Genomic DNA, 72,089 nt, shown 5'->3' with positions numbered 1-72,089 from the left:
GTATGTTACAGTCTACTGGTAGTATCCATGTCTCTGTAAGCAGTCAGGACTTCACTGTGTACCATGTCTCTATCAGCAATCAGGGGCTCGAAATTGGTGAAGTACAGCCACCGCCCGTTTCTCGGTGGTACGAGGTTTTTTACCGTTAAGATCGAGGGCCTCTAATTTGGTGATGTTTTTTCGGGCAGTAGCAGGAGCGGTGTGTAGCAGGCATTGGCGGGCATTGTAGCCGATCGACATTGACTTTTTTTCTCGATTGCGAAAAAAAACGGACTTCTGTGCATGTGCGATTTTTTTTCTGAGGTCATTTTCCCCGCGATTTTTTTATAGCCAACAGACTCTATTCTGAGGACTTCCATAGATTAGATTCAGCCCATTTGTGAAATTCATGCCGGTTTTCCATGTTCAACATTGGGGTGAAGAACAAAGGTCCAACAGTCAGCAAAATTACTGCGGCAACAGAGTAAAAATAACTGGAAGGGAAAATGATCAGTGTGGAATCATTTTGTGAATTCAACATAGTGACAGGGGGAGTGGGGGGTGTGGAGGGAGTTGTTTAATCATCGATTTGAATGAAAGAGCCTTGAATGATAAACTTTAAACTGGATAAAGAAAGCAAAACAGAAAAAGAAATTCCAATTTCTGAGGACGCTAGATACTAATCTTAAGCAGCCTTTCATCAAATGCTCTCATTTCCAAAATGGCGTCCACACAGTTCGCTAAAGATCGGTTAAGATTGGATAAGACCTGCTTTTTCCGGGTGGTAATTAGGTCCGGTGGTAAATGGATCTTAATGATGAAATTACCATTTTGGACGGTATTTAGGCCTTAAACGATGGGCTGGCAGTATCGAAAACCGCCGACTGATGTATTTTCCACTGCAGTATTGTGGGCGGTATCTGGGTGGTAAATGATTTTTTTAAATGAAATTCACATTTCTGGGCGGCAAATGGATGGTAATATGATGAATTTCAGGACACAGGACCTACGTATGTAGTATCATTAGCAGACTAATCTTCAGCCAGCTAAGTCTCCCACTCTAACCTGTTCTTTCCCACCACCTCAAAACTATGGCTCCTTATCATCCTCAGTTTTCTGATATGGTACGGGAGCATCGTGGTTATGTTACTAGACTAGTAATCCAGGGGCCTGGACTAATGAGCTGGAGACATGAGTAGCAGCTGGGGCAATTAAATTCAGTTAATTAAATAAATTAAGAAGCTAGTATCAGTAATGGTGATTGTTGTAAAAACCCATCTGATTCACTAATATCCTTTAGGGAAGGAAATCTGCCATCCTTACCCAGTCTGGCCTATATTTCAGACCCACAGCAATGGGGTTGACTCTTAACTGCCCTCTGTGGTTCAAGAAGGCAGCTCACCACCATCTTCTGACAGGCAATTCGGAGATGGACAATAAATGTTAGTCTTGCCAGTGACGCCTACATCCTATGAACAATTTCAAAAAAAATTCTCCTAAAATCTGCAGGCTATTAATCCCCAAGCTTAGTATCACATAACCATGACCTTTTGATTTACTGTGTCTTTTCTACTTTTTTAAACGTTGGTGGTGTCCTGCTTCATGAGCTCTGGCCCTCCATCTAGGTTTCCTAGTTTTAAATGGTGCCTTCTGTTGCTGCGGTTCCTGGAATTGGGAGGCTGATGTCATTGGGCTCTTGAGCATCTCATTCCGTGTATGAATCACTGATTGTCTGGAGAGGGAGACAGGGGGAAAGAGTGGGATTGCCACGCCAAACTGCTCAGGTGGGGCATGAATCCAAAGCTCCCAGTCAAAGGGCACAGATGTCGTTTGTTCAGCAAATGAATGTTTAGAGTAGTTGGCGTAACAATGAGTAAGCTGGGTGTTCTTCAGTGTAATTGCTCTAACTTTCACCAGCATGTTACATGCAGCCACTGCACTATAGACATTTGGTATGTTTGACAGGGCAACTGGATAAAGTTTTGCACAGACTGGAACACAGATCGACTGGCGGGTTGCACCTGAGTTCAGATGTCTTATTTTGAAATTTCAAATCAGTATTTTGGCATTGTAAGAAGCAAAGCCCATTACAAATCTCACTGTCCCTCCGCAAGCAGAAGTACCATTTAGCTACAGACAGGAAAAGAGACCAGTGTGGTGATGTCAGGCAGAACCAGGCAGCTTTTAATCAGGATAATTACAAAAGCAGCGGAGCTGGATGTTAAAAGCTCATGGGCGGTGCTCCCAGTCTCCCAGGGCTTTTTCTGTTTCAATCTGCTGAAAAATCTTTTGCATCCCCCTCCCCCTCCCAGTGGTGGGTGACCACATTTCCTTTAATGTGGTGAACAGACGTGTACACAGGACTCAGGCACAAACTCAAGTTTCAGTCTGGGCCTGAGCTGTCCTGCGCACATATGTTGACTGTCTTTGGGTGGTAGCTGAACCCGAGCTGTTCACAGCCACTGCCGAACCATTAGAATTTCCTGCAGTGTTTTTTGCGTGGTGCCTTGCTGTCTGTAAATGTGACCGCCTCACGACTGTGGCCACTTCAAGGTATAAAGGTGCAACCCTCATCGTGGGCCGAGGTACAGGGGTGGTCACTTCCTTGTAGTTGTGGGGATAATCATGCTGCTTTATCAGACCCTTCCTCCCCCAGTCATTTAACACTTTCCGTGCTGTGGCACATTCCCCCGGACCCTCCGGTTATTGTTTAACGTCTTGGTGATTCTGCACATTTCACATCTGATCTGAGTGCTGGGATTTTGCTGACACTGTTTTACTGGCCTCATGCTTCAGTTTGCATCATAAAGGAAAAGGACCTGCCTGCTTCCTCAGTGCTTGAGGTGTGGCCGGAGCCCTGGATGTGACCTAGGCTTGGGCCCCACTGGGACAGGAAAGCCTGTATCCATGGCAACAGCTGGAGAATTTTATTTTTACCGCTGCTGTGTCCTCCAGCTGCACAGTCAGCGCTTTCACTGCAGCTGAATCTCAGTAGTTATACAGAGCAGACAGGTCAAGGAGCTGACTACTGAACCACACAAGTGATGGTTATACCGAGCAGACAGGCCTGTGGAGAGCCTATCTGGGCCTCGCTGCTGATGCACAATACACAATCCTTAAAACTGGCAAGAGATTATTGATCTTGCAAATTGTTCAATATTTTAAGACACACTTGTCTGATGTTTAAAGCGGGAGTTGCCAAGTGAGAAAACCTATAAATAAAACGTACACTGCAGGATTATCTGTGGTGATCTTGCATTCATATGGGGTTGGCTTTGGGCCTTGAGAATCAGAGTATTCGGAAACAAACATTCTCGCACTGGGAAATGTACAGGTGCTGTCTGTCTTCCTTTGTGTCTTTGGGTGAAACATGTATCTTGGTTCCTTGGAAGGGGCAGGGAATAAAATTCTAATGTTTAATATAAATGACTTAATTGTTGTGGAACTCTGTTCATGCTGTTATTTTCCACAGCTCCGCTTTCCTTTCACACTCAGCTCAGATTTGTACCTCTTGGAGATTTGTGAGGGTGGAACGGACAGCACAGAATTCCTGTAAGTCATTTGTTCTGGTGGTTTTCATTTCATGGGATTTAATTTCCCCGAGAGGCTGTTTTTGATCTGGTAATGCACAGCACATGCGTAGGACACTGCTGCAGCTGTCCGCCTGTTGTGTCCTCTGAAAGTACAGTTCTGCTTCCCCCTACTGACTGCATCTGGTACATCGCCACATTCAGAAAATCCCAGCAACGACCCTTGACCACTGAACTCAGTGCTGTGAGAAACACAAAATCTGTCCACAATTTGGTAATGCTGCTCACACTGCATTCCCTGCCGAGTCAAGTGAAGACCTATTGTGAATATAGCCAACATTGTAGTATAAGATAAACCAATACTTTGACACTATATGTTGTGCCACTCACTGATATTCTGGTACCATGGGGTGAAATTGGTCTTTGGCGAAAGCACGAATCAGGCACCCAATTTTCTTTCCTATTCCGGCTGCCATCTTGGAATACTGAGGTACAGTCCCAGGAGAGTGGCCCTGGCTCCATGGGAGAGGCACCTGCTGTCCTCCCTCAGTAGGATCTCATGTTGCTCCCTTGCCACCCATTGCCCTAGTGCCCTTGTTAGCGCCACACAGCCAGCTGGCCCAGACAGCCCCGGCCCACGCTGAGGTGTTGCAGTCTACAGCCAGGCCCTCAAGGCCCACAGCTGCTCAAGGTCACCCACCAAGGCCACCTGAAGTGTCCTGAGTAGACGCTCAGTAGCCTTCCAGCTCCCAAGCTGTAGCTACTGGAAATACACATGTGAGGCACATGAGAAGACAGGACAAGAGTGATTCTTCATTATTCCTGATAAATAGTATACAGATGGAATTGAGTTGTTGGCTAATTTTTGTTTTCTGGATTTAGTGTTGCTGTTAATATTTGTGGTTGCCTGACGGCAAAACCCATAAGGCTGGACTGAGGAAATCAATCGGATGGATGATGGTAATAAGGATTGTGAAACTGTTGATATATTGGGATGGGAGGGGTGGTTCATGTCAAGCACTCTTGGATGAACTGCTTTCTGAGAGCTCTCGTCACCGAGGGGCACTGGTGGTTGATGCAGCCCATGCTCTTACATCTCTTCATTTCTGCTCTTCCTTCTCCTCCTCCTCCACCTGCACTTCTTCCAAGTGGTGGTAAGGGTCGGTCCCTCATGATGGCAAAATTATGCAGCATGCAGCAAACGATCACACATCTGGACATCCGTTCAGGTGGGAACTGCACCAGCCCCTCCTGAACGTTCCAAGCAGTGGAGACCTTGCCCAAGCACATTGACTGCTCCATGACGTTTCTGGCCACAGCGTGGCTGGCATTGTGCACCAGCTGTGCCCGGGCCCCTGACAGGATCCGTGAGCCGTGTCTGAGGGGGATAGACTTTGTCGCACAGTAGTTCAGCCTTGGCATAAAGGTGGCTCTGGGGCACGATGAATGAATTATGACTGTTGCCGTGAGACTGGGCACAGACCTGACCTCCCTGATGCAATGGTGCACCGCAATCTGGGAGATGTTGCTGAAGCCACTTGCTGCAGCCCGGACAGACTCTGTTGCAAAATATTAAAGGCCACAGTGATCGTGACAGCCACAGGCAGTGCTGCCCATGCCCTGGTGCGAGGCTGAAGTTATGGCTGCAGCAGGTGGCAAAGCTCAGTGGCAGCCTCCTTTGTGAAGCCAGGGCCCTGAGGCATTGCTCCTCAGTGCAGTTCAGGTCGGAGAAGTGCTCCCTGAAGACCCGCTGTGGGTCCGGCCTCCTGCACAGTGTTTTCTCCCAGCTGCTCCTGCTCTCTCCTATATTCCTGCCGCTCCCCCTCATCCTCCAGCCCCAAAGGCAGACAAAAGCAGTCCAGCACCAGTAAAAACTCATCGACAGAAGTGAGAAATCAGCTGTAGAATGTACTATAAGGACAAAAGTGCCCAGAAGCAGCTTAACATCTGGACAGCACCAACTAACCGGTATGTAGTGGACGAGCCCTTTAAATAGCGCTGCTGCAGTATGCTTGCTGCCTGTTAGTGCCACAAGTTGCTGAGCGAGTTTATCACATGGTGACTCAGGCACTGGGGCAGGCCAATTTCACAAAAGGGTCCCACAACAAATGTAGGTTGCTTATTTACATATGTTCTTCTGAGTGCTGTAAATACTTGTGGCGTGTGCCCTGGGAGCCCAATCCTATATGGCGGATGGCGCAGTTCTGGTGTGGAATGAGTATGTGTGGGCCTGTCTATTGTACGCTTAGGTGCCTGTTTTACACCTGTCACACGGGTGTGGCATGAACAAATTTGCAATAACCGCATGATCCTGAAGAATATGAAAAGGCCAAGAGATAGAGTATATCCATTTGTTGTTATTCTTTGTGGCACTAAGCTAAGAATCGTTCCCATTTGTTATTGGAAGAGAGCTTGATAGAAGCCCAGTACATCAAAGTAATGCCAACGTGTTGACAGCTTGTTTGAGAAGCCCGGATTCACAAATCTGCATTGATCAAGAGCTGAACATTCATTTACATTACAGATGGGTCCAGGTGAAGGGCAAATGGTCCCTTTAGGGGAGATTGGATGGTCAGCTGAAGGAGATCCAGAACCCACTGCTGTCCGGGTCAACACGATACAGTGAGTATTGTTAAAGCTGCTACCTTTCTGATGTTGGGGATCCTTGGGATCAGTGGACAGGGAGAACGCAAAGGAGATAATTCCTTCCCATTGGTATGGAGTGCCTCCCCTCGTGTACCACTGGAGTTGCACTGCTGTTGTACTGCTTCTCAGCACTTGCTGCAAATAAATAGTGTTGCTGTTACACATTGTCAAACTGAGAAATGAAACTTTCACCAGAACTGTGGAGGAATAACTGGCCGGCACCTCCATGAGCACACCATTAACTTTAGGCCTTCTCCTTACTGTTCCACTCGCTGCAGCACTTATTGCCATCTACTTAATAAGGTATGCACTAAATAAAAGATTTACCGGCTTATCAGTCTTGTCGATTTTTATTGCCATGTAACTTTCTGCATAGAACATCTACGACTTGTCCTCTGGTACTCAGTATAATTTCTTCTGTTCTTTAGGAACCACCTCTCAAATTGTCAAACATTCAATCTCAAAATTGTGATCTCTAGCTGTAAGTTTTTGGCAGCACCTGGGAGAAGCACAATTTGTGGCAAAATTGTACATACATTTTTTATAACCAAAGTTTCCCTAGAAATAATGAAGCATTGCTTTGCAAAATCTCAATAATAAGTAAAAATCCTGGCCCAGTTATTCAAGGTTACCAACAACTGTTAACAGGATAGGACTGGATCGAGATCGGTAATCTCTGATAATGAGATGCACTGAGGTTGGATATTATCAGCTATCCTGGTGGAAAAGAGCAGCCTCTCATCCACAAGCAATGAATGATAAACAGGACAAACTTCCATTCAGTCCCAGGATAAGTGGGAAAGATCGACCTTTCATGTCATTGGGATAAAGACGGTTGATAAGTATCCATTTTCAATCGCATAAATCAGAAGGATTCGAGTATTGGGAGAATTAGAGATGAAAGTAAAGACAATGTCAATGTCATTACCATTATGCACCGACGCCTGCAGTATCCTCTCTCTGATGATAATGTGAGGAATCAGAGTGTGTTTCTCTGCCACAGCATGAATGAAACTGAATTCATTCACACAAGTGAGAAATAATTGGTAATTGGACACTGATATACTGTTGGTGGGTAACGGATTAAAATCAATTAATTGACTCTGCTCGTAGAATCAATGTCATGTGAATACTTTAGTTTGTTGCTATGCTTAAACAAAGATTTCCATTTTCTTTGTCAGATTGCCATAGTTAATCTGTGTCTGAATTATCATCAGCTCGTTAATCTATTGGCCTGTCAGCAAAACCGGGATCATTCTCACGACATCTCTTCTATTGGCAGGAGATTGGGGGTTTTGGATGTCTGGTTCTAGCCCAGTACTGATGACCTGGTGCAAAACTCACTGTTGTGAATTAAGCAAAGGTGTGTGTCTTTTTACCAGTCAATAGCTATACGTGGATTACTAGTATCACATCACTGGCCCTATGTCTAATAGAATAAATATATCAGGAATACATTGAGAAAGCCTGTTTCTGATCAAACACATTGACACAGATACCAGCGTTTGACCAGATGAATGGAATATCATGCATCACGTGCCTTGTGCAGCACACTACTCAATTTATGTAACTCTCTCTCTTTTTTGCTCTCTCTCCATTCTCTCTCTCTCTCTCTCTCTCCCCCCTTCACCCCACCTCTATTCTCTCTCTCTCTCCCCTTCACCCCACCTCTATGTACCTGCCTCATTACCTGTCACCATTCTGCAGTTTCAATTCTGACACCAAGGCCAGGATTTTTTGCCCTCCTCCACCGATTTTGCAGCAGAACTAAGGAGGGCTGGTTGGGGGCGCGGGAGTGAGGTATGAACTGGGGTACTACGCTCTGTTATACCCTCTCCTTTTTGTGTTTAGATTTTCCTTCGGAAACAATGAGTATTCAAACAATGGAATTTTAGACCTTATGGCTGCAAACCACACCATGTGCATTTGCCCAATGAGCTGAGGGGTCAGAGGGTATCCATACATCACTCTTTCTGAACTTCTATTTTCATTCCTTTGAGCTGCTGTCTTGCAGGCTAAGTTTAACCAATTTCTGTCTCTCTCACTTGTCATTCTTCGCTAAGAATGAATTCAGTCCCAATACGATGAACAGCTGGAATACAGCCAGCTATTCCCCAACTATGTTAGGAAGAATAGACAGACTCGTACAATTAATGTAAGATTTTGAACACCAGGAATTGACTGAAAGGCTGTCTGAAAGGGTGGTGGAAGCAGATTTTCAGAGAATTGTATATATACTTGAAAAGGAAATATTTGCGGGGCTATGGGGAAAGAGCAGGGGAATGGGGCTAATTGGACAGTTCTTCCATAGAGCCAACATCGACACGATGGGCCGAATGGCCTCCTGTGCTGAAAGATGTGATGATGCAACCCTCTATGTAACCAGGCAGGGAGAGGCCGTGTCTTCTACAGTAGTGCGTTGAGGAGTATTCCTTTCCCAGCAAATCTCGTTCCTCAGTTTCTAACTTTCTCTCTTTGTCTTTCTCTCACTCATTCTTTCTATCAGGGTCTGTTTCTCTTCATGTTCTGTTCCTTTTCTCCTTCCCTCACACTGTCGTCATTTTTCTTTCCACCACTTTTGTTTCCTCCCTCTCCCTGTCTCGCGTCTCTCTCAGTGACTTTACTGTGGAGAAACGTCCTTCATGGTCTTAATCTTTTCCTTGCAGGGTGGTTGCTTAATCTCCCCCTGGCTCCCAGAGTGCTTGGAGACAGCAATTCACACGCACAGGCTGAGACACATCGAGCTGGGACTTTCAGCAATGGACCCCACTCTCTAACCTCTCCTGCACCACAGGTAAATCTTGGCTTGTTTAGATCTTGATGCTGGTCGGCACACACTCAGTCTTGTAATTTTCTGGGGGGAAGAAACAACTAGCTCACAGTAAAACAACCAACGATATCTGCAGATTTGAAATCTGGCCTTTACGTACGTCTTGTATTTTTTAATTGGATAAGGATTTGTCTGTGCTTTAATGAGCAGTCGGTGAGAAGTAAATGAGCTGTAAGTATTCTGCAGATTACACCCAACATAAAGGCAATATACATTGTTAATGACATTTCAATAACTCAGTCATACTCCCTTGCTTATACACTGAGTGGCTCATGGAGAGACTGCAACACATCCCAAAGCCATTAATGGCTGCGTGTTATAGTCTTAAAGCAGATAATTAGTGCAACATTAGTGACCCACGAAACACTGTTTTTAATTAGGTTTTCTGAAAGATTATTATATTCAGTTGCATCACGTGAAAACAATGACACACATCTCAGTCAAGAATCTGCTCAAACCAATAAGGTTTGAATCTTGTTGCAGTTGCTACCTGTGTTAATTATGTGTTCATTGCTATACAGTTTGTGTAGATTATTTTACAGTGTTAGTCACTGTATAATGCTGCTGTATTATACTTCAGCATTATACAGCAAATGTTTACTATTTCAGTATGCTCAATATCCCATTTGTATTCTATAGTGTTAGACAATCAGCACTGGTATCTTTCTACAGTGCTCTCACTTATACAGTCAGCCTGAAAATCCCTGTGAATTCCAGTGCACCCGTGCCATAAATCAGATAGAAGGCCCGCAAATCAGGCTGGAACCTGGACTCGACCTGAGCTGCTAATCTCTGCAGGGGCTTGTTTGGGGTAGAACTTCCATCGGCCTCAAAGTTGGCCCTCTGCATCAGAGGGGGCATGAGGAGGCGGGGTGGGATCCTCAGCTCACAGATTTGCTTGATCCCATCTGGGTGAAAGAAAGCATTATGGCCATTCATCCAGTGGAAGTGGGACCCGCCTGTGGGGCCAGGCCTGGATCTCGATCGAAGACAAAGGTTGGAATCACTCAGCAACCGGGGACCGATGTGCCCAACCAAAACTCTGCTGGGCCTTTTGGATGAGATGTTAAACAGAGGCCCCGTCTGCTCTCTCTCAGGTGGACATAATAGATCCCAGGGCATTATTTCAAAGAAAAGCTGGGGAGTTATCCCCGGTGCCCTGGCCCAATATTTATCCCTCAATCAACCTCATTAAAACTGATTATCTGGTTATTATTACATTGCTATTTGTGGGGGCTTGCTATACACAAATTGGCTGCCGCGTTTCCCGCATTACAACAGTGCCTACATTCCAAAAGTACTTCATTGGCTGTAAAGAACTTTGAAACATCTGGTGGCTGTGAAAGACGCAATATAAATGCAAGTCTTTCTGTCTGTCTTAGGATGCCGTGCCAATTCCAGCGGCAGACCCGCACACAATTCCCGCTCCCCTCTCCCCCTGCCCCCCTCCCCCTCCACTGAGGTGGGTGCCTCAGATGCACCCATAATGATATCCATTTGGAATATCACAAAGAAAGGAAAATAGCGAGACCTGTTACACAGGGCTCTGTCTCCATTCTCTTCCAAAGAGATTCCAAAGAGATTCACCGAGATGGGGTGCAGTGGGGACACTCTAAGCAGGGATGGCCATGTACGTGAGGTGGGAGGGTGCTAATTGGGGCTCCCAGCTCATTTTCCTGCAAGTATGCCGGATTGGCACCCATTATGAATTCTACCTGCTATTGCCAAGTGCAAGGCTCTGTCAAAGAGAGGACCACATAATAAGAACATAAGAACATAAGAAATAGGAGAAAGAGTAGGCCTTAGTGATGCTTTCCCTGGAATATTGTGTTCAGTTTTGGTCTCCTAATCTGAGGAAGGACGTTCTTGCTATTGAGGGAGTGCAGCGAAGGTTCACCAGACTGATTCCAGGGATGGCTGGACTGTCATATGAGGAGAGACTGGATCAACTGGGCCTTTATTCACTGGAGTTTAGAAGGATGAGAGGGGATCTCATAGAAACGCATAAGATTCTGATGGGACTGGACAGGTTAGATACAGGAAGAATGTTCCCGATGTTGGGGAAGTCCAGAACCAGGGGACATAGTCTTAGGATAAGGGGCAGGCCATTTAGGACTGAGATGAAGAGAAACTTCTTCACTCAGAGAGTTGTTAACCTGTGGAATTCCCTGCCGCAGAGAGTTGTTGATACCAGTTCATTGGATACATTCAAGAAGGAGTTAGATATGGCCCTTCTGGCTAAGGGAATCAAGGGGTATGGAGAGAAAGCAGGAACGGGGTACTGAGGGAATGATCAGCCATGATCTTATTGAATGGCGGTGCAGGCTCGAAGGGCCGAATGGCCAACTCCTGTACCTATTTTCTATGTTTCTATATGGCCCCTCGAGCCTGCTCCGCCATTTAATATGATCATGGCTGACCTGATCATGGGCTCAGGTCCATTTCCCTGCCCGCTCCGCATAACCCCTTATTCCCTTATCGGTTAAGAAAATGTCGAAAAGAATCTAGATACATTGCACTTATGCAGATAAGCTGAATCCACAAATACAGGGATGATTCAGACAGAATGCACTTCAGGTTCACTTTGCCTGATTTCCACCCAGGCGGGGAAGAGAGATAAACCTGCTCTCTGCAGTGTCTATTATTGTACAGTGTGCGCTCAGTGGTGACTGTACAGTCATTGTCCATGCACATAATATTCTACGGTGTACTCAGTGATATACGGTCTGTCTGTATTGTTTTACACTGTTACACTGCCAGTATCTGCATTATTGTACAGTGTGTTCAGTGCCGTGAAGTCAGTGGGGATGAAATTGTCCCTTTCTATAAGGCCCATGGGTGCCTGAAAGCCAAGTCTCCGTGGAGGGGCCGCCATTTTTTAAATTGTCCTTCCTCAGGTTTGGAGTGGTGTGGGGACCGCTCCACCCGTTTTATCGCCACGGTGTGCTGGAATTGCCCTACGGGAGCGGCGCTGCTTTTGCTGTCGGTGCCCTTTAAGAACATAAGAACATAAGAAATAGGAGCAGGAGTAGGCCACCTGGCCCCTCGAGCCTGCTCCGCATTCAATAAGATCATGGCTGATCTGATCATGGACTCAGCTCCACTTCCCTACCCACTCCCCATAATCCTTTACTCCCTTATCGCTTAAAAATCTGTCTATCTCCGCCTTAAATATATTCAATGACCCAGCATCCACAGCTCTCTGGGGCAGAGAATTCCACAGATTTACAACTCTCTGAGAGAAGAAATTTCTCCTCATCTCAGTTTTAAATGGGCGGCCCCTTATTCTGAGACTATGTCCCCTAGTTTTAGTTTTCCCTATGAGTGGAAATATCCTCTCTGCATCCACCTTGTCGAGATCACCTCTCATTCTTCTGAACTCCAATGTGTATAGGCCCAACGTACTCAACCTATCTTCATAAGTCAACCACTTCATCTGCGGAATCAACTTAGTGAACCTTCTCTGAACAGCCTCCAATGCAAGTATATCCTTCCTTAAATACGGAGACCAAAACTGTAAGCAGTATTCCAGGTGGAGTTTGTGGTGAGGGGAGGGTGGGAAAGCAAGAGGTGCATGCGAGTAGGAGGATAATGTATGAAGATAACAGCATCTTGTATCCTTTCAGTCCCGCTACTGGCCAAGGGCTCAACCATGCGCCTGCCGACTGGCCCGCACCTTCACCTCTATGGGGGTGGGGTGAGGTGTGGCTAGCAATGGGAGATGTGCCTTGTGATTGGTGCATATTGTTGGTAGGTGAGAGATTGGGACCGAATCATGCATTGAGAAGTGTGTGAGGTTAGTGATGCAGTTGGTAGGAGACAGCTTTTGAAGATGCATTCACTGACCTTGACCAGTGGTCTGAGGCCATGAAGCTTCTTTGCGCACTGGAGCCAGGCTATTGGGACTACACTGCTGGAAGTGGCAGCCTCGGTGTTTGGTCCCACATCATTCTTTTTGGAGGGCCTCCTGACCCCGTGAGTAGAGGACTCCTCTTGCAGGGTTGACAACTGCACAAAGCTGGAGTGCTGCGTGTGAGGCTCTGCGTGCCCCTTCCCGACTTCCTGAGCCATTTGTGCTAGTGCTGAAGCACATTTCCTGTTTTTTTAAGAGAATTCAGCTTTAAGTGCTGAAGAATCCGATTTGTGACTTCTTTTTAATATAAATGTCTTATTGAAAGCAGTAAGGGCTGAGAGCTGCATTTTTTCACTGCACTGTAATATTTATTACTTCTGAATGCATTGCCCCTTTAATTCATAGCCCCTTTAATTGCCCACAATGCCTTGCAAGCTCCACAGCCTCACTCCCATTGGTTGTAAGAAGCTGCAACGCCGACTGTGGATGGGAAATTCAGGTCGGAGGCCTCTATTAATGGCATCAGGAGGGCGTTGCACGGTAAGTTAACTCTGCGTTCCACATTGCCAACACCCAACGTGAAGTTTTCACCAGCGGCCATTAACTCGAGTTGCCGGTAACACTGGAAATTCTGTTGGCGCACACGAATTTATACTCCTTGGTGTCTATTATACATAGCGCTCAGGGTTAAACAGTCAGGCCCTGAAAAGCCAGTGGGAAAAGAAATTGGGGTATATAGCGCCTGTTTTTAGGCACTAATTGGTCTCCTAATGCTCAAAAATGGCTTCCAAGATGCGCGTGCACATACATCCGACAAGAAGTGTGATGGACACCATCACACCGGACGGACATCACCCCAAACTGATCCATCACCCTAAACTGACCCATCACCCCAATCTGAATGATCACCCCAAACTGACCCATCACCTCAAATTGTCCCATCACCCCAAACTGACCCATTGCCCACAAGCTGCCCCATCACCCGCAAACTGAAAGGATGTTTGTGCATGTGCACATAACGGCTGCCCACCTAACCTCTGAGAGGCGCTAACGGAGCAGTAAGGCCTATCCGCCTGGGGGCAGGTGGCAAGTGTGACCTGTCCACAATTGCCCAATGGCGGGGGTAGGCTGAAACGGGTTTCCGCGCGCCGCAGCCTTCCTGCCCCGCCCCGCCCATCGCGCTGAACCCTCACCGACCCTTTTTGTGGCCTGTGGGGGGAATTGCCCCATGGGAGCACAGTCAGCGACGGTCAGTAACCCCGACATCTTTGCAGTGCGTGAAGCTGCCGGTGGCTGGTCGCTGCGGCCACTCTTAAAGCGGAGGGAGCACCACCGCGGCCGCCATTTTGTTCTAATTGTCGGCTGACTCCTGAGTTGGCCTGACAATGGCAGCCGCTGGTTCGGCCAGGCGCCCGCCCACGCCCCAATACTGCCCCACCCCCGCCTCGACACTGCCCCGCCTCCGCCCCGATACTGCCCCACCCCTGCCCCGATACTGCCCCGCCCCCGCACCGATACTGCCCCGCCCCCGCACCGATACTGCCCCACCCCTGCCCCGATACTGCCCCGTCCCCGCACTGATACTGCCCCACCCCTGCCCCGATACTGCCCCGTCCCCGCACTGATACTGCCCCGCCCCTGCACCGATACTGTCCCGCCCCCACACCGATACTGCCCCGCCCCCGCACCGATACTGCCCCACCCCTGCCCCGATACTGCCCCGTCCCCGCACTGATACTGCCCCACCCCTGCCCCGATACTGCCCCGTCCCCGCACTGATACTGCCCCACCCCTGCCCCGATACTGCCCCGCCCCCGCACCGATACTGCCCCACCCCTGCCCCGATACTGCCCCGTCCCCGCACTGATACTGCCCCACCCCTGCCCCGATACTGCCCCGTCCCCGCACTGATACTGCCCCGCCCCTGCACCGATACTGTCCCGCCCCCGCACCGATACTGCCCCGCCCCTGCACCGATACTGTCCCGCCCCCGCACCGATACTGCCCCGCCCCTGCACCGATACTGCCCCACTCCCGCCCCGATATTGCCCTGCTCCCGCCCCGATACTGCCCCATCCCCGCCCCGCTCCCGCCCTGCCCCGCCCTGATACTGCCCCGCCTGTGCCCCCGCCTTGATACTGCCCCGCCTGTGCCCCCGCCTTGATACTGCCCCGCCTGTGCCCCCGCCTTGATACTGCCCCGCCTGTGCCCCCGCCTTGATACTGCCCCGCCTGTGCCCCCGCCTTGATACTGCCCCGCCTGTGCCCCCGCCTTGATACTGCCCCGCCTGTGCCCCCGCCCTGATACTGCCCCGCCTGTGCCCCCGCCTTGATACTGCCCCGCCTGTGCCCCCGCCTTGATACTGCCCCACCTGTGCCCCGCCCCGATACTGCCCCACCCCCGCCTTGACACTGCCCCACCCCCGCCCCGATACTGCCCCGCCCCGTCCCGATACTGCCCCACCCCCGCCTCGACATTGCCCCGCCCCACCCCGATACTGCCCCGCCCCGCCCCAATACTGCCCGCCCCGATACTGCCCCACCTCCGTCCCGATACTGCCCCACCCCGCCTCGACACTGCCCCACCCCCGCCTCGACACTGCCCCGTCCCGATACTGCCCCGCCCCCGCCCCTATACTGCTCCGCCCCCGCCCCGATACTGCCCCGTCCCCGCACCGATACTGCCCCGCCCCTGCACCAATACTGCCACACTCCCGCCCCGATATTGCCCCGCTCCCGCCCCGATACTGCCCCACCCTGCCGTGCTCCCGCGCCGATACTGCCCCATCCCCGCCCCGTTCCCGCCCTGCCCCGCCCCGATACTGCCCCGCCTGTGCCCTGCCCCGATACTGCCCCGCCTGTGCCCCGCCTTGATACTGCCCCGCCTGTGCCCCGCCTTGATACTGCCCCGCCTGTGCCCCGCCTTGATACTGCCCCGCCTGTGCCCCCGCCTCGATACTGCCCCGCCTTAATACTACCCTGCCTGTGCCCACGCCTCGATACTGCCCCGCCTGTGCCCCGCCCCGATACTGCCCCGCCTGTGCCCCCGCCCCGATACTGCCCCGCCTGTGCCCCGCCTCGATACTGCCCTGCCTGTGCCCCCGCCTCGATACTGTCCCACCTGTGCCCCGCCTCGATACTGCCCTGCCTGTGCCCCGCCTTGATACTGCCCCGCCTGTGCCCCGCCTCGATACTGCCCCGCCTGTGCCCCGCCCCGATACTGCCCCGCCTGTGCCCCGCCCCGATACTGCCCCACCTGTGCCCCGCCCCGATACTGCCCCGCCTGTGCCCCCGCCCCGATACTGCCCCGCCTGTGCCCCTGCCTCGATACTGCCCCGCCTGTGCCCCGCCCCGATACTGCCCCGCCTGTGCCCCGCCTCGATACTGCCCCGCCTGTGCCCCCGCCCCGATACTGTCCCACCTGTGCCCCGCCTCGATACTGCCCCGCCTGTGCCCCCGCCTCGATACTGTCCCGCCTGTGCCCCCGCCCCGATACTGCCCCGCCTGTGCCCCGCCTCGATACTGCCCCGCCTGTGCCCCGCCCCGATACTGCCCCGCCTGTGCCCCCGCCTCGATACTGCCCCGCCTGTGCCCCGCCCCGATACTGCCCCGCCTGTGCCCCGCCCCGATACTGCCCTGCCTGTGCCCCCGCCTCGATACTGTCCCGCCTGTGCCCCCGCCCCGATACTGCCCCGCCTGTGCCCCGCCTCGATACTGCCCTGCCTGTGCCCCCGCCTCGATACTGTCCCGCCTGTGCCCCCGCCTCGATACTGCCCCGCCTGTGCCCCCGCCTCGATACTGCCTCGCCTGTGCCCCGCCTCGATACTGCCCCGCCTGTGCCCCCGCCCCGATACTGTCCCGCCTGTGCCCCGCCTCGATACTGTCCCGCCTGTGCCCCCGCCCCGATACTGCCCCGCCTGTGCCCCGCCCCGATACTGCCCCGCCTGTGCCCCGCCCCGATACTGTCCCGCCTGTGCCCCGCCCCGATACTGCCCCGCCTGTGCCCCCGCCTCGATACTGCCTCGCCTGTGCCCCGCCTCGATACTGCCCCGCCTGTGCCCCCGCCCCGATACTGCCCCGCCTGTGCCCTCGCCTCGATACTGCCCCGCCTGTGCCCCGCCTCGATACTGCCCCGCCTGTGCCCCCGCCCCGATACTGCCCCGCCTGTGTCCCCGCCCCCGCCCCATGCTGGAAAGCATGGTCTCTAAGCTCTGCTAAATCCCTATGCCAAATTGGTGCTGCACTCCTCCATGCTCCTTGACATTGAATGCAGGCTTTCTGGCAGGCTTTCCAGTGCAGCAGGCATTTAGTGTGTACACCCATCAGTCTTCTTCTACAGCCTGGTCCTCATCTGACTCTTCTGAAGCAGAACTAGTGTGCGACCTTGCCCTCTGGTGAGCTGACACACCCTGGCTCCTGCGTATTTGTGCCTGATGTCTCAACACGTGCAGAACCCTCCTCTATCCTAACCTCTAAAATACGCGCAGTGTCGGTATCTGAGCTGGTGGCAGCAACTGAGTGATCGAGTGATGGTTTTTCTTCATCTTCACTTTATTCTTACCCTTCCTCCACTGGACTGAGCAGGTTCCAGTTCTTGGGCATGTGAAATGAAAAAGGGACAAGGCATATGAATGGTAGGGTTGAGACCTGATTGATAGAGAGTATTGGTAGATGGGTGGTGGGCATGTAGTGAATGAAGCAGTGAAGCAGGCAAGTGGTGCAGTTGGTAGAATATGGCATTTGAAGATGAACTCACCCAACTTGTGTAAGATGATAAAACTTCTTCCTGCACTACATCCACGTTCTTGGAGCAACATTCCTGGCATTGACCTCCGCCACTATTATTTTCCCATTGCCCCTTGATCATGTGTCTGGAGGTCACCTGCCCCCTGCGGATACAGGAACTCTCTCCTCCATTCCACCTCTGCCACCAAGGCCTCCAGTTTATTATCAGAAACCCTTGGTGCACATGCTCTGCTGTGGTCAGCCATTCTTCACTCTATCCCAGGACACATTCACTTCTGCAATGACTCTCGGCACCTATTCCAGCCAAAATGCACCTTCCCTTTAAGAGGTGCAGGCTGTTTTAACTAACGTTGGCATTCACGACATCAGGCCCCTGCTTATGCGTGTAGCCAATGAACAGCACAGGAGCACTGGCTGCCCACAGCAATCATTCCAAACAGCACGCAGCATGGATTTTACATGCTGCCGTGCATCACGATCCCCGCACCCGTTTGCTGGGGTTATCCAATTTAATCTCGCTAGTCTCCCGCTGCAACTTGCTGGGTGATTGGCAGAACCCTCAGAGAAGCAGTGCAAAATTATAGTGAGAGAGTGGGAGAGTTTCTAGGGATTTTCAGGGCCTTGGTGCTTACTTTTGTACAATCTGCTCATCGTTACACAGTCAGTGTTCATTATTGTGCTGTATGTTCACTGTTAAGCGCTGTTAAGTATGTGAAGCACCTTGGGCGTTTTACTGTGTTAAAGGCATTATATAAATACAAGTTGTTGGTACAGTCCATTTGATCTGATGCTTCCAAAACACCTTCTTTTCTTAAATAGTCCTTCAGAAACCTACACTTGTGTCCTGTTAACCCTAGAATATCTGAAATTGTTGTCCCGGGTTTATTCTCTCTATACCATTATTAGGTTCCTCCTCGTACGTCTAACTTTCTCAGTGGTTCAGGGTGCTTTTGCTTGTGCCCATTTGGAGAACAGTACGCCTCATCCGTCCTGTTGTACTGGCCTCCAATAATATGCAGGGTATCTTCTGAGCTGGGGAAGCAGCAACTCCTGGCATGTGGATTCCTAGCACTCAGCTCTGCTCCCTCAGTGTCGTTGGCCTTGTGTGGGGCAGGAGAAGATTCCATCCCTGACAAAGCTGACCAGGAACCCCTGCAATTGATGGATACAGGTCCCTATCTTCTTCTTGTGGGTTCCGCTAGGCCTTCTGCTCTAAACACACTTTTGCGCAACTGCTTTGCATTTTTCAGCCCCTTTGGCCTGCCGAGGAATTTCTCCAAAAGCTTTTGATAAGCACTTTGGCCCTCGAGCCATCCTGTTGCACCTCCGTGGTGTCCGCTGTCCCACCGTTCTGTAGCCAACCTTTAAGTTTCCTGGTGGTGCCCCTGTAGGCATTTGTGGTTGAGGGATTTATTCACTTAACATTTCAGCACTTCTCCTTCCTCCATAACCTCTGTCGTTGTCCCAACTCCAGATCTCCCTCAATTCTGCAGCTGCCATCTGGTCCCAAGCAGGGAAAGTAATGCAGTATTTTTTTGCAGAATATTGGTCTGTTTTATGCAATCGTATTCTGATGTATTAGTGTGGTTACAATATCATACGTATTTACAAGTTATCATTTTAGAATCATTATTTTGGCTTTCTGATTTATCTCTTTCCCCACGCCCCTAAATAGGATGTTTACCTGGATAGCAAAGGTTGCTCCCCAGCCTCCTCAGCCAGTCAGACGTCTCGAGGCCATACCTATGGTTAAGGATGGCTCTCAATCAGCGGAGAAACTGCCAGAGGAGGTAAGAGATGGAATTGTATTTTAATAATTGGTTGGCAACCTTTCATAGGCAAGTCAAGGAATCACGTACCTTCCGAGTCCTTTTGACTCAAATATATCTGATAAGGAAGGTCTTCAACTCAACCATCAGCTGTCACACAACATTGACAGATTGCAATCACCTACTACTAGATGCACCATGGCCTGTCCCCCATAAACTGACAGAATTGTTTTATATCGAATGTGCAGCACAGAAACAGGCCATTCGGCCCAGCTGGTCTCTGCCGGTCTTTATGCTCCACATGAGCCTCCGTTCAACCCTCTTCACTTCACCCTCTCGGCACAACTTTCTATTCCTTTATCCCTCATGTGTTTATCCAGCTACCCTTCAAATGCATCTATGCTATTCGCCTCAACCACTCTCTGTGGTAGAGAGTTCGATATTCAGTTTGTGTCAGTAAAAGGCACATTGGACAGAATCTTTATTCTTTGGGGGAATACGGTGATGGTGGCTTCTCTGGATGTTGGTAGCGAATTAGCTGTCATATGTCTAGAATAACTACTGGAGAAGAGTCAATTTGCGATGTAATTTCTTATATAAAAAGATCTCTGGAATGCCACTCTGATCTCAAATCTATCATCTGGGTTTTATAGATCAGCCTCTCGGATGGCATTAAGGGATAACTCAATTCAGATGGGATTACAAATTCTATGACCTATTTTCAGCTAGGATTGACTGTCGACTAGTCTACCACTTCTGCTGGGATTGGGACATGTTGGCCACATAGTGGACAGTTAGAGGGGAAGAATGCCTCTATTCCTTATGTTTTTTTTACTATCAGAGGGGCATTCCAGAGATTTTTTAATAACTGGTCTTTTTTAATTAGTCTTATTGCAGGTAAAGGTTAGACAGCCAGATAGAGGATGGGTGACCAACAGGAAGAGCAGTGGAAGGAAGGTAGTGCAGGGGTCCCCTGCGGTCATCCCCCTGCAAAACAGATACACTGCTTTGGGTACTGTTGAGGGGGGGATGACTCATCAGGAGAGAGCAGGAGCAGCCAAGTCCGTGGCACCGTGGGTGGCTCTGCTGCACAGGAGGGCAGGAAAAAGAGTGGGAGAGCTATAGTGATAGGGGATTGTATTGTAAGGGGAATAGATAGATGTTTCTGCAGCCGCAACTGAGACTCCAGGATGGTATGTTGCCTCCCTGGTGCAAGTTCAAGGATGTGTCAGAGCGGGTGCAGGACATTTTGAAGAGGGAGGGTAAACAGCCAGTTGTCGTCGTGCATATAGGTACCAACGATACAGGTAAAAAAACGGGATGAGGTCCTACAAGACCAATTTAGGGAGCTAGGAGTTAAATTAAAAAGTAGGACCTCAAAAGTAGTAATCTCAGGATTGCTACCAGTGCCACATGCTAGTCAGAGTAGGAATCGCAGGATAGCTCAGATGAATACGTGGTTTGAGGAGTGGTGCATAAGGGAGGGATTCAGATTCCTGGGACATTGGAACCGGTTCTGGGGGAGGTGGGACCAGTACAAACCGGAAGGTCTGCACCTGGGCAGGACCGGAACCAATGTCCTAGGGGGAGTGTTAGCAAGTACTGTTGGGGAGGGGTTAAACGAATATGACAGGGGGATGGGAACCTATGTAGGGAGACAGAGGGAAGTAGAATGGGGGCAGAAACAAAAGATAGAAAGAAGAAAAGTAAAAGTGGAGGGCAGAGAAACCCAAGGCAAAAAGCAAAAAGGGCCAGATTACAGCAAAATCCTAAAGGAGCAAAGGGTGTTAAAAAGGCTCTGTGCCTCAATGCGAGGAGTATTCGGAATAATGTGGATAAATTAACTGCGCAGATAGCAGTTAATGGATACGATGTAATTGGCATCATGGAGACATGACTCCAGGGTGACCAAGGCTGGGAACTCAACATCCAGTGGTGTTCAACATTTAGGAAGGATAGACATAAAGGAAAAGGAAAAAAGTGGCATTGCTGGTTAAAGAGGAAATTAATGCAATAGTAAGGAAGGACATTAGCTTGGATGATGTGGAATCGGTATGGGTAGAGCTACGGAATACCAAAGGGCAAAAAACGCGAGTGGGAGTTGTGTACAGACCACCAAACAGTCGTAATGAGGATGGGGACAGCATCAAACAAGAAATTAGGGATGCATGCAATAAAGGTACAGCAGTTATAATGGGCGACTTTAATCTACATATTGACTGGGCTAACCAAACTGGTAGCAATGTGGTGGAGGAGGATTTACTGAAGTGTATTAGGGATGGTTTTCTAGACCAATATGTCGAGGAACCAACTAGAGGGCTGGCTATCCTAGCCAATTAGAGGGCTGGTGATGTGTAATGAGAAAGGACTAATTAACAATCTTGTTGTATGAGGCCCCTTGGAGAAGAGTGACCATAATATGGTAGAATTCTTTATTAAGATGGAGAGTGACACAGTTAATTCAGAGACAAGGGTCCTGAACTTGGGGAAAGGTAACTTCGATGGTATGAGATGTGAATTGGCTAGAATAGACTGGCAAGTGATACTTAAAGGGTTGACGATGGATAGGTAATGACAAACATTTAAAGATCACATGGATGAACTTCAACAATTGTACATCCCTGTCTGGAGTAAAAATAACACGGGGAAGGTGGCTCAACCGTGACTAACAAGGGAAATTAAGGATAGTGTTAAATCCAAGGAAGAGGCATATAAATTGGCCAGAAAAAGCAGCAAACCTGAGGACTGGGAGAATTTTGTAATGCAGCAGAGGAGGACAAAGGGTTTAATTAGGAGGGGAAAATAGAGTATGAGAGGAAGCTTGCTGGGAACATAAAAACTGACTGCAAAATTTTCTATAGACATGTGAAGAGAAAATGATTAGTGAAAACAAACGTAGGTCCCTTGCAGTCAGATTCAGGCGAATTTATAGTGGAGAACAAAGAAATGGCGGACCAGTTAAACAAATACTTTGGTTCTATTTTCACGAAGGAAGGAACAAATAATCGTCCGGAATTACTAGGGGACCGAGAGTCTAGTGAGAAGGAGGAACTGAAGGATATCTTTATAAAGCGGGAAATTGTTTTAGGGAAATTGATGGGATTGAAGGCCGATAAATCCCTGGGGCCTGATAGTGTGCACCCCAGAGTACTTAAGGAAGTGGCCATAGAAATAGTGGATGCATTGAGGATCATTTTCCAACAGTCTATCGACTCTGGATCAGTTCCTTTCGACTGGATGGTAGCTAATGTAACATCACTGTTCAAAAAAGGAGGGACAGAGAAAACGGCTAATTATAGACCGGTTAGCCTGACATCAGTAGTGGTGAAAATGTTGGAATCAATTATTAAAGATGTAATAGCAGCGCTTTTGGAAAGCAGTGACAGGATCGGTCCAAGTCAGCATGGATTTATGAAAGGAAATCATGCTTGGCAAATCTTCTGGATTTATGAAAGGAAATCATGCTTGGCAAATCTTCTGGAATTGTTTGAGGATATAACTAGTAGAGTGGACAAGGGAGAACCAGTGGATGTGATGCATTTGGACTTTCAAAAGGCTTTTGACAAGGTCCCACACAAGAGATTGGTGTGCAAAATCAAAGCACATGGTATTGGGGTTAATGTACTGATGTGGATAGAGAACTGGTTGGCAGACAGGAAGCAGCGAGTCAGGATAAACGGGTCCTTTTCAGAATGGCAGGCAGTGACTAGTGGAGTACCACAGGGCTCAGTGCTGGAACCCCAGCTCTTTACAATATACATCAATGATTTAGATGAAGGAATTGAGTGTAATATCTCCAAGTTTGCAGATGACACTAAACTGGGTGGCGGTGTGAGCTGTGAGGAAGTCGCTAAAAGGTTGCAGGCTGACTTGGATAGGTTAGGTGAGTGGGCAAATGCATGGCAGATGCAGTATAATGTGGATAAATGTGAGGTTATCCACTTTGGTGGCAAAAACACGAAGGCAGAATATTTTCTGAATGGCGGCAGATTAGGAAAGGGGGAGGTGCAACGAGACCTGGGTGTCATGGTTCATCAGTCATTGAAAGTTGGCATGCAGGTACAGCAGGCGGTGAAGAAGGCAAATGGTATGTTGGCCTTCATAGCTAGGGGATTTGAGTATAGGAGCAGGGAGGTCTTAATGAAGTTGTACAGGGCCTTGGTGAGGCCTCACCTGGAATATTGTGTTCAGTTTTCGTCTCCGAGTCTGAGGAAGGACATTCTTGCTATTGAGGGAGTGCAGCGAAGGTTCACCAGACTGATTCCAGGGATGGCTGGACTGTCATATGAGGAGAGACTGGATCAACTGGGCCTTTATTCACTGGAGTTTAGAAGGATGAGAGGGGATCTCATAGAAACTTACAAGATTCTGACGGGACTGGACAGGTTAGATGCGGGAAGAATGTTCCCGATGTTGGGGAAGTGCAGAACTGGGGACACAGTCTTAGGATAAGGGGTAGGCCATTTAGAACTGAGATGAGGAGAAACTTCTTCACTCAGAGAGTTGTTAACCTGCGGAATTCCCTACAGCAGAGAGTTGTTGATGCCAGCCCATTGGATATATTCAAGAGGGAGTTAGATATGGCCCTTACGGCTAACTGGATCAAGGGGTATGGAGAGAAAGCAGGAAAGGAGTACTGAAGGAATGATCAGCCATGATCTTATTGAATGGTGGTGCAGGCTCGAAGGGCCGAATGGCCTATTCCTGCACTTATTTTCTATGTTGCTATGTAACTATCTCTTATATTGCAATGTCTATTTTTTTGCAGTTTTTATAAAGGGTGCATAATGCTGATATAGTGATTAGGTATTAAAGTATCAGTCAACGATTGGTTTGCAATTCAAGTCCCACTTTCCCAACCAGTCTTCTGTTTTTATTTCCAACAAAGAAAACGGTGAAAGTTAAACAAACTTCAGCATCTGAAAATGAATCAGGTGAGTTTAAATATATTTATTGTATATTATAAGCAGTGATTGGCTACAGCATCCTATTGATATTGCACCTTTGAGTGATGCTGTGCGACACGGATTATGTGACCTATTATGTACAGTGGAGCTCAACTATCGTTACATGACAGCCACAGTGCAGAGCCCGAACTATCCCCTCACAGCTGTAAGAGTAATCCTCTATGCGTGCACCTTGTTTATTTCCAAGTTAAGGGTCCGAAATTGCTCCTTTGTATAGGGAGGTGCTAATGGGGCGCAATCAAGTTTCCGTCTGGGGTGTTTGTACCACCCGGGAAATTGTCCCGGAGGTTTGGGGGGGGCGGTGAGTGGTGGGGTGGGGGGGTGGCGATAGCGTCGATCGCACCGCACCCCGCAATTAGTGCTCCGGGCTGGTGCACGCCTGCTGATGACATCATCACCGTGTGTGCCAACCTCTCACCAGCCAGTGCCAACCCCTTTGTGCCCCGCGCCGACCACTGTGCACCCTGCGCCGACCCTTCACCTCCCTGCACGACCCCTCACCTCTGCGCCGACCCCTCACCGCCCTGCGCCGACCACTCACCGCCCCGCGCCGACCCCTCACCTCTGCGCCGATCCCTCATCACCTCGCGCCGACCCCTCACCGCCCTTCGCCGACCCCTCACCGCCCTGCGCCGACCCCTCACCGCCCTGCGCCGACCCCTCACCGCCCTGCGCCAACCCCTCACCGCCCTGCGCCGACCCCTCAGCGCCCCTGCGCCGACCTCTCACCGCCCCGCTCTGACCTCTCACCGTCCTGCACCGACCCCTCACCGCCCCGCGCCGACCCCTCACCTCTGCGCCGATCCCTCACCGCCCCGCACCGACCCCTCACCGCCCTTTGCCAACCCCTCACCGCCCTGCGCAAACCTCTCACCGCCCCACTCCGACCCTTCACCGCCCTGCGCCGACCCCTCACCGCCCCGCGCCGACCCCTCACCTCTGCGCCGATCCCTCACCGCCCCGCGCCGACCCCTCACCGCCCTTTGCCGACCCCTCACTGCCCTTCGCCGACCCCTCAGCGCCCTGCGCCGACCCCTCACCGCCCTGCGCCGACCTCTCACCGCCCTGCGCCGACCCCTCACCGCCCCGCGCCGACCCTTCACCGCCCTGCGCCGACCCCTCACCGCCCCGCTCCGACCCCTCACCTCTGCGCCGATTCCTCACCGCTGCGCGCCGACCCCTCACCGCCCTTTGCCGACCCCTCACTGCCCTTCGCCGACCCCTCAGCGCCCCGCTCCGACCCTTCACCGCCCTGCGCCGACCCCTCACCGCCCTCGGCCCCTATATGTTGACCATTGCACTCCTGTTGTTTGCGTGACAAAGTTGAAGGTGAACACATTTAATTAAAAATCTTTCGTCCAGGTCTGTTATTTACTTAATGCTGATTCTTCATATTGCCGATCATGTTCAGTAATGCTGCTGATCAAAGCACATTTGTAGTGAAGTGTCATCGAAAATGAAGGATGCAAGGTTTAGAAAGTGAACACATCATGATTAGAAACAAACCGATACCGGCTGTATTCCCCACATACCCCATTGTTAAGTCCCTAATAGTTACGTGGAAATATCACTGTGATGCGGGACTTCATTGAGTCTCACAACTTGCCTTCGGTACCCGAACAAACTCTCGGCCCCCACCCACCCCGCCAACCACCACCATTCTGGAAGAGTATCAAGAACTCTGCACCAGGCCCTGCTCCAGTTCTGTCCTTCCCACTCTCAGCGAGGCTCACACTGGGAACTGTGCCCGTGTGACTCTGATCTGCCTCCCTCCCTCTGTTCCCTGGTCATGGACTCGTTCTCGGCTCTTCTCCTCGCCCGTGCTTTGTCCCGCTGCCTGGTGCTCTCGTACTCTGTGGCCCGTTAACCCCCGTCATCTCCTGATCCATGTCCAGCGGCCACTTCTCTCACTCTTTTGGCCCTCAGGTCGCTCCACGCTCCCCAATTGCTCAGCTTTTGCTCCTCTAAAGTTTGGGTCTTGCTCCATTTTTCGATCTTTGCTGGCCAGCGCGAACCAATTACTGGGCTCGGAGCAGCATACCAGCTGGTAACAGGGGACATATTGGGGACTGATGATGGGGTGTGTTAGTGAGCAAGAAGGGGTGGGATCGATGTTGGGGTACATAAGGTAGAGAGCTCAAAACAACAACAAATGTAAAATATTGATTTTAAAATATTCTCACCCACCACCCACAGCTCAAATATTAAGCAAAAAAGTTTTTAAAAAATTGTTTTGTTACCTCCATATTTAATAATAACCACTCTTTTTGTTTCACCGATACATTTTGAATACCATTTTCAATTTGTTCATTTTATATATTTCATAAATAAATTTGATTGCAATCATTTTGATTAAATCTTCCGTTCTTTTATTCGATTAGTTTTGGGGCAACTTTGTTTTATTTCTTTTTATTTAATTCATAAATTCATGGCAATTTTCTTGAAATAGATAGCTGCTATTTTTATTTAATTAATACATTTACATATGCATACTGTATTAATTGCCCAACCCTATCACTGACAAATTATGATCAGTTTTGTTTAAAGTAATTTTTTTTCTCACCAACCCCATTTCATGAATTGACTGCTGCTTCTGTTTAATTAAACATGTCAGCAGATTGCCCCATTGCAGAAAGTACCCACTATTTTTATTTAGTGATTTTCTCAATTCCTCCAACAGTCTACAAGTTAATGAGATAAATTTCTACCTGATTTTCTTGCTTAATTAGTGCTCTCTTGTTCCATGCTTTCTTCTTGAAGAAAGATGTTATAGCTAGTGACAGGGATAATTCTGTGTACCTTGTATTTTTTAATAACACAATTTTTTGGTACCACTTGTAAGGACAACTTTGCAGAGTATCTATTGCACAGAGAATTAGTGACAGGGCAAAGTACCATCCTGTTCTCATCCTAATCTAATTTGAGGTGTTTCTATTGCAGGTAACGGTTCTGACAGAGGAGAAACACAGCAGATCTCAGCGTCCAGTGGGCTGATTAGGTACTGGCACCACTTGCTTCAGCTTATACTTTGATATGCCAACACATTTGAGACAAGGGATGCTTTTTAGTAAAAATTTGACTTTTTTAATGTTTCCCCTGGGATGCATTTTGTAACGAACACTGTCCCAAGAGATTGAAACAACTGATAGGTGACTCCTGGCTCAAAATCATCACTTTGCACAGCCTTGTAATCTGCGGCAATAACACACCTCATACGTTATTTATACTTAGTACAGTTTCGGACTGACCCTGTCTGTTATATGCTGTTTGAACCTGGCATGATCTTGTTCTTCTTGTTCTCAATGTGCTGGCTCTCTCACTCTGTAGGATTGTTCCTCCTTGGGCAATGACCACGTTCTCTCTCTCTCACTCTCTAGGATTGTTCCTCCTCGGGCAATGACCACGTTCTCTCTCTCTCTCTCTCTCTGTAGGATGTCCCTCCTCGGGCAATGAACACATTCTCTCTCTCTCACTCTGTAGGATTGTTCCTCCTCGGGCAATGACCACGTTCTCTCTCTCTCACTCTGTAGGATTATCCCTCCTCGGGCAATGACCACGTTCTCTCTCTCTCTCTCTCTCTGTAGGATTATCCCTCCTTGGGCAATGACCACGTTTTCTCTCTCTCACTGTAGGATTGTCCCTCCTCGGGCAATAACCATGTTCTCTCTCTCTCTGTAGGATTATCCCTCCTCGGGCAATGACCACGTTCTCTCTCTCTCTCACTGTAGGATTGTCTCTCCTCGGGCAATGACCACGTTCTCTCTCTCTCTCACTGTAGGATTGTCTCTCCTCAGGCAATTACCACATTCTCTCTCTCTCTCACTGTAGGATTATCCCTCCTCGGGCAATGACCACGTTCTCTCTCTCTCTCACTGTAGGATTATCCCTCCTCGGGCAATGACCACGTTCTCTCTCTCTCTCACTGTAGGATTATCCCTCCTCGGGCAATGACCACATTCTCTCTCTCTCTCACTGTAGGATTATCCCTCCTCGGGCAATGACCACATTCTCTCTCTCTCTCACTGTAGGATTATCCCTCCTTGGGCAATGACCACGTTCTCTCTCTCTCTCACTGTAGGATTGTCTCTTCTCGAGCAATGACCACATTCTCTCTCTCTCTCACTGTAGGATTATCCCTCCTCGGGCAATGACCACGTTCTCTCTCTCTCTCTCACTGTAGGATTGTCTCTCCTCGGGCAATGACCACGTTCTCTCTCTCTCTCACTGTAGGATTGTCTCTCCTCGAGCAATGACCACATTCTCTCTCTCTCTCACTGTAGGATTATCCCTCCTCGGGCAATGACCACGTTCTCTCTCTCTCTCTCTCACTGTAGGATTGTCTCTCCTCGGGCAATGACCACGTTCTCTCTCTCTCTCACTGTAGGATTGTCCCTCCTCAGGCAATGACCATGTTCTCTCTCTCTCTGTAGGATTATCCCTCCTCGGGCAATGACCACGTTCTCTCTCTCTCTCACTGTAGGATTGTCTCTCCTCAGGCAATGACCACATTCTCTCTCTCTCTCACTGTAGGATTATCCCTCCTCGAGCAATGACCACGTTCTCTCTCTCTCTCTCTCTCACTGTAGGATTATCCCTCCTCGGGCAATGACCACATTCTCTCTCTCACTGTAGGATTATCCCTCCTCGGGCAATGACCACGTTCTCTCTCTCTCATTGTAGGATTATCCCTCATCGGGCAATGACCACATTCTCTCTCTCTTTCTCTCTCTCTCTGTAGGATTGTTCCTCCTCGGGTAATGACCACATTCTCTCTCTCTCTCTCTGTAGGATTGTCCCTCCTCGGGCAATGACCACATTCTCTCTCTCTCACTGTAGGATTATCCCTCCTCGGGCAATTACCACGTTCTCTCTCTCTCTCTGTAGGATTGTCTCTCCTCGGGCAATGACCGTGTTCTCTCTCTCACTCTGTAGGATTGTCCCTCCTTGGGCAATGACCACGTTCTCTCTCTCTCTGTAGGATTTTACCGGCTAGACTCAATGACTGTATTCTCCATTAAATTAGATTGTCCTGCAAGGCTCATTGACCTCATTCTTCTCTCTTTGACCTGTCCCCATTAGCACCTGTGAATTTAATTCTATTCTATATGAGTGGTACTTAGGAATATTTGTCTCTCTGGTTTGAGTGATCTAGGTTGAAATGAGAGTGAAAGTGATATTTTGGAAAGGGATTTGCTTGTTGTTCACCAAAATATCTTTGACTGATGCCATTATTTTATTTCAAATATTTCTATACAGTTCTGATGGTGGTGTCCTGGTCTGGATTGCACAAAATCTGAGCAGATTTATTCCACTTCATATTGATAGCCCCAAACTGCCAAGAGCTGCACGCAATTCTGCGAAGGATAAAGAGGTAATTGTCTCCACTTAAACAATTTCAGAAACACTTTTATATAGCCACATCTAAATTAACAATATATTTTATGTTTTTAAGCAAGCATTCTATACAATTGACTATGCTCTCCTGGCTGGCCTCCCATCTTCCACTCTACATAAACTTGAGCTCATCCAAAACTCGGCTGCCCGTGTGCTAACTCGCACCAAGTCCCGCTCACCCATCACCCCTATGCTCGCTGACCTACATTGGCTTCCGGTCTGGCAACACTCAATTTTAAAATTCTGATCCTTATCTTCAACTTCATCAATGGCTTCGCCATGTATCCTCCTCCAGCCCTACAACCCTCAGATATCTGCACTCCTCCAATTCTGGCCTCTTGAGCATCTCTGATTATAATCGCTCTACCATCGGTGGCCGTGCCTTCAGCTGCTAGTCCCTAGGCTCTGGAATTCCCTCCCTAAACTTCTCCACTTCTCTCTTCTCCTTTAAGACGCTCCTTAAAATCTCTTTGACCAGGCTTTTGGTCATCTGTCCTAATATTTCCTTATGTGGCTCGGTGTCCAATTTTGTTTGATAATGCTCCTGTGAAGTGCCTTGGGATGTTTTACTGCATTAACAGCGCTATATAAAGGTGTTAGAATTATTAAAAGTAAGTGGAGAATTATCATTGGAACTGTACATAGTGGAAGAAGAATTGCAGAATGGAATTGTATGGAAAAGAAAGATGAATGGTTCATTGGAATACTGTGTAACAGGGCCAGTGAATACTATATTGGAATGGTATTTAATAGGACTGTGGAGTAGTACCCTGAGATTTATACAATCAGACAGGTGAATGGTATACTGGAATTCAGTACAACAGGGGAGGTTAATGGTACACTGGAATTCTGTACAACAGCGGGGGGGGGGGGGTTAATGGTACACTGAAATTCTGTACAACGGGGGGTGGGGGGAGGGATTAATGGTACACTGGAATTCAGTACAACAGGGAGGGTTAATGGTTAAAGAGATTAATGGATATTGAAATTTTATACAAGGGAGAAGATGACCAGTTTGTTGAAGTTTTATACAATAGGGAGATAAATGTTATATTGAGAATGTATACAATCGAATAGTGAATGGTATTTGGAATTCATACACTGGAGGTGCATTGGAATTCAAAGTCCACCTCAGGTTTTTGTCCGTATTCTACTCTGCTTGTACTGAGTCACCAACACTTGTCTATTTTCTTATATTTTTACTCGGCATCTAAATGTGGATTCACTGATGCAGATTAAGGAAGAAGAACCAAGCAAAGGTAAATATTTATCACAAATTAGGGCAAAATGAGCAATAGCAGACATTTGATTTATCCAGATTTCACCATCATAAACCTAAGCAATAGCTATTGGTGATAAACATAGTAGAGACGGATTTCTGAATGTGACTACATGCTTGGATTAATGTCCACAAGTGATAGAAAGCAGCTTTTTATTGCTTTTATGTTCTTTGAATTACATGGTATTTCACATTGATGATAACTGTTGGATGCGTATAGCATTATCTACTTTCCCGTGCTAATTTGTAATATATTTACAAATATTAAACATAATATAATGGTTCAAATCCTATTGGGTCAATGGAAGTGTTTGTGGGAACTGCTCAGGATTGAGCAATATTAACTAATTTACCAAAATGTTCATTTTGTTGCATGTGGCTGAAGGAGAAAGTGAACATTTTCACTTCACGATTCCTTACTGTGACTGGTTAAATCCTCTCAGTAATAACTTTGTGTTCTGCAAACATTCAACAGAAATGTATAAGAAAGAAAACCTTGGATTTGTATAGCGTCTTTCACGACCACCGGACGTCCCAAAGCGCTTTGCAGCCAATGAAGTACTTTTTGAAGTGTAGCCACTGTTTCAATGTATTTAAAAATCTACCAGCCATATCTCGTGGCAGAGAATGAGAGTCAAAATGAAGTTATTTTCTTTACTTCTGGATCAAACCATGCTGGATTTAGCTCAGTGATTTATGAAATTGTGCCGCAATGTATTCCCGCAATACGTATTTGAACAGATGGGGAATTTGGATGAACTGGTTTTTCCTTCCCTTCCTCAATTTTCTCATCTTGTTGTTCAAGGCAGTGACTTCTGTGCTACATTTCCACAGGCACTGACTGCCTTTCAGTAACTACCCACCCTCCCTGGTGTTCTGGCCAATATCTATCCCTCAATCAACATACAAAAACAGATTATCTGGTCATTATCACATTGTTGTTTGTGGGAGCTTGCTGTGCGCAAATTGGCTGCCGTGCTTCCCACATTACAACAGTGACTACACTCCAAAAGTACTTCATTGGCTGTAAAGTGCTTTGGGACATTCAGTGGTCATGAAAGGTGCTATATAAATGTAATCTTTCTTTTCTTTCAAGGCAATTCTTGTGTGTTGCTAGATTGGTAGACTATTTGACTGTGGGGGCAGCACAGCTGAGTTTAATCCTGCCCTCACCCGACATTAACACGTGTGTATTTTCTACCTGGAGCCACTGACTGGCAATCAAAAAAAGGAAACCCTGATTTTTTTCCCATTCTCTAACTCAGTGCAGAGACCAATAGTATTGCCCCTAATGCTGAGCAGAGTCTAGGCAATTATCTCAGCGCAGATTGGGTATTGAACCTGGCAACTTTCTGGTCAGTTTGGCTCAGCAACCCACTGCCTCAACCAGCTGAGTGACCAGGGAAGTGTCTCGAATGATAGTATGAGGAAAGATGGGCATTGCAGAAACCTTTTGATAGAAACATAGAAAATAGGAGCAGTAGTAGGACATTCGGCCCTTCGAGTCTGCACCGCCATTCAATATGACCATGGCTGATCCTCTATCTCAACACCATATTCCTGCTTTTTCCCTATACCCCTTGATGCCTTTTGTTTCTAGAAATCTCTTTATCTCCCTCTTAAATATATTCAGTGACTTGGCCTCCACAGCCTTCTGTGGTAGAGAATTCCACAGATTCACCACCCTCTGAGTGAAAAAACTTTCCCTCATCTCGGTCCTAAATTTCCTACTCCATATCCTGAGACTGTGACCCCTTGTTCTAAACTTTCCAGCCATGGGAAACATCTTCCCCGCATCCAGTCTGTCCAACCCAGTCAGTATTTTATACGTTTCAGTGAGATAGAACGTAATCTTCTTTAGGAATTCATGCAGCACAATACAGCTGGGTCTTTTGTGAGATTAAGAATTTTTCAGTAAGTTTATTTTTATTGACAGAGACTAAGGTATCTCCACCAGCTCCAGAGCCAGCTCGAGACCCAACTCCAACTCCTGCTCCAGCTCCAACTCCAGAGTGCATTCCTGCTCCAGACACCCAACCACAAAGTCAACCACCACCTGTTGCAGAATGGTAAGCTGAGCAATTCAAAATGTTTGGAATATGTTCTTTCATTATAACCCACTGATCATGACTAAAGTTCCTAATCACCTGGGAACCAACCTCAGAGGCTACCTTGCTTCAAGCCAGGGAACAATATTTCTGTGAAATACTGTCTGAGAATCCTGGGACTGATGTCTGCCATTATCTTCGGCATCTCAATGTACTATCTCTGTGTTGGGCAAGATCCTGTAATGCTCAAGAATTCAACACTGCGACATGGTAAAGGGCTCGTTATAATCTTCACCATCTTGAGAATGGGTGAATGCTCATCTAGGACCAGGACACCCAGAGAGCAACTTAATTCATCTGGAATGTCACCAACTAGAGTCAAGGACAGCGAGGGTATGAATTCAGTTCCCTGGCACAGTTATAGTGCAAATCAGTGCGGGTATAGACAGTTGCCAAATAGAGGCAGGTGAGACCAAAAAGACCAAGGAGTGAATCAATACCAAAATATTCCCAGATGGGAACACATTATAAGCTTTTGCATAATGTAGGAACATAGGAACAGGAGTAGGCCATTCAGCCCCTCGAATCTGTTCCACCATTCAGTTAGATCATTTACTTGCCTTAGATCCATGTACCTTGATACCCTCACCTAACAAAAATCTATCAATCGCAGTTATGAAAATTTCAATTGACCCAGCATTCACAGCCTTTTAGGGAAGAGAACTCCAGATTTCCGCTCCCCTTTGTGTGAAAGACGACTTCCTAATTTCGCTCCTGAATGGCCTGGCTCTAATTTTAAGATTATGTCCCCAAGTTCTTTATTTCCCCATCAGAGGAAATAGTTTCTCTGTATCAACCATATTAAATCCTTTAACATTTTAAACACCTCGAACAGATCACCCCTCAAAATCCCATACTCAATGTGATCACCAATACTTCTTGTGATCAGGTAGGGCTGAGTATGAGCATGCCTTAGCTCTTCTTGCTTCCAGGTTGCTTGTGGTACGTGGAGTGTAATGAATGAAGAAAGGCTACCCATCCTTCGTGTGTCGATAATAATTCTTCCAATGAAGATACAAGCGTACAGTAATTCGATCTTCCTCCCCCAGGACCGAGTGGTCAGTTGGTGGTGATTTTTGCCGGTTCTAAGTTGCTTCACAGAAGCTAAGACCACCTCTACTGTAAGATAGCATAATCACTGGCTATTTGTATCACACCAAAATAGTGTAGACCTCTGTAAAAATGTATACGCTGACGTGAAGTATTTATAAAGTTAAAACATTTATTTTATGGGCTGGATTTTAGGCTTTTCTGTTTTTGGGGTGGGAACGTTACCGGCGGGGAATAGTTTGCACTTTGGTAAGGAATTTTCACCATCTGGGCCCTGCGTCAGGGGGCGCAGCACTAAGGGAGGCATTGTACACTTTTCGAGGCGCAAGCACTCGCACTTACTTGTCCAGCACTTTACCGTCCTCAGTACCGCCGACATGGCTAGACCGCTCTGGTTTCCCAGGCGGTCATTGCAAGGCGCGATTCCAGGCGTGTGGGTCGGGCTCGAGTCAAAACTCGGACGGTGTCGCAATGAAAGGCGTTGCACACCCAGCGCAGCTCTTCCTGGCGGTGCTGCTCAGCATCACCGCAAAACTGGTCCGGAGGATCGCGGTGAGGCGCAGGAGACCTCACTGCCGCCTTTCATGCCACTCTGGGGCAAAACCCGGAGCGCAAAGGACGGCAAAATCCAGCCCTATGTGTCTTATATAAAGGACGAATCATTAATAGCTTTGTTAAGCTCCAATGGTTAAATAATTTTACAATTTTCTCTATATTTCTCCCATTTCACAACAGTGCCACAGACACAGGGTAAGTTCTCTCCTGCTCTTTCCTGCTGTACTCTGGGCCACAGCTCGCTTTGATTGCACCATTTCCTCCTCTATGTCCCCCTGCGCTGTGTTCTCTGTTGTGCTCGCTCCCTCTGTACAAACCGCCTGTAGATGTGTGACTGTGCCCTTTTCTGCTGTTCCTCCTCTGGCACCTTCTCCTCTCAGCCCCGTTCTGCCGCCAGTGTCTGCTGCTACACTGCTCTTTGCTGATGCTGTCTGTGCTGCATGCTCCATGGGGAAACATGCAAATGTTTAAGAATGGCAGTGTACTTTCCTGCAGGGATGGAGGCGGTGGCGGTGGCGGTGGAGTTCTCAGGTGGCTTGTGCACGGACTCGGAAGGGTGTTACCGCAACCTGAAGAAAAAGTGAAACCAACCGATCCCACTGTGCCGACAGTTGAAGTCACCACCGCTCCCCAGGAAGAAAAGGAGGTGAGTACATCTGCAAGCCTTTTAGTTGGTTGTGTGTCAGGAAGAGACCTGAGTGGGACCCTGCACTAAATGGAAGGTGTGCTGCTGTATGATATATGCTGCTGGAGGTAAAGTACTGCTCTATATAATATATATATTACACAGTTAATCCAGCGATCTCGCAGTCCCGGCAGGGACCCACATTCAAAGATATAGAAATACAACACTGAGGCTCAATTCTCTGAACCGTGCTTCCTTCAACCACTGGGAGCATGGGAGTGTAATATATATTGAAGGAGGACAGCAAAGATGGTCATGATGGCTCCAAGCTTTAAATCAATGAGCTGCAAAGAGAGATTCACATTTTCTCATTAGGAAAAGAAAATGAAAGAAAGACTTACATTTATATAGGACCTTTCACAACCTCAGAATGTCCCAAAGGTCTTTACAGGCCCCCTAACAGTAGCTACACTGTAGCACAGAGTATAAATCAAGAAATAATGGAGGATTGGAAGAAAGTTACGGCAATTATCATTGGTGATTTTAATCTTCATATTAATTGGACAAATCAAATAGGCAAAGGTAGTCTTGAGAAAGAGTTCATAGAGTGTATGCGGGATGGTTTCTTGGATCAATGCGTTGTGGAACCAACCAGGGAGCAGACTATTCTAGGTCTGGTAATGTGAAATGAGGCTGGATTAATTAATGATCTTGTAGTGAAGGATCCTCTTCGGAAGAGTGATCATAGCATGGTAGAATTTAAAATTCAGTTTGAGGGTGAGAAAGCTAGGCCTCAAACTAATGTCCTGAACTTAAATAAAGGTAATTACAAAGGTATGAAGGCAGAGTTGGTTAAAGTGGACTGGGAAAATAGATTAAAGGGTAATACTGTAGAAAAGCAGTGGTAAACATTGAAGGAGATATTTCATAACTTGCAACAAAGATATATTTCAGTGAGAAACAAAGACTTTAAGAGAAGGCTAACTAAGGAAGTAAAGGAAAGAAAACTAAGGCATACAATGTTGCGAAGAACAGTGGAAGGCCAGAGGATTGGGACATTTTTAGAAACCAGCAAAGGACGACTAAAAAAATGATAAAGACAGAGAAGGTAGCATATGAGAGTAAACTAGCAAGAAATATAAAAACAGACAGTAAGAGCTTCTACAGGTATATAAAAAGGAAGTGAGTAGCTAAAGTAAACATTGGTCCCTTAGAGGATGGGACTGGGGAATTAATAATGGGTAACAGGGAAATAGCAGAGAGTTTGAACAAATATTTTGTATCGGTCTTCATAGTAGAAGACACTAAAAACATCCCAATAATTGATAATCAAGGAACTATTGTGGGGGTGGTTGGGGGGTGTGGGGGAGGTGGGGGGGGCGAACTTAAAACAATCACTATCAATAGAGATAAGGTAATAGGCAAACTAATGGGATTAAAGGTGGACAAGTCCCCTGGACCTGATGGCCTGCATCCTAGGGGCTTAAAGAAAGTGGCTGCAGAGTTAGTGATGCATTGTTTGTAATCTAACAAAATCCCCTGGATTCTGGAGAGGTCCCAGCGGATTGGGAAACTGTAAATGTAATGCCCCTATTTAAGAAAAGGCAGAAAGCAGGAAACTATAGACCAGTTAGCCTAACATCTGTCATTGGGAAAATGCTTGAGTCCATCATTAAGGAAGTAGTAGCAGGACATTTAGAAAATCATAAAACAGTCAAACAGAGTTAGCATGGTTTTATGAAAGGGAAATTACGTTTGACAAATTTGCTGGAGTTCTTTGAGGATGTAACGAACAGGGTGGATAAAGGGGAACCAGTAGATTTTGTGTATTTGGATTTCCAGAAAGCTTTCGATAAGGTACCACATAAAAACTTACTGCACAAGATAAGATCTCATGGGATTTGGGGTAATTAGCGTGCATAGAGGATTGGCTAACTAACAGAAAGCAGAGAGTCGGGATAAATGGGTCATTTTCAGGTTGGTAAATTATAACTAGTGGGGTGCCTAAGGGATTGGTGCTGGGGCCTCAATTATTTACAATTTATATTAATGACTTGGATGAAGGGACTGAGTGTAATGTAACCAAATTTGCTGATGATATAAAGATAGGTGAGAAAGAAAGCTGTAAGGAGGACACGAATAATCTACAAAGGGATATAGATAGGCTAAATGAGTGGGCAAAAATTTGGCAAATGGACTATAATGTGAGAAAATGTGAGGTTATCCACTTTGGTAGGAAAAATAAAAAAGCAAATTATTATTTAAATGGGGAGAGATTACAAAATGCTGCAGTACAGAGGGATCTGAGGGTTCTTGTACATGAAACACAAAACGTTAGTATGCAAGTACAGCAAATAATCAGGAAGGCAAATGTAATGTTGACCTTTATTGCAAGGGGATGGAGTACAAAAGTAGGCCAGTCCTGCTCCAACTATACAGGGTGTTGGTAAGACCACACTTGGAGTATTATGTACAGTTTTGGTCTCCTTATTTAAGGAAGGATATACTTGCATTGGATAGTTTGAGAAGGTTCACGAGGTTGATTCTTGAGATGAAGGGGTTGTCATATGAAGAAAGGTTGAGCAGGTTGGGCCTATACTCATTGGCGTTTAGAAGAATGAGAGGTGATCTTATTGAACATATAAGATTCTGAGGGGGCTTGACAGGGTAGATGCAGAGAGGATGTTTCCCCTCGTGGGGGAATCTAGAACTAGGGGGCATAGTTTCAGAATAAGAGGTCGCCCATTTAAAACAGAAATAAGCAGGAATTTCTTCTTTCAGAGGGTTGTGAATCTTTGGAATTCTCTACTACAAGGAGCTGTGGACGCTGGTTCTGAATATATTTAACATGGAGATCGACAGATTTTTGAATGATAAGGGAGTCAAGGGTTATGGGGAGCGGGCAGGGAAGGAGTTGAGGCCAGGATCAGATCAGCCATGATCTTATTGAATCGTGGAGCAGGCTCGAGGGGCCAAATGGCAACTCCTATTCCTATTTCTTACGTTCTTATGTAATGTCTCATCTGAAAGGAGGCACCTCTGACAGTGCAACACTCCCTCAGTACTGCACTGAGTGCCAGCCTGGATTTTGTGCTGAAGTCTCTAGAGTAGGGCTGGAAGCCACAACCTTCTGGCTCAGAGACGAGGGTACTATCATTGAGTGAGCCAAGGCTTCAAGCCAAGGAGGGGACACGATACAAATATTGACATTTATTTTAAAAAGTTAGTGTAAGCTGGAGAAGAAAATGAGGAGACATGATTGGGAAAGAAGGGAACAGCGAATTAAATATAATTATCTTATGACTAACCCAAGGCTCAGCTTGGTTGTTAAACAGATTTATTTTTTAAAAAGAAACGAAACAACCTTTGATTTTTCAACGGTCTTACGGAAGCAGCTCATAACTCCTTAAATCAACTATCAACATTCTAATGTCAGTCTCCTGATTAACTAATTCTATTAAGGTGGAAATGCAATCTCATCACAGTAACTCGGGGAGTAACTACATTCTCATTTGACTTGTTAACTTGCCACTCTGTTGAAGAAATCGTTTGAGAATTTATGGATCTCTGGTAATATCTGAAACGAATCTCTTCTATGGAGACTCTTATTCCATGTTAAACCCTCTCAAGTGGATGTAAAAGATCCTATGGCACTATTTTGAAGAAGAGCAGAGGAGTTATCCCCGGTGTCCTGGCTAATATTTATCCCTTAATCAATATAACAGAAACAGATTATCTAGTCATTATCACATTGCTGCTTGTGGGAGCTTGCTTGTGCGCAAATTGGCTGCCGCGTTTCCCACATTACAACAGTGACTACACTCCAAAAGTACTTAATTGGCGGTAAAACACTTTGAGACGTTCGGCGATTGTGAAAGGCGCTATATAAATGCAAGTCTTTCTTTTTTTTCTTTCTATATGTGCCCCTGAGCCATTCTGTGCTCCTGTGTGTGTGACACATTCAAACAGCATGGGGAGCTGTCCTTTCGCTCTACATCTGCTTGAGGAAATGACAGCAGCATATTCTTGTTTGATGTGCAACACTGATGGCTCCCAAGAGGTCAGAGAAGACAAAAACTGCCACTGTCGCAACTCAATGCCCAGCACAGACCCGTACAGGGTAACTCAAGGTGTAAACCGGTGCATCCACTGAGCATGTCACTGAAGTTTGGTGTTCAAATAAAGTTCCTCCTTCTGAGACATGGCTAATGGCTTGCGACAGGCCGTGAGCACAGCATCAGAGCATACATCTGCTTTTTATCAATGTATCAGCTGGAATTATGTATCACTGGATGTCTCCACCATAAAGTCACCAGCTTCCGATCCGAGACTAGTCGTATGGTTTTTTTCCATGTATCATTAGAAAATGATACAACTCGGAATGAGTGATCGTAGCATGATTGAATTTCAAATTCAGATGGAGGGTAAGAAAGTTGAATCTCTAACCAGCGTACTAAGCTTAAATAAAGGAGACTATGAAGATATGAGGGCAGAGAGTTAGGTAAAGTGGACTGGGAAAATAGATTAAAGTGTAGGACGGTAGATGAACAGTGGTGTACATTTAAGGAGATATTTCACAATTTTCAAGAAAAATTTATTCCAGTGAGGAAGAAAGGGTGTAAGAGAAAAGATAGCCATCCGTGGCTAACTAAAGAAATAAAAGACGATATCCAATTAAAAACAAGGGCATATAAAGTGACCAAAACTAATGGGAGAACAGAAGATTGGGAAGCTTTTAAAAGCCAGCAAAGAACGACTAAAAGAATGATTAAGAAAGGGAAGAAAGACTATGAAAGTAAACTAGCACAAAATATAAAAACAGATAGTAAGACTTTCTATAGATATATAAAAAGGAAAAGAGTGGCTAAAGTAAATGTTGGTCCCTTAGAAGACGAGACCAGGGAATTAGTAATGGGGAACATGGAGATGCAGAAATTCTGAACAAATATTTTGTATCAGTCTTTACGGTAGAGGACACTGACAATATCCCAACAGTGGATAGTCAAGGGGCTATGGGGGGGAGGAGCTTAACACAATCACAATCACTAAGGAGGTGGTACTCAGTAAGATAATGGGACTAAAGGCAGATAAATCCCCTGGACCTGATGGCTTGCATCCTAGGGTCTTAAGAGAAGTAGCGGCAGGGATTGTGGATGCATTGGTTGTAATTTACCAAAATTCCCTGGATTCTGGGGAGGTCCCAGCAGATTGGAAGTCTGCAAATGTAATGCCCCTATTTAAAAAAGGAGGCAGACAAAATCAGGAAACATCTGGAGTCCATTATTAAAGAAGCAGTAGCAGGGCATTTGGAAAAGCAAAATTCGGTCAGGCAGAGTCAGCTTGGATTTATGAAGGGGAAGTCAGGTTTGACAAATTTGCTGGAGTTCTTTGAGGATGTATCGAACAGGGTGGATAAAGGGGAACCAGTGGATGTGGTGTATTTGGACTTCCAGATGGCATTTGACAAGATGCCACATAAAAGGTTACTGCACAAGATAAAAGCTCACGGGATTGGGGTAATATATTAGCATGGATAGAGAACAGAGAGTCGGGATAAATGGTTCATTCTCTGGTTGGCAACCAGTAACTAGTGGGGTGCCACAGGGAGCAGTGCTGGGACCCCAACTATTTACAATCTATATTAACGACTTGGAAGAAGGAACTGCGTGTAACGTAACCAAGTTTGCTGACGATACAAAGATGGGAGGAAAAGCAATGTGTGAGAAGGACACAAAAAATCTGCAAAAGGACATAGACAGGATAAGTGAGTGGGCAAAAATTTGGCAGATGGAGTATAATGTTGGTAAGTGTGAGGTCATGCACTTTGGCAGAAAAAAATCAAAGAGCAAGTTATTATTTAAATGGAGAAAGATTGCAAAGTGCCGCAGTACAGCGGGACCTGGGGATATTTGTGCATGAAACACAAAGATTAGTGGGAAAGCGGGTTATGTAGAGGACACAGAGAGGCTGCAAAGAGATTTAGATAGGTTAAGCGAATGGGCTAAGGTTTGGCAGATGGAATACAATGTCGGAAAATGTGAGGTCATCCACCTTGGAAAAAAAAACAGTAAAAGGGAACATTATTTGAATGGGGAGAAATTACAACATGCTGCGGTGTAGAGGGACCTGGGGGTCCTTGTGCATGAATCCCAAAAGGTTAGTTTGCAGGTGCAGCAGGTAATCAGGAAGGCGAATGGAATGTTGGCCTTCATTGCAAGAGGGATGGAGTACAAAAGCAGGGAGGTCCTGCTGCAACTGTATAGGGTATTAGTGAGGCCGCACCTGGAGTACTGTGTGCAGTTTTGGTCACCTTACTTAAGGAAGGATATACTAGCTTTGGAGGGGGTACAGAGATGATTCACTAGGCTGATTCCGGAGATGAGGGGGTTACCTTATGATGATAGATTGAGTAGACTGGGTCTTTACTCATTGGAGTTCAGAAGGATGAGGGGTGATCTTATAGAAACATTTAAAATAATGAAAGGGATAGACAAGATAGAGGCAGAGAGATTGTTTCCACTGGTCAGGGAGATTAGAACTAGGGGGCACAGCCTCAAAATATGGGGGAGCCAATTTAAAACCGAGTTGAGAAGGAATTTCTTCTCCCAGAGGGTTGTGAATCTGTGGAATTCTCTGCCCAGGGAAGCAGTTGAGGCTAGCTCATTGAATGTATTCAAATCACAGATAGATAGACTTTTAACCAATAAGGGAATTAAGGGTTACGGGAAGCGGGCGGGTAAGTGGAGCTGAGTCCACGGCCAGATCAGCCATGATCTTGTTGAATGGCGGAGCAGGCTCGAGGGGCTAGATGGCCTACTCCTGTTCCTAATTCTTATGTTCTTATATTCTTATGTAAAAGGATAGTATACAGGTACAGCAAGTGATCAGGAAGGCCAATAGTATCTTGGCCTTTATTGCAAAGGGGATGGAGTATAAAAGCAGGGAAGTCTTGCTACATTTATACAGGGTATTGGTGAGGCCACACCTGGAATACTATGTGCAGTTTTGGTTTCCATATTTACGAAAGAATATACTTTCTTTGGAGGCAGTTCAGAAAAGGTTCACTAGGTTGATTCTGGGGATGAGGGGGTTGACTTATGAGGAAAGGTTGAGTAGGTTGTGCCTCTACTCAATGGAATTCAGAAGAATGAGAGGTGATTTTATCGAAACGTATAAGATTATGAGGGGGCTCGACAAGGTGGATGCAGAGAGGATGTTTCCACTGATAAGGGAGTCTAGAACTAGAGGACATGATCTTAGAATAAGGGGCCACCCATTTAAAACTGAGATGAATAGAAATTTCTTCTCTCAGATGGTTGTAAATCTGTGGAATTCACTGCCTCAGCGAGCTGTGGAAGCTGGGACATTGAATAAACCTAAGACAGAAATAGACAGTTTCTTAAATGATAAGGGTTAAGGGATTATGGGGAGTGGGCAGGGAAGTGGAGCTGAGTCCATGATCAGATCAGCCATGATCTTATTGAATGACAGAGCAGGCTCGAGGGGCCATATGGCCTACACCTGTTCCTATTTCTTATGTTCTTATGTTCTTATTAACTTTTTGATAATTATTAACCTACGTTTTTATTTTCTGATGCAGGAACCTGAAAAACCGAAGATAGAAGAGCCCCCCGCTGAAGCAAGTGAGTCCCTGGAGCTGAATGATGATGGTTATAATGTAATTGTTGCTCATTGTTGCAGGAGTTTATTTGGCAAAGGCCCTGAAATCCCGTAGGGATAATTCCCATCCGCTGCCGTATTGTGAGCAGGTGATTACATAGAAATGACAATAGGGAAACATTCCCCAAATAAGTCCTTGTTGGTGTTTATCCTCCACAGGGGCACCAGCCTATATGCCTGCCCTGCTTCCATAGCCCATTACTCCCGCTGCCCTTTGACTGGAGTCACACAAAGACCATAATGGATAAGAATGGCAGGTTTCCTTCCCTAAAGGATATCAGTGAACGAGTTGGGTTTACATGACAATCCGCTGGATTCAAGGTCACTTTTTTTCCAGAACTTTTCAAGTCTTTCTTCGTATTTGTATTTGCTCATGCCAGGCAACATCCTCGTGAATCTGCACCATACCATCTCCATCACCTGAATATTGTTCCAACCCAAAACTGCGCACAGTACTCCGACTCTGTTCTTACAAGGAGGGTGAACAGCTCTGTGATATTTTACTACGTCAAAGGCAATAACTTCAATCTTTTGTTGTTGCTGTTGGTGATAAAATGACCATCACATGCTTTACACTGTATTCCTGCTTGCCGCCATTTTAACTGCATTGTTACAGGCGCCTGGCAGAGCAGACGGGGGTTTCATTAATTTGTATAAGTTGAGATCCTGTGACACAATCAGGACCCCACTGGGATTTGCACTCCCGATCACGGTAATGGTGCACAGTGCCAGAGCCACCAGTGGAAGCTGGCAGCAAGAAGTAAGGTGGTCAGAAGAGGTCTGGGAAGCGCTGTATTTTAACATTTTTTATGGTATCCTTATAGACCAGGAGAAGCAAAGGTTCTCTTCCGGGCCCCACAAGGAAACCTTGAACCTCCCCTGCCCCAGGCTTCCCTCCCCCTTCCTGAACATGATATTCTAGGCACTTCCCCCCCCCATCCCCGCCCCGCCAAACTGACCTTAGTGCTGGGGACCATTCCGTCAGGTCACCAGCAATGGGCTCCTGCTCGCCCACAGGCCAGGCAATGTTTCTTGCCACCTTCAGTGGGAATCTAACACTGAACATGGAAATGGCCCCAGGAGTTAAAATCTCTCCAGGCTTCATGCAGTGCATTATGGGGGCTTCCCGCTCACTCCAGCCCCCACATGCCACACTCGTGTCCCGAGTTACAATTGGGGCTACTGATTCACCATTACATCTCTGCTTTTATTGTCTATACTTGTCATAAAGCCCAGTATTCTATTGGCTTTTTTATGGACTTATCTACTTGAGGTGCTGCTTTTAACATCCTGTGTATCTGAACCTCCAAATCCTTTTGCTCTTCCACATCACCAAATCTTCCGGCAACAACAACTTGTATTTATATAGCGCCTTTAATGTAGTGAAACGTTCCAGAGTGCTTCATAGGAATATTTTACACATGACCAAAGGCTTGGTCAACGAGGTATGTTTTAAAGAGTGTCTTGAAGGAGGAAAGAGCTCAAGAGGCGGAAGGTTCCAGAGCTTGGGGCTGAGGCAACAGAAGGCATGGCCACCTATGGTTGAACGATTATAATCAGGGATGCTCAGGAGGGCAGAATTAGAGGAGCACAGACATCTCAGGGTGATTGTGGGGCTGGAGGAGATTACAGAGATAGGGAGGGGTGAGGCCATGGAGGGATTTGAAAATAAGGGTGAGAATTTTGAAATAGTCAGTGATTAGTGAACGGAATTTGTGGCGGGGACGGAAAACAATGGCTTCGGTCTTTCCAATATTCAATTGGAGAAAATTTCTGCTCATCTAGAACTGGATGTCGGACAAGCAGTCTGACAATTTAAAGACTGTGGAGGGGTCGAGCGAAGTGGCGGTGAGGGAGAACTGGGTGTCATCAGCGCATGCGGAAACTGATGATGTGTATCCGGATGATGTCGCCAAAGAGCAACAAGATGAGAAATAGGAGGGGGCCAAGGATAGATCCTTGGGGGACACCAGAGGTAATGATGCAGGGCAGGAAGAGAAGCCGTTGCAGGTGATTCTCTGGCTACAATTCGATGGATAAGAATGGAACCAGGCGAGTGCAGTCGCACCCAGCTGGATGACAGAGGAGAGGCGTTGGAGCAGAATAGAGTGGGCAATCGTATCAAAGGCTGCAGACAGGTCAAGAAAACATTCAATGTATAATGTTTACTTTTCTCTAGGGAGCATGACATGGGTTTGGGCAAAGGAACTCCTTCCTGACACTCCTTAAAACATACCTCTTTGACCAAGCCTTTGGTCACCTGTGTAATATTCCTGTGAAGCACCTTGGGACATTTCACTACATTAAAGGCGCTATATAAATACACGCTGTTGTTGGCGGAAGATTTGGTGATGTGGAAGAGCAGAGGGATTTGGAGGTTCAGATACACAGGACGTTAAAAGCAGCACCTCAAGTAGATAAGGCCATAAAAAAGCCAATTAGAAACATGATAGAGAAGAGTGGAATCCCAACAGCACAGAGATGGATTCTTGGAGATTGGGATTAGGAGAAGTCAAGAGGTAGGGTGTGAAATCTCAGAACCATGAAGCTACTGGATGAAAGAAATCTGCTGAATTCAAGTCCATTTTAAAATTGTCCGCCATGTCTTATTTGTAGTTGATGACTTGCATTGGGTTTGATAAACTCCATTGGGTTTAATATTTTCCTAAAACAACTAATGTGCCAGGGGCAAGATTACTTGATAGCAACAATATTGTCATAAACTTTCCTACATTTCTTCATCTTTAGTTTTCATATTAGTGCAAAAGAGACAGAGATGGGGCGAGCAGAGGAGATGCAGAAAGAGGGAACTTGAGTGGAGAGAATGAAAAAGCAGAGGGAAGATGGAGAGAGAGAGAAAAAGGGAGAGATAGATCAGAAGAATGATGGCGATACAACCTGAATTGATGAGGGCTAGCTGTTCATATCATTTCCACATTATCCCAGCCTTATTCAGCTCGCTTGGGAGAGATTGATGGTCTTCAGACACAATTAAGTACAAACAAGCTCCAGTTATGAAATAGTCACCAGCAACATTTCTACATGTCAGTGACAATGATAATGAGGCTTTGCTCTTCAGTGACTCGTATGGAGCACAGGCGCTGGCAGAGGCTGCTTGGGCTGAACTCTGTGCTGTAAATACTGTGCAATACTAGAGGTTGAACAATGAGTTAGGGCCATTGAGTGTTCTTAGAATCTGATATTTTTCCTGATTTGGCAGAGCCTGAGCCTGAGCCAGAAGCTAAACCTGAGCATGAGCCTGAAGTGAAGGTGGAAGTCACTGTGGTAACTGAGATTGTGGAAGAGACCACTGACCAGCAGGCAGAACCCCCCACAGACACTGCACCCACAGTCAAGGCTGTTGAAATGCCTCCCTCGTCTGCTGGTGGCAGCAGGTATAAAAAATACTCACTTTTATGTAAGGACACGTGCTTTCATAAAAAGTAGATCCTTTGATTGAATTTATGTGTTGTGGTTGGTAGAGCTGCCATAGTCAAAGTCACTTCACAGCTCTACTAGTCCCAGTGACATTCTACAGCTTGCAAACCTGCTTTTTCACAGCTTTCTCATCACTCTTGTTAAACACACTACCCAAATTTCACAATCCTAATGGCCAGTGCTGCCACTTTAGTTTTACAAACAGACATATGCACACCATTGTCATAACCTTTCCGAAATAAAATACGACCAAGTAAATCTTACAGCAAGGCTATATCCTAAAAACCCAGACACTGATTTTCCATCACTGAATCTGCTTCATAATCGCCATTACACACACATCCACATATATATGTTTCATCAATGCATCCTCTTCCAAATAATCAATAGTATATGCTCTCCATCATTGTATCCTCTATCTAATAACCAACACACACACGCACACACACACACACATTCCATCACTGTATCCTCAACAACCACTTAGAGTGCAGGTCCTGCGCACATGACGTAGGCTTACAATTCAGCGCATTAATGAAGGAATGCTACGGACCAATCTGCCTATTTTTGTGAATGCAAAAGATCCCACTGCACTTTTTCAAAACAGTTCAAGGAATTCTCCCAGTTTCCAGGCCAATATTCATCCCCCAAACAACACCATCAAATCAGATTAACTGATCATTCATTTTATTGCTAATCATGAAATGTTGATGTATGCAAATGGTCTGGTGTGTTTTCCTACAAAAGTATAAGTAACTACACTTCAAAATTAATTCATTGGTTGTGAAGCACTTTGAGAAGGCCTGAGAATGTGAAAGGTGCTATATAAATGTAGATTATTTATTTCTTTATATTGGACAATGAGCAGAATTTGAGAGAGGTTCAGGGAGGTGACTGAAAGTGAGGTTCAAGAGATAGATTTTGAGGGTGGGACAAGATGTAGCAAGGTTGAAAGTTTTGGAAGAGAATTGCAAGGGCGCTAATAGCTCTACCACCAATGGTGGAACAGAGCAAGGAAGCTCAGAAGAGCAGAGAATATGGTGGAACAAGGCCATAAAGAGTTTTCTAGATAAAGTCAAGGATATTGAAATTGAGGTGTTGGAGGCTGGGGAGCCAGTGGAAGTCATCGAGGACAGGTGAGTGAATCTTAGTACAGACAGAAAATAGCAGCAGATTTTGGATAAGCCGGAGTTTATGTAGTTGGATTTCAGAATGTCAGTGAGGAGAATGTTGGGAGAAGTTGAATCTGGAGATCAGGAAGGTGTGAATTAAGATTTCAGCAATGGGGCTACGTTAGAGAAGGAGGTGGGTTACTGGGTAAGTGGAAATAGGTGGTCTTGGTGATGATCTAATGGTGGGGTTTGACGTTCATTTTAGGACCCGACTAGACTTGGCTTTAGCCCATAAAGTTAGATTTTCTCTTCATCCTATTCCTTGGAAAAATTATAGAGAGCCTTTGATCTACAAAGTAAACTTTAGGAACTAAATCAGTTTTATGCGATTTTGCCTCACAATAATTTTACCCAATAATTTTCAGTGTATTAGGTTGGCTGAAACAAAGTCTGGGGAAAGTGGTCCCACAGCCGGTCGGGAGCTCTGTGCCTGCAGCCGCTGGAGTGGACCAGGAACCAGCGGCCCCAGAAAACACGGTGCGTTCTGATGGCTCCTGACCAAAATTATTCTAATTGTTTAAAAATTATTGATAAATAATTGTTTGCTGATTGTTCTGATGTTTTGTACTTCATGAAGGATATCATCTTTTGGCTGAGTGGCATGGTCTTTAGTTTGAACTATGTCAGGTGCTTCTTTGAAGAAACAGGGAATGGGGTAAAAGCCATACCACAGTGTGTTTCACATTCTGCATTGGACAATGTTGTCTGAGACTGGTGTGTGTAATTACATGTATTTTTGGTGACATTTTGTAATATGCAGGTCAGATGTTTGGTAAAAATGCCTTTACACTGCCCGACCAAAGCATCTCGGGGCTGAAATTTCCCTCTGACTAAAACGAGGTGCACTCACTGTTCCCTTTGTTGATTTTGGGGCGGTGTCTGCAGCAATTTTGCCCCTTTTTTTGTGGAGGGGCGGTGAAGTCGGGCTGCGGTGGGCTGGAAGTCGGGCGGATTCATGAGCACTGTGCTGACCATGTCAGCGCGACATTTATGACATCATTGCGACGTGGACGTACTGCATCGTGCTAAAGCGTCACAATGTCCCTCCCCTTCAGTTAAAAGGGAGGGCCGCTGCGAGCTCTGCATAAAATTTAGTGGCGCCCACTGGGCCATTAGAGATGGTGGTCTGGTACCCAAGAGGGGGCATTGAACCCCGTAACCGCCGTTGTCGGGTCAACTTCGGAGTCGGCCAACAATTAAAATGAAATAGTGGCCGCAGCAGAGCGCCCTCCCCTATAAGGGCGGACATGCTGCCCAGCCACTGGCAGCTTCACGCCTGGGGAACGCTGTCGGGGGCACCGCTCTCGTGGGGCAATTTCCCACGCGGAGCAGAAAGGGTGTTGGCGTCAGTCGGTAAGCGGTCAGCGTGTACCTCAGACAAGCATCAAAAACTGGAACAAAGTGGCACGGCCATTTCTTTCAATAGCCATCCTCGTATCGTCTGTAAGTTTGGCAATTTAGTGTGAATCACTTTTGTGTTGTGGATCTGACACCACTTGGAGCTGGTTCGAGACTTTGCGAAACCAATCCTGGCTATAAAGGTCCTCACTGAATTTCATCTCATTATTATGGGTTAAATGTAATTCCAGATATGAAAGGACAGTGTGCTGTGCTTTATACCATCCAATTCCTATAGTCCCTGTGTCTTCCATATTTGGTCTGTGCATTAACACCTTTTGCTCAGGTGTAAATGGGGAGCTTTGACACAGTATGTGATCATACCCGTCACAAACGTCTGTCACAGTTTCCAATTCTGTTACTCTTCACTCCAACTTCCAACGGATGGTCACAGTGTAAAGCAGCATGCTGCTGATTAAGCAGTGTTGACCTATGGATGAGTTGCAGCAGGATGTGGGATCTGGGTAACAATATTTATTGTCTGCCCAAGCCAATGAATGTGACCTTTAGCACCTTTGGGCCATCAGTTAATTAGGAATGTGGAAAATAATTCCTCCGGTGATTGCCAGTTTGCTATGGAAAACATGTTACTGTGCATAGGATCATAGGCAGTCTCTCGAAGCGAGGATGACTTGCTTCCACGCCAAAAAGGGATGAGTTCACAGGTATTTCAATGAAGGACCTAATACTCCAGGTCCCGAACTACATCTTGGAGGGTGGAAGATGCCTAGGCGTGGATTTTTTTAATGTGTGGTGGCTGTTGCACAGAGCTTGACAGAGCTAGGTCTTGTTCCAGTGGCAAGGATTAACCAAGATGACAGGAGACCAACTCTGGTGCACGGACTAGCGCGCACACATATCACAGTGTGGGCTGGCCCGTGCTGCCCCTGGGCCCTCGCTTCTTCTGAGCCCCAAACTCACGCCTCTCCTGGGCCCTGATCACATCTCTCTACGAACTCTTGCCGCTCCTTCGCCCCTCCTGCTGTGCCTGCCAGCACTGCAATCAGCGACCTGGCCTCACAGCCATTGCCCTCCTGCAGCAGCAGCACTGCTCCCTGCAGTGGTATGCCGCCGTACGCTGCTCCCTCCAATGGCCCCGGTCTGCTGATGCTCTTGCAGGCCAGGACCGCGCCGATTTCCGGGCTGGAGCATACTAAACCGACAGCTTATTACATGGCGATGGTTCAAGCTCATGGTTTATTGGATGTGTGGCTTCACTGCGCTCAAATCAATGCTGATCACCCAATTCATTCTTTTCAAAGACCTTAAACCTTGAATCTCCTTACCTCCTCCAAACTTCCTTACCTCGTACAATCTGCAATCTTTTAAAATACAAACTTGGTGCCACCTGCCAACCTAATTTTGATTTGTGTTTCCCCTTTCTGACTGTTTGCAATGTTGGTGATGCCACCTTCGAGCCTTGGGGCCTTCACCCAGGATTACTGACCCTTGGACATCACCAACTACACTCTGACCCGGGCTATTGCTTATATTATATACAAGTTGAGTTCATACATTTTGATCTGTTTCAGTCAGTTTGTGGATTTAATGCTGAACACCAATCAATAAACCAGTTCCCAGAATTGAACCTAGTGCTTTGAATTGCAGCGGTATTGGTTGTTAATGCATTACGCTATGGGGCAATAACAGACCCCGTGTATGTTAAAGCAGCCCCTCACCATCTTTGCTGCAGTGACAGAGAACAAGAGAGGCCGTTCTCATTCTTATTATTTGACCAATCATGTGGGTCCCATTCAGCTCTTTGAAGCTCTGGTCAGTTTCCGTGTCGTCTCTTTTAAAGGTCTCAGTGGAAGTGAAGAAGGCAGAGCTGAAAGTGACTGAGGTTAAAGAGGAAGTGCCCAAAGCTGTCACCGTCATACAAGGTAATGCAAATACATCTATTTTATTAAAGAACTCGAGTCATTGCAAACCCACCACAGGTCAGAGACGATCCCATGTGCTACAATCTTAGATAAGATCTGTACCTGTTGTAATCATTTCTGATCCCATTCTATTTGTGATATCCCCATCTCCTCAACCCCACATCTATTCCAGGTTAGGTCACAGGTCTGTGACTGGGTAAATTAAAGGGTTGTTCAGTGCATTGCACAGATTGCAGGGTTGTGTGAGGATGGGGTATAGATTTTGGGGCTATATTGTGGTGCGATACTGGGCTGGTCTCCAGTATGTATATCTGTATGATGATGTCTTGTGTGCTGATTATTTGCATCGCTGGTACTGATTCAGTCAGTCTTCCTGTATTTTCCCAGTTGCTCCAGCGGTCCCCACCCCAGACCCTGTAGTGAAGGAGGAGGAGCAGCCAGTATCCGAACCAATCACTAAGACCAGGTATGAATATTGGGTACGATGCAGCTGCATGGAGGTTTATAGAGCCCTGCCCTTGGGTCTAAAGGCACTGATTAGACTGTTAATTCTCAATAGAGTGCTAGTTCTCACTCACTAACTGATCGGGGAGGTTTCAGTTGCTGATTGATCAGATGTTTTCCCTGTCAGATGTGATGACTGGGTTTTTCACTCTAACACCCCCTTAACTTGGGTTGATTTTATCGTGTGTGTTTTAGGGAGCCAATGGGAATAAATTTTCACTGGATTGCCACCTAATTTTGCCCCTCTCCATTTTCTAGTTAGACCTGGGGTGGGTTTCGGAGGTTCCTGTCCAAAGAGAGGGGGACGGTGGGCTGCGCAGGGAGGGGAAAGACGGTTCATCAAGTATGAAAGTGCCCTGCTCCATTTCCTGGCCCGTAGACACGTTAGACACGAAGTCCTCTGCATATCCAGGAAACCCATCGGGTATGGGGTCTTGACTGGACCTTCAGGTGGAAGGCCCACAGGTTTTAAAAGTAAATGGGGCTAAAATTGGCCCTCTCCTTAAGGCCTGTTACCACCACAAAATGGCGGCCACGCTGCGGAGTGGAGTGGCCGCTGACCTTTGGTGGAACGGCCGCTGCTAGCCCAATTGTCCTCCCGAGGTTTCCCGACGGTGCCCTGATTCCCCCCCCTTACCACTCCGTTGCTGACAATCTGTGGTAAGCACATCATCACCGTGTGCACCACTGATCTACCCCCCCCCCCGACGATGACATTCCCCTCTGGAAATCTTCAGCCTGTCCGGCGGTGCAAACACCTCTTTTTTCCCGGTGGTCCAGTGAGGCTGTGGCCTTCCACAGCGGCATTGTGGCTTCCATTAAAGGGAGGGCGCACTGCCGCTGTCGCCATGTGTTTTCTTTGTCGGCCGAATGCCATGTAGGCCCGACAATTATGCCCCCAGCTTCGGCCGGGCTGCCAACAGGTAGACTGGCATCCCCTTTAGGTGCCAGGCCGCTGGCCCGGCCAAAACCCTCTCTGGTGGCCCAGTGGGCCAAAATTTTAATTGAAAGGGAGAGCCATGATGACGCGACGCCGTGATGACGTCATCGCGGTGGTCACTTTGCACCGCCCCCAACTTCCGCCCCTCAAGTGTACTCACCGCCCCCATTGAGACCGACTTTCGGATCCAAGTAAAAAAAAAACACAAAGAGCGGACTATCGCTCAAGAGACAATCTGAACCGCAGCTGTGGTAAAAACCATTCAACCATTCAAGCCGTTTCGGGCGGTGGGCAATTTCTACCTCAGTGTGTTTAGAAACTCCTTGCAGGCGTGCTGCAGGAATAACCAATGGGGTTGGTGCAGCAGAGTGACACAAACACCTCATGCTGCGCCATATTGATTTCATTTCACAAACAGGGAGGGGCGCTTGGCTTCTCTGTCATTTGTCTGCAACTAGCATTTACTTGCCTTCATTTTTGCCTGTCATTTCTCAATTCCCCCATCTCTGCAGCCTTGGTAAAGGTTGCTGATGGGCTGAGATATCTTATAAAGGCTGTCAGAGAGAATGCAGAATTTTTGTTCTGCCGGTGTAATTCCTCCCCATTGTCACATTCCTTTAAATTTAACTTATTTATAATTGTCCTCCCTCACCACAAGCGTCTTCCATAAACTAATTTGGCAACTGGAGTTATGAATAATTATGCAAATTTCCCTAAACCAAGGAACTGAGTGCTACATTACACGTGGCTCAGTGGGCAGGATTAACAGCAGTTCTAAACCACTTATAACTGACTTAAATTGAAAACAAAAATAGGTGCCCATCCCCCCTCCCAACACCAGTTACATACTCTGTGTATCAGCTATTGTGATATATTGTGTTTGTTTGGTAATATTAGCAAATATCTGCAAGAGTTATTCTTTTTCCTTTGGTTTGCATCAGTGAGGATGGTAGAAGGTAAGGATGTTCAGTGTGCTAATCACTTACTATTTGCTTATTTTAATGCTCATTAGTGCATGGTTGAATAGTGCTGATAAGCTGTGCCAGATTATGGCCCAATGCAATTGGACATTAAGCAGCCAATGTCAACTCCCAAAGAGAAGCCATGTGGTTTTCATTCTTCACGTTTTTCCTCTTCCTGTCAGAGATGAAGCTTTTGAGCCAGTGGTTCTTTGGACGAGATTTGTGCTTGAGACTAATCATAGCTGTGGGCTATACCAAATCATACACACCAACTTTCCATTTCTGACGCGGATAGTCACTGTTTCAGGGGCAATATCTGCAGATCCATAATTTGTGGATGAAATTCTTTGGGCTCCCTCCTCAGCTCTTCTGGGAATCCCACTGCATTCTCGCAGTGCCACTCCAGACTGTGACACTTGTGGAGGAAAGTCAGGGGCCGGGGACAAAGAGGAAAGTACAAAAGCAGTGCTTGGGAGGGAGTAAGTCCTGAGGCTTAGGCAAAGGGGAGAAAGTAAGTAAGTGTCCAATAAGCAGAGGATCAGGTATAGCTTGGGCTGTAATGCCCCACATTGGGATAGTCTGCTGACTCTCTGGCCCAGAAACTGTGCAGGTCATGATTCTGGCATAACCGCCACCCTCACACTTGCTGGGGCCCTGCCAGATTTAGTGGGGCCTGTGGGAGGGCACCAATGGGGTCAGTTGGTAACTGCACTACTATGGGTGTATCTCCAGTGCCTGTCTGCCCTATGATGCCAGGAATTCCAGTTCTTGGCTGCCATTGGGAGTGCGGGCGGCGGGGGGTGGGGAGGTGGTCAAGGCCTGTGTTTAAAAAAAATTATTTATCTCATCGTTGAAAGTCCATGCTGCTTCACTAGCCTGTACCTCCTGATGAACCCAACTGCACCATTCTGGGGGGGGAAGTATGCCTGATCATTCTTGGTGTACCAGTCTCCAGTGTTATCCTGGATATATCTGGGCCAAGGAAGCTTTAAATCCCAGTGTTGTCCCCAGCTACAGCTCCACCCCATTGGTGTCATTGGTCTTGTACAAGAGGGAGTTCCATCTCTTACAAGGCCAACCGGGTACTTCCAGTGTCAGCGGAAACCTGGTGTACCTGACTTCAAGCCTGCCTCTGGGACGCTCCTTCGAAAACCCGCTGGAGTTAAGGTTGACAAGCGTCGGAATTCACAAGGAAGTTCAGAGCCTCACTAATATCCAAGCTGGCATTTGAAGAATTGACACTTGGGCAAATGACTCGAAGGCTGCTGGTCCACAGTAACTGCTCCTTTGAACGATTCACTGCCTTCAGACATTGGGGGGAAATGTAGAATCTGAAACGTTACTGGCTAAAGAATTCACAATGAATTACCCTTTGGAGAACATTGGGCTTAATCCATGGGAACAAGATTTGAGTCAATTCGTATCTATTTTGTTGCAAGATTGATATGTGATCAAATTGTTGCTAAGTTATTTTATTCCTCTGCTCTTCAGTGTCTTCAGTTGGCTAGTACAAGGTCTTGGGAAAGTTGTGCCACAGCCGGTCATCAAATTGCAGTTATTAAAAGAGGTACGTTCTGAATTAAAACATGGATTAGGAGTATCGGGATGCTGATTCAGAATAAGGAAACTTCAAACTTAAGATATTGTTTAGAGATCAGCATTGATAACACTACAAAAGAAATGGTCAGCATTTTGCCTGGGAGGAATGATTTGTTTAATGTGAGCTCCAGAGCTCATTACAGCCTTGGTCCAAACATGGACATAACAGCTGAATTCCAGAGGTGAGTTGAGAGTGACTGCCCCTGACATCAAGGCAACGTTCAACCATGTGTGACCCAAGTAACTCTAGTAAAACCTAAGTCAATGGGGATCAGGGGGAAAACTCTCCAGTGGTTGGAGTCATACCTAGCACAAAAGAAGAGGGTTGTGGTTGTTGGAGGTCAATCATCTCAGTCCAGGACATCACTGCAGGCGTTCCTCAGGGCAATGTCCTCGGCCCAACCATCTTCAGCTGCTTCAGCAATGACCTTCCCTCTGTCATAAAGTGAGAAGTGGAGCTGTTTGGTGAAGATTGCACAGTTCCATTCACAATTCCTCAGATGATCCCGCATACAGCAACTTACTTGGACAATATCTAGACCTGGGTTGATAGTTGGCAAGTAACATTTGAACACACAAGTGCCAGACAATGACCATCTCTTACAATGGGAATCTAACCACCTCCCCATGACAATTAGTGACATTACCATCGCCGAAACCCTTACCATCAACATCCTGGGGGTCACTATTGATTAGAGACTTAACTGGACCAGCCACACAAATACTGTGACTACAAGGCTGGGTATTCTGTGGCGAGTGTCTCACCTCCTGACTCCCCAAGGGCACTACTCCATCCACAAGGCACAAGTCAGGAGTGGGATGCAATACTCTCCACTTGCCTGGATGAGTGCAGCTGCAAAACCATTCAAGAACCCCATCCACCACTTTAAACATTCACTCCCTCCACCACCTTTAGCATTCACTGAAAGTGGGAAACTTTCCCTGGTGAGACCAGGAGGAGCAGGAAGTCGCAGCCTTCTATGCCCCAGAATCCTCACCCTTTTCCCTCCTGCGAGACCCTCCGGAAAACCCCTTCCCGTGACATACCGGTTTGCCAGCAACCCTTCCTTTGGTGCCGGCAGACGAGCTACGGCTGCCTGAGCCTGCACACCCGCCTGCCGGTCAGCTGCCACTTTCACCCATTTCAAACGTGCAGCTGACCAGCGACATGAAGATGAGGCCCAGGATGTAAAATGCCCCGGCCCTCAAACTTAGATCAGTACGTTTTATTCTCTGCCCGCTCCTTGCCCAACCACAACCCGCTGGGGATTAACGTTGACCCCAATGGGAGCTAGATCCGTCAGTGAAAAGATGACTTAGAGTTCACGCTGTAACACTTCTCTAAAGTGAGTACTTCTCGTCTCTGTGCTCTCTAGGATGACGCGACTACAACTGCATGCCCCGCGGAAGAGAGTGAGTACAATGTTTCCTGAATCCTTTTAGTTGATTTATAAATGGCCAAATAATCTCAGGAAGAACTATGGTACAAGAAACACGGAGCAGGTCACAGAGAAGTCGAGCTTTGCCTAGGAGACAGCAGGTCACTGAGCTGTGGAACTCTGCCAGGGCACAGAGCGAGTCATTGAGCTGCAGTAACAGAGACACGAAGCATGGATAGGTCGTTGAGCTGTAAGGCTCCCCCAGGGGTAGGGAGCAGGTCACTGGGTTGGTTCTTCACCATCCTCTCCAACAAAAGGGCACAAGGAGATACTAAACATTACCAATTTAAAAAAAATTCATTCACGGGATGTGGGCATCGCTTGTAAGGCCAGCATTTGTTGCCCATCCCTAATTTCCCTTGAGTAGCTGGTGGTGACATTCACAGCAACAACTTCAGTCCTTTATTAGAACTAACCAATAATGTGTGATAGAGTTAACAAATCAGGATTGACAAACCACAAACAGGTCTATCCATTCAGTATCATCATGTTGAAGGAGGGGAGTTTGAACGTAACCTATCACGGTGCATGTTTAAATGAATGTGGAATAAAGCAGGGTCCCAACACAAAAGGGTGAATATAACTGTGATCATTGTTATTCCTACTGTGTATGTGGAATAAGAGTTATGTTCCTTAATATGCATAACACTTCGAGTTACAATGACATAAGTCTGTCATAGACCAACAATCCATAACATTTATTGCCATATAATCTTTTTAATGCTAACACTTTCCTATCAATCAATGTTAGTGACAAAGTGAGATATAAAGTACTCTCCACCAGAAGGGGGTGTCCCATACTGCACTAGTATGACATTTCCATTTTTTCTTCCACGACAGCTACCCTTGTAGTTATGCTGAATGAGAATGTCATAGCAACGGCACATTTAGGTAATTCTATGCTGCAGACCCACATGTACTAGGAACAGACTTAGCTCACTTCAGATAGGACATACAGCCAAGAGGGAGAGGGGTGTTTCCCCATTAGGTTGGACTGGATTCAAACCCAGGTCTGAGAGGTGAAGGAATAAAGGTTCACACCACAGTGCCACAAAGTCCCCGACTGTAAAAGATTCTTTGGTTTGGTTATTATTCAAATAGGAGGAACTGAAATGAACTCTCAGTGAAGCTAAAGGACACGTACCTGAACACAGCCCTGAAGATATTAATAGAATTACACAGCAAAACTGTAAATGGAATGAACCTACTGCAGTAATATCAGTTTAATGAAAAGGTTATAATTCTAGCCTGTCCACTAGATGGTGTGCTAGCCAATCTAATAGCATTCTACTCTGGCTAGAATAAGGTTGTTATTGGTTGAGTCCTCACCACCTGCTTTATTTTCCACTGGATATGCACAACAAGTACCAACAAGTAAGTCGGAGGGGGCAAAATTGGCTCTTTTTATAGCCCCTTTAGTGCCTCCGGAGGGTGCAAGACTGTTTTCGCCCGGGGGAGCGGGGCACGACCGCCTCCTGGGAAATTGCCCGGGAGATTCCGGAGGCGCTGGCACAGCAGCACTGTAGTTAGCGACTCCGGCCGCCGCGCAACCGGCGATGACATAATCGCCGTGGGCAAACAACCTCTCACCGCCCCGCGCCGATCCCTCACCACCCCTCATCGCCTCGTGCCGTCCCCTCACTACCCCTCGCCGCCCCTCATCGCCTCACGCTGACCCCTCACCTTCCCGCGCCGTCCCCTCACCGCCCCGCACCGACCCCTCACCACCCCTCATCGCCTCTTGCCGTCCCCTCACCGTCCCCTCACCGCCTCGCACCGACCCCTCACCGCCCCGCACCGACCCCTCACCGCCCCGTGCCGTCCCCTCACCACCCCTCATCGCCTCACGCTGACCCCTCACCTCCCCTCACCACCCCGTGCCGTCCCCTCACCGCCCCGCGCCGACCCCTCACCACCCCTCATTGCCTCGTGCCGTCCCCTCACCACCCCTCGCCACCCCTCATCGCCTCATGCTGACCCCTCACCTCCCCTCACCGCCCCGCTCCGTCCCCTCACCACCCCTCGCCGACCCCTCACCGGCCCTCGCCGACCCCTTAACGCCCCATGGCTGCAAGACAGGCATGGGCGGATGTCAACGTCAGCTTCACAGGTCACGAAGATGGCTGACTTCCACTCTCGGGGCGGTGATTAAAGGGGAGGGAGGGCACTAGCATCCTGGGTCGCCATCTTTCTTGTTCGGCCGACTGTCGGGTCAACTTGACCATGGCGGCCCCAGCATCCTCTGGGCTGCCATCGAGCAGCCTGGCACTCCATCTTTGGTGCCGGGCTGCTAGCCTATTCGAACGTTGTCCTGGGGGCCGAGTGGTGCCCATCAGAGGCCATGCAGAATGCGCTTCAGTGCCTCTCCCCTCTTCTCTCAGCGCCCCTGGACCCGCCCCTACAGGAAGTGGAGCACCGGAGATAGTGTGCCACTTCCTGTCAGGGGCGGGAAGGGCAATTCTTTGTCACCGGGGGGAACTTCCGCGCCGGGCGCTAAAAGTCCCGGCCCCAGAGGTTACTGTCCCCAATCAGGGCGCGGGGCAATTTCGCCCCCAGAAACTTGAAATGGAATATTTGAATGATACAATGTTGAACTATAGTGTTTCTATCTATAAGCATGTGTGAGGATTGCAACCGAAGAGGGCTCAGAACCTCAGACACTAGTTCTTAATGGCTATTTATTCTGCACGTTCATTTAACTGTGTGTGACCTGCAGACGTAATCTCTGGAGATTATTGATATCTGGATAATTAGAGAAGCTGAAACATAGTGGTCTCAAAAGAATGTAGGTACATTGAAGATTTTTGTTTTCTGTAGTTGTACTGTACCTGGTACTATGTCAATATCACAAATTGTAACCAAACAAAGTTCTGTGACTTTGCCAGCCTTTGACTGGCTCAGTGGGGGTTTGCTGTCTTTTCATCTCTGGGGTCTGGGTTCAATTCTAGCTGAAGTTGTAAAAGTCTGCTTTCTCTCCTGACCTCAACTTGTAGGCTCAAAGTTTTAGCATGAAATGGGTTTGGACCAATTTCATCCCAGTTGCGAGTGGGTATGTGTCCACAACACAAAACAGGCCATCGTTCAAAGAAGCCAGAAGGATGACTGCTGCGGGAAGTGGAGAACGTCACACTGATGTTAGGGTTGCCGTTTGTGAGACTGGGGTAATGACGAACGATCTTTAACCTGACCTGGGTTGGTCGGCCAGTGAGAGGGAGATTTATTTTGCATCGAGCACTGTGAAAGGCTTGAGGGGACACTGCAGAAGGCCTTTACTCTGTACCCAGCTTGTGCTATCCTTTATCTGGCAGCACTTACTTCAGAACTTGAAGGCAAATTTGAATAATTATACAGTTACCTCACATTGACATCTTTCCAACTCTTATCTAATACTAAATAATCTACTCGTAAGTGTATTTATTAATAATATTTTGGTTGGTAGGAGCAGAGAGTCATTAAGGAGCAGCTCGGAGACAGGGCGATGAAGTGTGGGGCAGAGATGGGCACCAGTAGCTGTGTACCAGTGTTTTCCCTAATCCATGTCATCTTCTCCTTTGTTTCAGGAGGGAAGCTGGTTCCGGTCTCTGAAACAAATGGAAAATGAAGACTTTGGAAAGATGTCAGTGTATAGAGAGCAAGTCCTGACTGTAATTAATCCGACTCTAGCACTGGGGACACGAAACACAGATTCTTCTGCGTCCTGTAGGGCAGTTCTCAATCTGTGGGTTACTCGGGACACTCACAGGAGTAACACAGACCAGTGGAGGGCAGATCTTCAGCAACGGTTCCTAATCTCCAAGTGTGCAATGACTTGGTTAATTAGCTTGCTTCTACTACACATCAGCTTCTGTAAACATTTAGCTGAGTTTTAATGAAAAAGTAATCAAAATCCAGGTGTAAATAACCCAATTTACCCAAGTGAGTGTGAAATCTGTACTTAGGTCTCATTGATGGGGCTAGCTATTGAACCGCAACATGTGTCTTCTACATTCTGCACTCCTTCACTCTGAGAGATTTCTGTGTAATTGTGCATTTCCCTCCCGCCCGCCACGTAAAAGGCATCTGTTTGCCAGTGCTGTGTCTCCCACAGTCTGAGGTACCTCTCTGATGGTGGATCTCCCTTGGTGTGACTACCTCACTCCGAGAGGCATCTATCTGACGTTTAGCCACCTCAGTCTGAGAGATGTCTGTCTCACAGTATGGCTCCCTCAATGCAAGAGGTATTTCTTTAACAATACAGCTTTCCCCCTCAGTCTGAGAGTTCTTCTTTCTGCCAGTACAGTTCCCTATGTCTGAGAATTGTCTGTCCGATAGTCAGAGAGGCATCTGTCTCACAGTGGGACTTTGTCAGACTGACAGGTGTCTATCTGACCGTGCAGCTCCATCAGTCAGAGAGGCATATGTCTGAGAGCTATCTGTCTGTTTGAAAGTGATACTTTCTCCCTCAGTCCAAGAGGTATGTGACTGGCAGTATGACTCCCATCAGTCTGAAAGTTGTCTATCAGACAGTATGACTCCCTCAGTCTGAGATGCGCCTGCCTCAGAGTAGAAATGATTCAACAAATATATTTCAATGAAGTATAACCTGCCATTTATGCAATGAACTTTCTGGAGTTATTATTATTCTGTATCATCATACAACACAGTTGCAAAGCAAACATTTATATTAGACATCATAAAATAAGTTACAATGCATTGAAAGTACAAAACATTTACAGGAGAATATAAAATATGAACAAAATGAGCTCAGTTTAGTCTTAACCATCAGTTTTGGCCAATGATAGTCACTGAAAGTTTAAGATGCAAAATTCAACATATTGTGGAAAATAAAAACGAACCTTCAGCCAATCCCGAGTCACGTGTCGTAGTCTCTATTTATTCATCAATGATGCTCCAGACTGTTAAACAGCTCAGTCCGTCCCGTAAATTCCGACTGTAAATTCGGGAGAAAGCAGTCGGAAGCTGCGACTCTTCGGGTGAGGTCTGTCTGTTCATGAAACAGATGGTTTGATGGTAAGGGGAAGGGAGAGTGGGGCTTTTACGCCCCTTGGGTAAATATTGCTTTATTTCAATATTATTCCTGTTCCCTGTGCTGAAAGTGCCGATTCCTCTTGGGAGATGGTGCCAATTCCTCACCTGTGTCTTCATCCTTCATGTCATTCTTCAATCAGAATTTTCGCAGCTTATTCCATCCTTACCTGACACCTCAGTTACTCGATCCTTTCTCAGTGTCGGATCCTACCTCTCATAACCAGCAGGGATCCCAGCCAGGCTGTTTTCAGCTGGTCAGTACAGGGGAGAAGCTAATTACCTCTTCATTTACTTTAATAACATTTCATTACAGGGGGTGAAGGAGAAGCAGTGTAATTACCCCCTATCCCTCAGTATACTCTCAGTACACGGGATATAATTACAGTGTATCCCTCAGTATATTCTCAGTACAGGGGATGTAATTACCATGTATCTCTCAGTATACTCTCAATACAGGGGATATAATTACCGTGAATCTCTCAGTATACTCTCAGTACAGGGGATATAATTACAGTGTATCCCTCAGTATACTCTCAGTACAGGGGATATAATTACCGTGTATCCCTCAGTATACTCTCAGTACAGGGGATATAATTACAGTGTATCTCTCAGTATATGCTCAGTACAGGGGATATAATTACACTGTATCTCTCAGTATACACTCAGTACAGGGGATATAATTACAGTGTATCTCTCAGTATACGCTCAGTACAGGGGATATAATTACCGTGTATCTCTCAATATACTCTCAGTAAAATGGATATAATTTACCCATATCCCTCAGTATAAGTACAGGGGATGCAATTACCCACAGGAGTTAGATTGAATCATGAATGATACAGCACAGAAGGAGGGCATTCGGTCCATCGTGCCTATGCCAGCTCTTTGTTAGCATTATCCAATTAGTCCCACTCCCTGCTCTTTTTCTATAGCCCTGTAATTTTTTTCCCTTGAAGTATTTATCTAATTCTCCTTTGAATGTTGCTACTGAATCTGCTTCCACCATCCTATCAGGCAGTGCATTCCAGATCACAACAACCTGCTGTGCCATTTTTTTCCCTTTAGTTCAATCACCTTAAACCTGTGCCCTCTGGTTACTGACACTTCTGCCACTGAAAACAGTTTCTCCTTATTTACTCTAGCAAAACCCTTCATAATTTTGAACACCTCCAGCAAATCTCTTCTTAATCTTCTCTGCAGGGATAGTGGATGCATTGGTTGTAATCTACCAAAATTCCCTGGATTCTGGCGAGGTCCCAGCGGTTTTGAAAACCGCAATGTAATGCCCCTGTTTAAAAAAGGAGGAAGACAGAAAGCAGGAAACTGTAGACCGGTTAGCCTAACATCTGTCATTGGGAAAATGCTGGAGTCTATTATTAAGGAAGCAGTAGCAGGACATTTGGAAAAGCATAATTCGATCAAGCAGAGTCAGCATGGTTTTATGAAAGGGAAATCATGTTTGACAAATTTGTTGGAGTTCTTTGAGGATGTAATGAGCAGGGTGGATAAGGGGGAACCAGTGGATGTGGTGTATTTGGATTTCCAGAAGGCATTTGATAAGGTGCCACATAAAAGGTTACTATATAAGATAGAAGTTCATGGGGTTGGGGGTAATATATTAGCAATGATAGAGGATTGGTTAACGAACAGAAAACAGAGAGTTGGGATAAATGGGTAATTTTCCGGTTGGCAAACAGTAACTAGTGGGGTGCCGCAGGGATTCGTGCTGGGACCTCAACTATTTACAATCTATTTGATGACTTGGATGAAGTGACACAAAGATAGATAGGAAAGCAAATTGTGAGGAGGACACAAAATCTGCAAAGGGATATAGACAGGCTAAGTGAATGGGCAAAAATTTGGCAGATAGAGTATATTGTGGGAAAATGTAAGGTTATCCACTTTGGCAGAAAAAATAGAAAAGCAGATTTAAATGGAGAAAAATTGCAAAATGCTTCAGTACAGAGGGACTTCGTGAACCTTGTGCATGAAACACAAAAAGTTAGTATGCAGGTAAGGCAAATGGAATGTTGGCCTTTATTGCAAGGGGGATAGACTATAAAAGCAGAGAAGTCCTGCTACAGCTATACAGGGTATTGGTGAAGCCACACCTAGAGTACTGCGTACCGTTTTGGTCTCCGTATTTAAGGAAGGATATACTTGCATTCGAGACTGTTCAGAGAAGGTTCTCGAGGTTGATTCCGGAGATGAGAGGGTTGACTTATGAAGATAGGTTGAATAGTTTGGGCCTATACACATTGGAGTTCAGAAGAATGAGAGGTGATCTTATCGAAACAAATAAGATAATGAGGAGGCTAGACAAGGTGGATGAAAAGAGTATATTCCCACTCATAGGGGAAACTAAAACTAGGGGGCATAGTCTTAGAATAAGGGGCCACCCATTTAAAACTAAGAGGAGGAATTTCTTCTCTCAGAGGGTTGTAAATCTATGGAATTCTCTGCCCCAGAGAGCTGTGGAGGCTGGGTCTTTGAATATATTTAAGGCGGAGATAGACAGATTTTTGAGCGATAAGGAAATAAAGGGCAGAGAAGTGGAACTGAATCCATGATCAGATCAGCCATGATCTTATTAAATGGTAGAGCAGGCTCAAGGGGTCAAATTCCTTGTGATCTTGTGCTTTATGGAGAACAGCTTCTCTAGTCTCTCCACATAACTAAAGTCCCTCATACTTGGCACCATTCTAGTAAATCTCTTTTCTCCCCTCTCTAAAGCAGTGACATTACAGGAATCGCAAGGTTAAGCCACAGATGTCATCGTGCATAACTCATGAATCCCATTCTATACAATCATGTAATCTTCAAAGTCTGAAAATCATCAGACTCTTTCCTTGTGCTTTCTGCTAATTTCCATGGCTTGATCATATTGCACCAGTATCCAATTTCACAGGATCAGGGCAATGTCACTCCGAGTACATATGATGGATTGTTAACTAAAACTTTAAGCTTATCTTTACAAACACTCTATGGCTTATGTTTTCCGGTTGGTGATGCCAAAGATAACCAATTAAAAAGCAATTAATACCATTGGTGGTACAAGTGGAAGACCCAGGACTAAATCTGCTCTTATGGATTTATGAGGCATCATGTTTCAGTCAGACTTTAAAGTTGATTTAAATTTTACTTTTGTGATGTCACAATATTCTGTCATTAACAGCCACGTAGCCATTGAAAACCTACCTGTATCTGTTGATTTAAACCAACCTATCCCCAAAAAACTAGTGTCCTGTCTTACTGCATCATACTGCCATCATTAAGTCCTTCATTGAAGACATTACAAGGTGGTAATATCCTGTCAGCAAGCAGTTAACACTATTTAATCACTAACTTTGTCAAATTCATTCCTAAAATTTTCAGCCGTGGCTCAGTGGTAGCCTTTTCACCTGAGTCAGAAGGTCATGGGTTGAACTCTCACTCCAGAGTCTGGGTTTAGCAGTATTGAAATATAAGTTGAAAAAAAACAATACAGGCAGAAATCTTTTTAACCATGACCTTGTAGAATATTCCCTTAGAATACTCAGTGCATGGGACTGTTTTTAACCTCATATCTCTCAGTTAAGTGGGTATATTATCCCATATCTCTCACTACACAAGTGTTATTACCCTAAGTCTCTCAGTTACAGGATATCATCCCCCAGATATCCCAGTACAAGGGGTGTGATTACTCCCTGTATTTCACAGCACCCAAACCTTTAGTTACGAGAAGTTATTATCCTGCGTATCTCTCAGTACGGGGGATATTATTACCTTCGTACCCCTCGGAACAGGTGGAGGTGTAAAATTAACATACTGACTCTTATTCTTCCAATACTCTGAGCAACTCAACCTGAAGGAGGATGAGGTTTATTGTCCATTGATTTACATCAGAGGAACCATAGAAGTTCACAGCACAGAAGGAGGCCATTAGGCTCATCATCTGCGTGTGGGTATTCCAATTCTCTTGGAGTCTCCCAGAATTAAAGATTAATCTCCCAGAAATTCCTGCAAGCAAGCCAAGAGAAAAACCATAGGAGCATTTTCTTCTCCTGTTTTACTCTGGCCGGACTCATAAACAGCAGGGCCATACCACGCCCAGGATGCAACATGGCCCTGGAACAGACACACTCTAACTGGTAAAACCACATGATAGATAGAGCAGTTTCTGGAGCGCAGAGGATCATGGGTGTTGTAGTCACCATTATTATTGCCACATGGATTAATGCATCAGACAATCAGTCGCAGCATGCTAAACAGTTTCCTAAGCCTCCATTATGGTAGGCAGGAAGCACACATTTATTATGAGCTGGAAGTGCGCCCCATGCCATATTGGTAAAGGCCAAAATATCGGCGTGCATTGCCCACACCTGAAACAGGCATTAGGCCCTTTGCTTGTGTAAATAAGGGACATAACACCTGCTTTCGGCCCCCACTACAAGATTGGTTTGCCCTGAGGCCACTTGTATTCAGGAAAACAGGTTTACATTAGCCTTACAGGGGATCCTTCAAGGAACCACCTGTCAGGCTACAACCAGCAAGGTATGTTTTGAAAATATACTACCCAGAATGTGCAGCTGGGAGGAGCAGAAACTTCACATTCAAAGAACCTAGGCCACTGTCAGCTGTGGCTACCGCCCCCCCATCCCACGACGATCGCCGGCGCTGCCCTCCTGTTTTCGATATAAATGAAGCCTGAGGCCCATAATGGGGCGCCTCAGGGCTCACCATTCATTGGAAAACAGCGTTCCCAAGAATGGCCGTGTCTGAATTTCTAGGCCATTAATTTGAAATGACCAGCTAGTCTTGATCAATGCAGAACATAAGCATTACAGGTTGAGCGTCCTAAATCCGGCAACCTCGGGACCGAGGCCCAGCCGGATTTTGTGTTTTTCCAGACTTCGGTTGTGTTTTTGACATCCGAAATCTGGAAACACCTGAGCCCAGGTTTGGGTATTTCCGTATTTCGGAATTTCAGAAGTGGGGGTGGGGGTTGCTCTCCGAGGAGATGTTCAGGTCACCGGCTGCGTCCAGACGGTCGTCGGGCGGGGTTCAGCCACCATGGAGGTGTATCTTGGATAAAAAGTCAGACTAGATAGTGCAAACTCAAAGTAGGTGTGACCGCAGTCCTTTATTACAGATCTCAGTGTGCCTCTCCAGCCTGTGAGGCCTCCTTATATACAGGTGCTCCCAAGCGATTGTAGGATCCCTTGGGACTCCAGGGGATAAGCCCGCTGGTGGTTAGACATAGTAATTACAGGTTTACATACATAACAACACTCCCCCCCCCCCCCCCCCCGCCCAAAGTCAATAGTGTAACTATTTACAATGTGAGTCGACCTGGGGCCTTCCTTTCCCTGGTTGATCATCTCAGTGAAAATGCTGGTGTTGGTGAGTCATTTGTTGGGCCTTCGCTGGGCTGCTGAGCAGCTGGCCTTGCTGGACTTCTGGGGGTGGTGAGTCTTGCTGGGCTGCTGCAGGTAATGGGTTCTACTTCATGGTTAACCGCTGGGTCGGTTACCACTGGTGTGTGTGTTGGAGGGCCGAAAAAAGTAGAGTCTATTGTGGGTTGTTCTGGATAGTCCGTAAATCTGAGTTTGGTTTGGTCCAAGTGTTTTCTGCAGGTGAGTCCATTTGTGAGTTTGGCCACAAACACCCTACTCCCCTCTTTGGCCAAAACAGTGCCAACAATCCACTTGGGACCTTGTCCATAGTTCAACACAAATACAGGATCATTTACTTCAATTTCGCAAGACTCATTTGCGTGATCATGGTATGTATTCTGTTGAAGCCGCCTGCTCTCTACCTAGATCAGGGTGAACTAACAAGAGCCTTGTCTTAAGTGCCCTTTTCATGAGCAGTTCAGCGGGAGGGACCCCGGTGAGTGAGTGGGGTCTTGTGCGGTAACTAAGCAGGACTCGGGATAAGCGAGTCTGCAGTGAGCCTTCAGTTACCCTTTTCAAGCTCTGCTTGATTGTTTAAACTGCTCGTTCTGCCTGACCGCTGGACGCTGGTTTAAACGGGGCAGACGTGACATGTTTGACCCCATTGCGGGTCATGAATTTCTTGAATTTGGCACTGGTAAAGCACTGCCCATTGTCACTTAAAAGGACATCAGGCAGACCGTGCGTGGCAAACATGACCCATAGGCTTTCAATGGTGGCAGCGGACATGCTTGCCGACATTATCACACATTCAATCTATCTGGAGTACGCTTCTACAACCACTAAAAACATTTTTCCTAACAATGGGCCTGCATAGTCGCCATGAACCCTAGACCACGGTTTGGAGGGCCAAGACCATAAACTTAGTGGCGCTTCCCTGGGTGCATTGCTTAACTGGGAACATGTATTACATTTGTGCACACAGGACTCTAAGTCTGCATCGATACCAGGCCACCACACTTGGGATCTGGCTATCACTTTCATCATTACAATGCCTGGGTGGGTACTGTGGAGATCACTAATGAATGTTTCCCTGCCCTTTTTTGGCACAACTACCCGACTACCCCATAGGAGTCAGTCTGCCTGTATAGATATTTCATCTTTGCACCGCTGGTACGGCTTTATTTCTTCCTGCATCTCTAATGGGACACTAGACCAACTCCGGTGGAGCGCACAGTTTTTTTTACTAAAGACAGTAAGGGGTCCTGGCTCGTCCAGGTTCTAATCTGTCGGGCGGTAACAGGTGATTGCTCACTCTCGAATGCTTCCATTACCATAACTAAATCTGCAGGCTGTGCCATCTCCATCCCGGTGGTGGGCAATGGTAGCCTATTGAGAGCATCGGCACAGTTTTCTGTGCCTGGCCTGTGGCGGATTGGTAGTTGTATGCAGACAACGTGAGCGCTCATCTCTGGATGTGGGCCGATGCATTCATATTTATCCCCTTATTTTCAGAAAAGAGGGATATAAGTGGCTTATGGTCAGTTTCCAATTCAAATTTGAGCCCAAACAGATATTGATGCATTTTCTTTACCCCGTAAACACACGCTCATGCTTCTTTTTTGATCACACTGTACGCCCTCTCGGCCTTAGACAGACTTCTGGATGCATAAGCAACCGGTTGCAATTTCCCAAATTCATTAGCTAGTTGCAATACACACCCAACCCTGTACGACGACGCATCACATGCTAGTACAAAACATTTACATGGATCGTACAACACAAGCAAGTTGTTTGAACATAACAGTTTCCTAGCTTTCTCAAAGACGTTTTCTTGGCTTTTACCTTATACCTATTCATCTCCCTTACACAGTAAAGAGTGCAGGGGTTCTAACAATGTGCTAAGACCCGGTAAGAAGTTAACAAAATAGTATAGAAGTCCTAGAAACAACCGCAGCTCCGTCACGTTCTGTGGTCTCGGTACGTTCTTAATTGCCTCCGTCTTTGAATCGGTGGGCTTGATGCCGCCCGCCGCGATTCTTCTCCCCAGGAACTCCACTTCAGGCACCAGGGAAACGCACTTCGACTATTTTAGCCTGAGCCCCACACGATTAAGCCGACTAAGAATCAGCTCCAGGTTCTGTAGGTGCTCGACGGTAACCAAGATTTAGAAACATAGAAACATAGAAAATAGGTGCAGGAGTAGGCCATTCGGCCCTTCTAGCCTGCACCGCCATTCAATGAGTTCATGGCTGAACATTCAACTTCAGTACCCCATTCCTGCTTTCTCGCCATACCCCTTGATCCCCCTAGTAGTAAGGACCTCATCTAACTCCTTTTTGAATATATTTAGTGAATTGGCCTCAACAACTTTCTGTGGTAGAGAATTCCACAGGTTCACCACTCTCTGGGTGAAGAAGTTCCTCCGCATCTCGGTCCTAAATGGCTTACCCCTTATCCTTAGACTGTGACCCCTGGTTCTGGACTTCCCCAACATTGGGAACATTCTTCCTGCATCTAACCTGTCTAACCCCGTCAGAATTTTATATGTTTCTATGAGGTCCCCTCTCATTCTTCTGAACTCCAGTGAATACAAGCCCAGTTGATCCAGTCTTTCTTGATAGGTCAGTCCCGCCATCCCGGGAATCAGTCTGGTGAACCTTCGCTGCACTCCCTCAATAGCAAGAATGTCCTTCCTCAGGTTAGGAGACCAAAACTGTACACAATACTCCAGGTGTGGCCTCACCAATGCCCTGTACAACTGTAGCAACACCTCCCTGCCCCTGTACTCAAATCCCCTTGCTATGAAGGCCAACATGCCATTTGCTTTCTTAACCGCCTGCTGCACCTGCATGCCAACCTTCAATGACTGATGTACCATGACACCCAGGTCTCTTTGCACCTCCCCTTTTCCTAATCTGTCACCATTCAGATAATAGTCTGTCTCTCTGTTTTTACCACCAAAGTGGATAACCTCACATTTATCCACATTATACTTCATCTGCCATGCATTTGCCCACTCACCTAACCTATCCAAGTCGCTCTGCAGCCTCACAGCATCCTCCTCGCAGCTCACACTGCCACCCAACTTAGTGTCATCCGCAAATTTGGAGATACTACATTTAATCCCCTCATCTAAATCATTAATGTACAGTGTAAACAGCTGGGGCCCCAGCACAGAACCTTGCGGTACCCCACTAGTCACTGCCTGCCATTCTGAAAAGTACCCATTTACTCCTACTCTTTGCTTCCTGTCTGACAACCAGTTCTCAATCCATGTCAGTACACTACCCCCAATCCCATGTGCTCTAACTTTGCACATCAATCTCTTGTGTGGGACCTTGTCGAACGCCTTCTGAAAGTCCAAATATACCACATCAACTGGTTCTCCCTTATCCACTCTACTGGAAACATCCTCAAAAAATTCCAGAAGATTTGTCAAGCATGATTTCCCTTTCACAAATCCATGCTGACTTGGACCTATCATGTCACCTCTTTCCAAATGCACTGCTATGACATCCTTAATAATTGATTCCATCATTTTACCCACTACCGATGTCAGGCTGACCGGTCTATAATTCCCTGTTTTCTCTCTCCCTCCTTTTTTAAAAAGTGGGGTTACATTGGCTACCCTCCACTCCATAGGAACTGATCCAGAGTCAATGGAATGTTGGAAAATGACTGTCAACGCATCCACTATTTCCAAGGCCACCTCCTTAAGTACTCTGGGATGCAGTCCATCAGGCCCTGGGGATTTATCGGCCTTCAATCCCATCAATTTCCCCAACACAATTTCCCGGCTAATAAGGATTTCCCTCAGTTCCTCCTCCTTACTAGACCCCCCGACCCCTTTTATAACCGGAAGGTTGTTCGTGTCCTCCTTCGTGAATACCGAACCAAAGTACTTGTTCAATTGGTCCGCCATTTCTTTGTTCCCCGTTATGACTTCCCCTGATTCTGACTGCAGGGGACCTACATTTGTCTTTACTAACCTTTTTCTCTTTACATATCTATAGAAACTTTTGCAATCCGTCTTAATGTTCCCTGCAAGCTTCTTCTCATACTCCATTTTCCCTGCCCTAATCAAACCCTTTGTCCTCCTCTGCTGAGTTCTAAATTTCTCCCAGTCCCCAGGTTCGCTGCTATTTCTGGCCAATTTGTATGCCACTTCCTTGGCTTTAATACTATCCCTGATTTCCCTTGATAGCCACGGTTGAGCCACCTTCCCTTTTTTATTTCTATGCCAGACAGGAATGTACAATTGTTGTAGTTCATCCATGCGGTCTCTAAATGTCTGCCATTGCCCATCCACAGTCAACCCCTTAAGTATCATTCGCCAATCCATCTCAGCCAATTCACGCCTCATACCTTCAAAGTTAGCCTTCTTTAAGTTCTGGACCATGGTCTCTGAATTAACTGTTTCATTCTCCATCCTAATGCAGAATTCCACCATATTATGGTCACTCTTCCCCAAGGGGCCTCGCACAACGAGATTGCTAATTAATCCTTTCTCATTACATAACACCCAGTCTAAGATGGCCTCCCCCCTAGTTGGTTCCTCGACATATTGGTCTAAAAAACCATCCCTTATGCACTCCAGAAAATCCTCCTCCACCGTATTGCTTCCAGTTTGGTTAGCCCAATCTATGTGCATATTAAAGTCACCCATTATAACTGCTGCACCTTTATTGCACGCACCCCTAATTTCCTGTTTGATGCCCTCCCCAACATCACTACTACTGTTTGGAGGTCTATACACAACTCCCACTAACGTTTTTTGCCCTTTGGTGTTCTGCAGCTCTACCCATATAGATTCCACATCATCCAAGCTAATGTCCTTCCTAACTATTGCCTTAATCTCCTCCTTAACCAGCAATGCTACCCCACCTCCTTTTCCTTTTATTCTATCCTTCCTGAATGTTGAATACCCCTGGATGTTGAGTTCCCAGCCCTGCTCATCCTGGAGCCACGTCTCCGTAATCCCAATCACATCATATTTGTTAACATCTATTTGCACAGTTAATTCATCCACCTTATTGCGGATACTCCTTGCATTAAGACACAAAGCCTTTAGGCTTGTTTTTTTAACACCCTCTGTCCTTTTAGAATTTTGCTGTACAATGGCCCTTTTTGTTCTTTGCCTTGGGTTTCTCTGCCCTCCACTTTTCCTCATCTCCTTTCTGTCTTTTGTTTTTGCCTCCTTTTTGTTTCCCTCTATCTCCCTGCATTGGTTCCCATCCCCCTGCCATATTAGTTTAACTCCTCCCCAACAGCACTAGCAAACACTCCCCCGAGGACATTGGAAGACTACAGTGCGCGATACCGACTTCAGTAAGCTTTC

At 46.8% G+C, this 72,089-nt stretch overlaps 1 protein-coding gene across 1 annotated transcript; it reads left to right on the top strand.

The window, feature by feature from the left end:
• The first annotated feature begins 13,301 nt into the window (after positions 1 to 13,301).
• On the top strand, positions 13,302 to 61,188 carry LOC139278739 (DNA translocase FtsK 1-like). The gene is made up of 16 exons (XM_070897831.1): positions 13,302 to 13,378; positions 19,259 to 19,373; positions 24,241 to 24,286; positions 27,260 to 27,317; positions 29,576 to 29,690; positions 30,948 to 30,972; positions 32,929 to 33,061; positions 35,201 to 35,351; positions 42,931 to 42,973; positions 46,231 to 46,405; positions 47,986 to 48,097; positions 50,820 to 50,901; positions 51,289 to 51,367; positions 54,799 to 54,874; positions 56,283 to 56,319; positions 59,906 to 61,188. The coding sequence occupies exons 2-16, from the start codon at positions 19,260 to 19,262 to the stop codon at positions 59,944 to 59,946; spliced, it is 1,287 nt and encodes a 428-aa protein (XP_070753932.1). The 5' UTR covers positions 13,302 to 13,378; position 19,259; the 3' UTR covers positions 59,947 to 61,188.
• The last annotated feature ends 10,901 nt before the right edge of the window (positions 61,189 to 72,089 follow it).

The sequence above is a fragment of the Pristiophorus japonicus genome, chromosome 13, assembly GCF_044704955.1.
Source record: "Pristiophorus japonicus isolate sPriJap1 chromosome 13, sPriJap1.hap1, whole genome shotgun sequence".
NCBI classification, from domain to species: Eukaryota; Metazoa; Chordata; class Chondrichthyes; family Pristiophoridae; genus Pristiophorus; species Pristiophorus japonicus.
The sequence above is the reverse complement of the archived record's forward strand: the minus strand, read 5'-3'. Positions and strand labels throughout refer to the sequence as shown.

Excerpts from the sequence above, each read along its gene's own strand:
- LOC139278739 (XM_070897831.1), top strand. The coding sequence starts at position 19,260 with ATGTTTACCTGGATAGCAAAGGTTGCTCCCCAGCCTCCTCAGCCAGTC. Across the intron at positions 19,374-24,240 it reads CGGAGAAACTGCCAGAGGAG|AAAACGGTGAAAGTTAAACA; the intron begins GTAAGAGATGGA and ends TTTCCAACAAAG. Across the intron at positions 42,974-46,230 it reads AGAGCCCCCCGCTGAAGCAA|AGCCTGAGCCTGAGCCAGAA; the intron begins GTGAGTCCCTGG and ends CTGATTTGGCAG.